The sequence below is a fragment of the Pogona vitticeps genome, chromosome 2 (assembly GCF_051106095.1).
Source record: "Pogona vitticeps strain Pit_001003342236 chromosome 2, PviZW2.1, whole genome shotgun sequence".
In the NCBI taxonomy this organism is placed as follows: Eukaryota; Metazoa; Chordata; class Lepidosauria; order Squamata; family Agamidae; genus Pogona; species Pogona vitticeps.
In genome coordinates this window covers 207,314,972-207,387,060 of record NC_135784.1, presented here as the reverse complement: position 1 = coordinate 207,387,060, position 72,089 = coordinate 207,314,972, and the positions used below count along the sequence as shown (strand labels likewise).

General features: G+C 43.4%; 1 long non-coding RNA gene and 1 pseudogene across 2 annotated transcripts in view; one reads left to right on the top strand and one right to left on the bottom strand.

Moving 5' to 3' along the window:
* The window catches only part of LOC144586523 (neuronal cell adhesion molecule pseudogene), a 16,760-nt pseudogene extending 4,724 nt beyond the window's left edge, over positions 1 to 12,036 (bottom strand). Inside the window, exon 1 of the transcript XR_013541390.1 lies at positions 1 to 12,036. This exon is cut by the window's left edge and continues 4,724 nt beyond it. The product of XR_013541390.1 is annotated as a neuronal cell adhesion molecule pseudogene (transcript).
* A 22,459-nt stretch (positions 12,037 to 34,495) lies between these two features.
* LOC140704187 (uncharacterized) lies at positions 34,496 to 36,998 on the top strand. The gene is made up of 2 exons (XR_012083315.2): positions 34,496 to 34,542; positions 34,865 to 36,998. It is a non-coding gene; the product is annotated as an uncharacterized LOC140704187 (long non-coding RNA).
* Positions 36,999 to 72,089: the final 35,091 nt, after the last annotated feature.

Sequence of the window (72,089 nt, the reverse complement as noted above, 5' to 3'; positions counted from 1 at the left end):
GAGAAAACATACTCAAAATGTTTTACAGATGGCACTATACACCCGTAAGATTAGCAAAAAATCAGAGGATAACAGCAATATATGTTGGAAGTGTAGAAAAAATGTAGGAACTTACTATCATATGTGGTGGACATGTGAAAAGGTCAAAATTTATTGGACACAGGTATGGGATCTAGCAAAAGAAATTATACAGCAGAAGTTAGAGCTAAAACCTGAAATGGCATTATTGAATGTCATTTCAGGAGTAAATGATAACAAATTGAAGCATTGTCTTATGTATATACTCACAGCAGCTAGATTACTCTGGGCCCAGAAATGGAAAACAGAAGAGGTTCCAACGATAGAAGAGCTGCTAAAGAAGCTATGGGACATGGCAGAGCTGGACACTCTATCAGAAGCACTACGGGAACAGCCAAGAGACTATGTAAAACAAAGTTGGGGACTAATATATTCTTGGGCCCAGAAGAAGACAGGAGTTTAGGGTGAAATTTATGATATATGTATGAACTAATTAGTATACACTGCAAATTGATATAGGGAGAATAGAGGGGTTAACGAGGCTGGAATCTTTGACTCCTAAAGGGGGGTGGAGGGACTTCAAATAGAGGGGTTAGTGAGGTTTTTTTTTGTATATGTAGTTAGGTTTTTTTTCTTTCTGTGTTTGTCTTTTTCTTATTCTTTTCCTTTTTTTTTAGTGTTTTATGGTTTTTTGTATGTCAGAAATTATCAATAAAAAAAGAGAGATAACCCAGAAGAATGGGATGGGAAGAGTCCAGAATAAAAACACTGAATGTGAACAAACAATCATCAAATTTATTTCAACTGGATATTGAGACTAAATCCTTAAACTTGAATATGGATACAAGAGATTGCCATTTTTTTTTTTTTTTGAAATTTTAAAACCACATTTATTTTAATACAAAAAAATGTGTTGCACCATTACAGAAGTCAACTCCGTATTTTCACATGCATGGAGAACTAGGCATCTACATGTAATTGTAAAATTACGATTTCCTGCAATATAATTATTAACTCTTGGTAGGAATGTTTTTCCTTTTGTGCTTTTCCAATCAGTGCTGCATAGGTCTTTGTTTTTGCTTTTGATTTCCTGGGAAAATGGGACCAAAGAAACCCTTAAATATTGGGCTGCTTATAACATGAAAATTGCAAATTGTGCTGCACGCATGCATTATATGCAAAAAACTGAGTATGTTGTGACCCAAATTCAAGCATGGATGCCACTGGAGTTTGGAAAACTCCTGGAATGTAACAGTCAACATGACAAGTGGCCATGCTGCCTTGGACATTCTGGGGATTATAGTAACAAAACAAGAACACAGAACCTTGGGACACACCCTTTGTTAATATTTGGTGGAATGTGTCAGTCACAGTTGCTGTGCATCCTCTGTTCATTTAACTGAAGGTTCTATAGAATTTGCACACACACAAAAATAGTTAAATATTGTGCACCAGCAGGTTTTAGTTGACTGCATATAATCTAAAGTCCTGCAGCAAGAGGACTGAATATTGCATTAACAAAATTGGTAGATGCTTTTAAAAACCATGCATTTCATTGGCTATAGTACTTCTTACACAGTGCAACAAAAGCATCTTTAAAAAATTTTAACACCTAGAAGCATATAGCATCTACACTTTAAGTGTATGTACAAATTCAACAAAATATCTACATATATAAAGCTTACTTAAAATTAAATTTGATGCAAGTTATGAAAAACCAATTCATTGGCAAATGAAACTGAGCATTCCTTCAACCATAGGTTGTCATATAAATTTTCGTATCTGGAGGCAAATCATTTCTGTGATATGGATAGATGTGTGTGTGTGTGTGTGTGTGTGTGTGTGTGTGTGTTGGGAAGAAGTAACTTTCTAAATAGATGTTAGTGAACATGTGTGACTAACCTTTGCCTTTGTCACCTGAATTAAATGGTGCAGCTCTTCAGTAGCAATCTATATACCGCTTCACAACAGGCATAACAGTAAAAGATGCACCAGAGGGGTTGTGAGGACTTGGGAAAGTAAATGAGATTAGTGCCATTGTATATTATGATGAGAACTTCTGAATCTCCCTGTGTTAGCCAAATATGCTAAGTCAGCCATTTTCCCATTAAATACGTAAGGCCATGAAAATGAGTTGCATTAGCTTCTCTATAGTTTATCTCCATAAAGGAAAAAAGAAAGAAACGTCAATGAACTTTGTATAATTGAAATAGGAACTTGTCTGTATCAAACCAACCTACCTGGGCATTCAAAAATAATCACATTACTTTGGCAATGATGACAGTTCATTGCTCATGCACTATTGTACAAAAGGAGTAAGGGCACAACCCACTGGGAACATTTCCTTCACAAGCTGCATGAAAATGTATAAAGTAATATATAAGTACTTTTGCAACTTTTCGTTTTAGAGATAAATTGAGAATGTTCCCAGTGGGTTACGGCCAACTACTTTACATTATGGGATGCACACTGTTTAAAGGGACTATATATATATTTTGCCCTGCATGTTCGTGGAATCTTTTTTTAAATCTCCTCTGAAGATTTTACTTTCATAACTGTACAAATTCCGAAATGCATTACAATGCATATTGTTGTATGACCTAATAAGAAGAAAAATATGAAAAACATACAATGGGTGTAAAAAAACAGAACACTGTACTGCAGTAATACTTGGTAGATTAGGCTATAAAACAAGAGAAGCAGAGTAGGTATCAGAATCTCAGTAAGATTCAGCAAATGCAAGTGTCATATTTAAAAGCAATTTATCAATCATATACTGTACAAACTGTTCCTAACTGTCTTGCAAAAAGACATAATGATAACTCGACATTAAGTCAACATTTTCACAACAATGTCCACAAAGACATTGAGGTTCTATGTAATGCTACTATAACACTCTGACAATGAAAATGGACTTGCTATCCAGGGATTCAATTGAGGACTGCATAACCAAGTATCAGAATAATTTTAAGTGGCATAACTGGCTTTATCTGGAAAGGATGCAGCGTTTTTGCATGCATTGTATTCTCCATATTCACAGATGATATTGCTCTCTTTTAGTTTTGTTTTTAAAAAGGCAAGGTCTGTGCAAAAAGGTTTCCAGTTTTGTTTTCTGATTCATACTTACTGTTGTTAAATTATGTAACTGTTTCATTTATGTGTACTTAGAGTATAAACACTTTGCTGCATAGAATGTATGTGTTCTTCATATCTGTAACATGGGGAAGATGTACACAAGTGCTTGGGGAAAAAAACCAAGGGAAATGTTGTTGGAATGAGGCAGAGTTTCTTTTAACTAGACAAACGCATTCATTGTGTTAACAGGGGAAGGAGCCTCAGAGCTTTCATTTCCTTCTGCTGTTTTTCTCTCTTTTTTACCACTGTATTGTCCAATAAAGGAGCCATCCTCATTGAACTGATCATTGACTCCTTCTCCATAGTCAACTAAACTATCATCGCTGTCTTCTTTTTTCACAGTTCTGTCTGAAGGTGTCCTGCTTCCTTTTTTAAGAGGCTTGTGGTCATCAGCATCACTGCATTCACCAAGTGTCCCATCATCATCTTTCATAGGCTGTATTTCTGGATCACCATGAGCATCTTCTTTTTCTTTCCCTGGATATTTTCCTCCTTTATACCTCCGTATGAAACAAACAATCAGCAAAATCAAGATGAGTAGAGCAACTGCACACATAAGACCAATGAACCATCCTTGAGTAGCAATGTCAACCTGCCGGCTTGCCTTTGCCATCTTACCTCCATCCGTAATTCTGATTGCCTCCTCTGTTATTTGACTTCCATGTCCCACTGATGTTTGTGCTTGGAGGTAGAACTTGTATCGAGTGCTGTAATTTAAGTTACATAATATCAAGCTGGTCTCATTGGCTGGAATGCTGATCTCTTCCAAGCGGCCTAAATTATGTGTGCTATTAATTGGTTGAAACCTCAGCATACATCCTACCAGAACACCATTTGGGTGAGAAGGTGGGCCCCATTCCAGAGTGAGAGAGTCCAGATTTTAATTAGTAATCTTCAAAAAGGAGGGTGCACTGGGAACTCCTTCTGGTGTTTTAAATGTTGCATCAGAGGATGGTGGTCCTTCTCCTTTCCCATTAACTACTCTGACATTCAGTCTGTTAAGAGCTATAAGGCTCCAGTCCAGGTACCATTCCATGTGTCTTGTTTCCGCTGAAATTCAGCATCTTTTTTTCTACATGTCTCTTAATTCTTCCTGATGAACTTTTCACTTTCCAGTAGTAAATTTTATATCCCTGAAAATGACCTCGGACATACATTAAAGGAACTGGATCCCACTGAGCCTTTGCTAATGTGCTGTTTATAACTTGTACCTGCAAATTTCCTGGTGCAACCATTGGCAAATCTTCTCCAGCGTGTCCAATTGTTGTTGTAGGCTCTGGTGCCATCCCTAAGTCATTTAGTGCTTGCACTTTTCTCTCATATGGAGTGAATGTTGGTGTACCAGACACAGTATACTTAGATATATTGGCTACAACAACTGACGTCCATTCATCATCACCATCCTTCTGCCGCCAACTGACTTTGTACCGAAGCCCTGGACCATTGGACTGAAAATGCTTTAAAGGCTCCCACATGATCACTAGATTGTCAGGTTCTGATCCAGTTCCTCGAATGACACCAGGATTGTCATCTGGCTTTGCAGGTTTTGTAAAATATTGCTCAGAAGCTTCACTTGGCTGGCTTCTTCCAATATCATTGACAGCTATTACACGGAAGGAATAATTAACATACGGTGACAGCTTTAACTGTACAGTTGTGAGGATTCCAGAGACCTCTGTCTGGTAGTTCCATGTCCCTCGTTCACGCATGGCATCTTCATATTCAATGATGAACATTGTAATAGGGCTATTATTGTCATTGCTGGGAATCCAGGTGAGCTGAACACTTCTTTCTAGGTGATCTGTCAATTCCAATTCAAATCGTGGATCAGGACGATCAACAATAGTGAGCACAGCACTTGCAGAAACACTGTCCAGAGTAGTATTAGCCATGCAAGTATATGCTCCACCATCTTTATCAGTGACATTCATAACAGTTAAGTTGTATTTACCAACAATAAACCTTTCATCATTTGGCAATTCACTATTGTCCTTCAACCACGTAACTGTGGGTATTAAGGTAGTATCATGTTTAACAATACATTCAAAAGAAACCTGTCCAGTCCTTTGCACAACTTTGTGATCAGGCTGTTTAATAATCACTGTTGGCTCCTTGATTTCTAAATGAACTTCATTCTGAACCTTTCCTAGTTTATTTCTTGCTACACAGGTGTACGTGCCACCACTATCCTTCTCAGCCACGGGAATTTCCAATGTTCCATTTTTATGGAAAATATATTCATTTCCCTGGAGAATACTGCCTTTCACTCCTTTAAACCATTCAATGTCAGGTACAGGTGAACCAAAAAGCCCACAATCTAGTAGTACAAGTTTATTTGCAATGACTTGGTAAAGTGTATTAGAAGAGGTGAGGATTCTTGGCGGCTCAGCTAAACCATTCACAAATGAATTTGCCAGTAGATATCCATATTCATTAGAAGCATCACACTGATAAACACCACTTGATCGTTCCTGCACATCATTGAAAATGACTGTATCACCATCTACTTTTCTGCTAGGATCTTCAGGAGCAATTGTAATAGGAACTCCATTAGCGAACCAGTTTATACTGGGTTTGGGTTTGCCATTAGCTTGACATATCAAAGAACCACTTTCTCCAGGAGATAAAACAAGGTTTGCAGGTTCTCTTATCCAGTAAGGTGCAGCTTTACCAGTGACCGTAATAACATGGTGAGCAGAACCCAAACGATTTGCTGCCATACATTTATAATTCCATGAATCAGCTTCTGAAATATGAATAATTTTGAAGGTTTTATGAAAATTTTCAAAGAAGGTCCTATTGACAGGAAGTTCACCACCTTCTTTGATCCACTGGATGGCTGGTATAGGCAATCCTTCTGCAATGCACTCCAACAGAAGGGTGTTTCCTCTTAACTCTGTTTTACTACTTGTGCTTCCAGTGGGTATTAGAAGACTTGGCCACCTTTCTGGATATAATCTGGCACCATAAAAATCAGAGTCATATTAGCAGTTATAGTTTCATTCAATTAATCCACTGGTCCAACTTTTAAAGAAATTGGTTGCTTCTGTTGGATAGTTTGAGTGTGGTTAAATCTTGCATAACATATATAATCATCACGGGTATCTTCTGGTATTACATTAGAAAAATAAAGGTCTCCATTTAGACTCTGCGAAATTCTACTGTTCTGAGGCAGCTTTTGAAAAGAGTTATCCATCCAAAAAATTATAGGTGGTGGTAATCCCATTGGTGGCCTGCAAAGAGGTATTGCATATTGACCTTCAGTTACTATTTTTGGAAGTAGTTTTTCTTTAGTCCATAAAGGGGATCTGGATGGCCGTATGACAATATTATTGGAAATGGCGGCACCAAGCTCATTCCTTGCCATGCACTGATAAATTCCTTCATATGACTCTGCTCTTCCTCCATTTTCTTCATTAATAATATTTATGATAAGAGTTCCTGAGTGTGGCTTCATTCTTACCCGTGCATCCTTATCTATGTCAAAATGAGTTCTGTTACGAGTCCATGAAAAGCTTGGAAATGGTTTTCCTTTTGCTTCACACTGTATTACAATATTGTCTCTTGGATCAATGATATAGTCTTTTGGATATTGTTGTATTATTGTTGGAGGCTGTGGCAGATCAAGAGGTACATCCAATGCAATAATTATTTGGCATAAAAAGAGAACCAAGGGAATGCTGCTTCTAGAGATGTTCCTTCCCCTCTTCATTCTTATTCCAATATTCATTAGGACACACTCAGTGGAATTAATATAAATTCAACTTCTTGTTATCGAAGGAGATTTGAGGAAATAGCTACGTGATGTAGTGCAATTTTGTTGTTGCCCTTCTCCAGTGGGTAGAAGAGGTTCAGGGACTCAGTCATCTGCATGGCCAGATGGCTCCTAGGAACTGGCTTCGGGGACTCTTGAGTAGCCACTTGCTTAGGTTCCACCGCTGATGTCACTGAGGTTGTCGTCTTCGCTTTTGCAGCTTTCGATGACTTGATCGAGGCAAGATCTTTTCCAGACTCTGCATTCCACATCGTGAGAGTGAAATCTTGGTTTGCAGGGCCCTTTCCTGCCTTTCTTGGTGTACCTCTTCTGCCACTGATGAGGGAACTGCAAGGCTTCTTATGTGCCCCCAAAGCCGTTGCCTCCTCAGAAGCATTTGGAGCTGTGGTGGGATCTCAGCTTTTCTTTCTCTTCCTCACCGTCCTGCTTGGTTCCCCTTCACTCGCTGGGCTTTTCCTCCTCTTCGCCTTGGTGTTGAGTTTCGGCTTCTAGGGTTCCTTGGACGGTTTCCCTTGTGAGGAGGGTCTTGGGATGGGCACGTCTTTCTTGCCTTGGGGCTCCTAAGACTGGTCTCCGATGTCATAAAGGTGTCACCTCTGCCATGTTTTTTGCCACTGACAACGGAACTGCAAGGGTTCTCATGTGCCCCCAAAGCCATCGCACCAAGGGTGTCTGGGTGTTGGTACCCACCCTGCAGTACCCAAACATGGGGGGATGAGTAAAAGGAGCGCTTGTCTTCATGGAGGTGCTGGCCAGCCATCTCCACCCATGGGCCTCGCATAGCTGGGATAGGGAGGCCTTCAGTTTGCAGGGGTGGGATAATATTGCAGGCTCTGTAGGCTACAAGTGGCTGTGATGGTGGCTGACGGCCTGAGCGGGACGCCGAAATTTTGGGGATCCTTCGCGGGGGTCTTTCCCATGCTCTTGTCAATGGGAATAGCTTTTCTTGAGCAGAAGGAGCCAGAGGGAGCTGAGAGTTGAGGACGCTCAGGGACTCAGTCGTCTGCATGGCCAGATGGCTCCTAGGAACTGGCTTCGGGGGCTCCTGGGTGGCCACTTGCTTAGGTCCCAACTCTGCTGTCCCTGGGGTTGTTGTCTTCTTTTTCGCGGCTTTCGATGCCTTCCTCGAGGCAAGATCTTTTCCAGACTCTGCATTCCACATCGTGAGACTGATGTCTCGGTTTGCAGGGCCCTTTTCTGCCTTTCTTGGTGCACCTCTGCCACCTTTTTTGCCACTGATGAGAGAACTGCGAGGCTTCTTCTGTGCCCCCAAAGCCGTTCCCTCCCCAGAAGCATTTGGAGCTGTGGTGGGATCTGAGCTTTTCTTTGTTTTCTTCCCCTTCCTGCTTGGTTCCCCTTCACTTACTGGGCTTTTTTTCCTTTTCGCCTTGGTCTTGTGTTTAGGCTTGTCCGGTGCCTCGGACGGTTTCATTTGGGAGGGTCTTGGGAAGAGCACATCTTTTTTGGCTTCGGGCTCCTGAGACAGGCCTCTGATATCACAGGGCCGAGAAGGGGTTGCCAACAGTTCCTGGGCCTTCCCGGAGTCTCTGTGCTCTGTTGGATCCGGAGAGGGAAAGATGCTGTCCGGAAGGAGGGGCTCCATGGAAGAGACGATGTCCTCAGAATCTGGGAACTCTTTGAGGAGATTCTCTGGCAGATGGATATCATCTCTTGAGCTCAAAAGGAGACTTCTCTCTTGGGCAGGAGGCAGCAACTGGGACTCCAACATTGGATTTACTTGACCATCCCCTCCTGGAAGAGAGGAAACAAAACCAGGACCCTCAATCAGAAGACACAGACTCTTCCCTTGATTGCCAGGACAAAGCCTGAGCAGCTGTCTGGTTCCAGCCCTGAGGGTGGAGCTCCTTCAGCCCCTGATCCAGTGGAGCTGTCTCCCTTCGCCCGCTTAACAGAAAGAGAAAAGCAGGAGTCTCCCTTTCGAACCACTTCCTTGCATTTCTCCAGAGAGACCCTGGTACACCACTTGCCCTCTGCTGCAACCTGGGGTTAGCCAGTTCTCTGGTCTGCCAGGAACGTCTGCTTGCCATCCTTGGTGGCACTTGGGAAATGCTATTCCTTCCTATTTTGAAGTCTGGAAGCTGGATGAGGAGCAGGCATAGCCTCCAGAAGCAGTCTGCGAGAGACGCCCAGAAGAGATGCCTGTGGATCTCAGCATCCATTTCCGAGTCCTGCCTGCACCCGCAATGTATGTAAGCCAGGGGCCCTTTTGCAGGTCAGCCACCCGGTGCCGATCTTACCCAATGATATTGCCCAATGGTATTATAAAAGGTACAGTTTTACTCAGTTTCAGAAGCAGGAAATATTACTATACTCTTTTGTTTCTCTCTTGCAGCCTCTCTGCATTCCTGCTGCCTTCTTTTTTTACCTCTTATTCTGCAACCTCTCAAAACAAAAACAAAAACCCAAGGGAGAACTCTTCCCTTTCTCCACCTGAACCTGTAGCAGCATCTACATAGTCTCTGTAGGACCTGGTTATCTGAAGTTTAATAATCTTCTGTCCCATCCCTTTTCATCAAAGAAAAAAAAAAGTCCCCCCCTCTTGAGTGTAATTTGAAAATTGCCTCTCCTGGGGCTGAAGCCTCCCTCCTTTATGTCCAAAGCCACCATTGCTGGCTGTCAGTCATTTGGCCCGCTCCCCTGGCTCTTCTCCCTAGAATGATCTCCTTGTGCTCGTGTGTCCTTTTAATGCCAGACCCTGGAGTCGGGACCTTCTTCTTCCCACAGAGCTCTCCCACTGAGCTCCAGCCCTCCAGGTAGGGGTGTGGGAGGGGTTTGCTTCTGAAAGCAATCAGATGCCCTCAAGCACTAACAGACCTGGCTAGCCCTCAATGGTGCTTGAAGCTGAATCCGAGGCCCGGATCAGCCTACTGAGTATGTGCACTGCCAAACACAGCTTTTTGTGGGAACTAGTTCTGGGGGGTTTGGCTTAAATTCAGCTGCAGGGAATGGGGAATGTTTGGGAGCAGGAGCATAGGAACAGGCTTGCTGCTGTTGCCTTGGGAACCCCGGAATTCTGAGAGTGTTTGGGTCCAAAAGGGTTTCTAGAATGGAGGGCAGTTGGCTTGAGCTCTGAGGCTGTCCGTTAAGAGCCAACGCCTAAGTCCAACCGAAACAAGCAAACCAAAATAAGCCCTTGTCGATTGTCGGCCAGGTGAAGAGTCCTCCAAAGTGAAGATTATTCTGAAGGTTTGGTGCAGAGGCAAGCACTGGCTGGATGGAGCCCCAAGTCATGGGTCAGACCATTTAAGGGGGTCAGGACTCCCCTTAGGACCTTCAGAGGTCTCTTAGTCCCCTTCCCTCTCCCAGAACGAAGCTCGGGGACCTGCACAGAGCATGTAGACCTCCCTGTAGGCAGGCCTGACCGGGAAGTGGTGCCTCTCCTGACCGGAAAGCGGTGCCTCTCTCAAAGGTGTTACTTTCTTTCAGACCCATGCCCAGGGCCTTCTGGCTCAAACCCAAGTCCCATGGAGGGTCAGGTAACAGGCCTTAGGCTTAGCCCACCTTAAACCCTATTAGCATGACTGGAAAGTCCCAATGTAACTGAAGTGGCTAGCTTGTGCTAGTGCAGCTGAAGTCCTTTCCCTTCCTGCCTATTCATCCCCCTCTGTTTCCATCTCCACTTTCATGTGTTCTACCTAGTCTAATCTAACCTAAGGCCCTTTGCTTTTTCCAGCTAAGCATCCAGAGTTTCATGGTTGGCTTTTCTGGGAACGTCTTGGAAAAACCAAGAAAGCAAAGGAAAGATCCATTTGAACCTTGAAATGACACAATGACCTACCTGCCATGGTGAAGAAGCTGATTGGGGAAGTATATTTTCCTAATCACAGGAGACCACTTCCAACACTCCTAACCGATGAAGCGTCCGGTACGGAGTAGGCAGTGGAATGGTGATGATGCAGAATTGTTTATGGCTGTTTCTATGGTAACCTGGGGGCAGGGGCAGGGAGCATAACCGCCATAGAACATGATGATATCAGATGATGTCATTACCCAAGATCAACCAGGGCAACCAGGAACAGCTAAGCAGGAAGGAAAGACATGGATCCATTCATGTTTCTGATGGACAAGCCATCTTCACCAGTTCCTTCTCCCTGTTAGTCTATTTCTCCATCCATCTATCCATCCATTCCCCATCATCTTTGCCTTGATTTTGCAAGGGAGACTTAGCATTAGATGGCAACCTTCATCAAACATAGGTGATCATAAATTCTCTTTGTGATTTCTTTTGATGGGATACCAACACAGCATGCTTTCTACTTTCCTAAAAGCCATGATGTGAATGACAGGTGTAGGCCACTGCACGATCAAGTCTTCTTGCTGATACTCTTTCTGTCTTTTGGTTCATGAAGTTACAGCCACTTGATGGAGCCTTTGCCGTGACAGTGTGCAAGCGAGGAAATGCCTTAAACTGGAATGTTCCAGTGTCCCAGGTGGAAGCCACTTGTTCCAGTTGAGCATGCTTTCCAAAACATCATGGAGGTGAAAATGAAGAAGAGGTATGATGTCTGGCAAGGTCAAGGAGCCTTCAGTCACTTGCATCTTTCGATGTCTGCCATGCCTGAACTTGGATGGTACCCTCTGAAGATCTGGTATGCTGTCATGAAAGTGCCATAAATTGGAAATCTGCATGTTTATAGGTCCAGTTTTGCCACAGGTTCATTCCCATCCCCGTCCATACCATGGGTTTTCTCATTCTGACCTCCCAAAGTAGATCTAACTGCATAGAATAATGGCCTATGTCTGGTTATAATAGTCTTCTCCCAGAAGCAAATGGTGGAGGATTTAGCCTCCCTACCCCGCCGACCAGTACTTGTGGATAGTATAACTCTATCTCTTTGTCCTTCACCTTCTAAAAGCAGATGGCCTCTACTTGCATCTTTTATCTGAATTGAGAATGCACAGTAGAAAATTTGGGATGGAACTGTGGTTTTGTAACTTCCTCCCTTACGTAGGACAAGTATGGTGGTACACATCTAATCTTGGAGGGTTTTTCCCAAGGAAAAATGTGGGGAAATGGGCATAGGGGCTTCTTCTGTGTTTATTTTAACTCTAGCTCAACACACATCAGGCTCTGATACAAACACTCTGGGACCCTCACCTGTTTACAGCACAGCATGGATGAAGCATGGTTGGCCCTTTGCCTATCTGGGCTGCTCTCACATCTGATCCTCTAGCGAATATTTTGAGAGGAGATCCATACTTACAATGTGATGTAATAAAAGGACAGAATTGCATGTTGAACTTCTGTGTCATTGGCCGTGATGTTGTAATGTAACTGCTTCTAACCCTACATCGTTCATAGCTTCAAGCTGTTGACTGTATGCCATCCATGAATTGGCAAAACAAGACAAATACAAGAGGAGGCAATACCTTTATTTTTTTTAAATATCAATCAAACAGGTAGTAATGATTTATAATTCATTATTAGGGATAGATAATGCTAAAAAACATTCTCAAGGTCACATGGGAAGTCAATTTCAGTACCCATATTTAGTATAGTAGATGGAGAAATGGTATTTAAAATTGGTGCAAGTTAGAATTAAAGACGATATTTTTTTTGGTACCAATGAGTTGTTGGACACCATCGGCCCCCAAAATAGTCAAGATGTGAGGAAGAAAGTATGCATGATTTGGTTTGATGTTATTTGATTTTTAAGGCTATAGGAAGGCCAAAAATGTGCTTCGGTTACAGACAGGGATGAAAAGAGCCCCACAACCCGAGAGTCCACCTAGATCTCCCCTCATTGAATTAAGAAGTTAACATCCTAGGCTTGTGCACATCAGTGGGGGGGGGGGAGAGAAAAGGCTCGTGTGGATCATGCTGACTACTCAGGAAGGCATCCCAGCCTTCCCTTTGGCTGTGTCAGACTTTCTTATATCTTGCTCCCACACCACATTTCCCAGGGGACGGCTGCTTCCTCCTTTTCCTCAGAGATTCACCTTTGGGCTCAAAATGGAGGGCCTTCTCCTACCTGCAGTTCTTCACCATTCACAGCATCTATGTTCCTGTCGGTTTGCCACTTGTGGCCCTCTGCTAAAGAGAAAACACCCTGGGCAACTAATACGAAGCACTTCAGAAACTGTTTCTAGCCTCCCACCATGACGGGGTCTGGGATCCTCATGATGCTCTTGTGCTCATGTCCCATTTTGGGGGCATCCCATGGAGGCATCTTGTTGACCAACCAATAGACCTTCCCTTTGATTCGGCAGAGCTCATGTTCTTAAAAGCCACTGGATTCCTCCAAGGCTCCTGGGAAGGTTACAAGGCATTAGGAAGAAGAGGACATGATGATGTCCAAGGAGGAGGAGGCCCCAAAGTGCCCTTCCTGTCAGGACTGGTGAATCCTAATCAGTTCCCACATAGTTCTAAAGGAGACTAAACCTTCCCCAGAAGCTATTAGGAAGTTTTTTCAAAGGACACCTTTCCGGCCATGCTTCTTTTGGGACCAAGCATCAGACTTATAGTGGCTGGAGGTAGGGCGGATGGTGGTTGTTTTCTCAGGAGTCATAGCTGGGGAAAGGGTTGTGATTGTTCTGCTTTCAATCTCACACCACTTAGGCTTGGAGTACACACAGGTTTCTCTCAGACACACATGACACATGGACATGTAAATACATCCCATGTTCTGCAGGAGCTACCCTAGTGCTACCAGACACCAGTTTTCGAATTATTCTATACTGTTCTTCAATGTTCGTTTATATCATGAAACATCACAGTTCCAGGAGAGTCAGGCTGATGGTCGCCTAGCTGCAGGAGTTTATTACCCCATTGGCACAGGGATGGTTTAGGATAAATGCAAACATTTTGTGATGTCACAGATGTTGCCACAAGGATAATCATCTTGTCTTGAATTATATCACTGGGAACAATCTCATTGTTCTGGCAAGCTGAGACAAGCAGTCAGTCAGACCAAATTGTCATCTGGTCCAGGTGAGTCTCTCTGAGAGGCCAGAAGAAGAGGTCTACAAAGCACAGCCAGCCCTCCCATCACGCAAAGTGAGGCCGCTGTGTCTGGCAACAGGGACTAGGGTCATGAAAGGGGAGCATAATGTTAGTTATCCAATTGATGGTTGGGAGGAGGGGCCTGTGGGACTTTCTGTTTTGCCTGGCAAAGTGACTGCGAGCAGAGCAAGCAGTGCCAGGCAGCAGCCGGGAGGAGACCCAGGGCACAATCCCATCTGGGGGATTCAGCTCCACAGTTTTGTGTGTCTTCCTGGACGGAGCCAAACTGCAGATGGCTGGTTTGCCCTGAGCAGATGGCAGTGTTTTAGTGTCCCATAGTTACCGTATTTTTCTGTTGATAACACAATATTTTTGTCTAAAATCTTTAGACTAAAAATTGAGGAATGTCTTATACACGGAAGCAAGCTGAGGAGAGAACCATGTGATTGTGAAACTGCACATACCTTGCCACTGCAAACAGGCTTCCTTCAATCACTAGGCTTGGCTGCCTCCAGTCCTGAGCCTTATGAAACTGATATCAGCCGATGCTGAACAAACCAATTTGAATACACCTTATTGGAGGTGGAGTGTGTAGGCAGTGCTCAGATGCAACAGGAACTGGTAATATCAGCGCCTTCTGAGTCCAGAGGCTTAATAGATATGCTCAAAGCTATGTGTGATGCATAATATGACAGTACTGGTATGTATATGTTACCAAATTATTAAATAAAAATGTATTCTGCATTATATTTAAAATGTTGATTTCTTACTTTTGGGTTGTAAAAGTGGAGACATCTTATACATGGGGGGCTTCTTATACATGGGAAAAATATGTTTGTTTTGGCTGCTGTTTTAGCAGGAGGGCTATCTTAATTTATAGGTACCATGGTGTGACCTTCCAAGGTTTGGGGGAGTGCACAGTATTTATGGGGAAAGGACAGATAGATAAGGGAGGTGTTATATTGCCTTGAGCTCCTGTCTTCACTTTTGCCCTTGAAGCCATTGCCTGCTGCTCTTGTTTAGCTCTTTGAAGCTGCTGGTTGCTGCTGCTTTGTTTGAAGTCATTGGCTGTTGTCATGGAACAGCCTCTGAGTTTAGGGTTTGGGGGCAGATTGAGCCTGGTCTGTGGGATCAGGAGGCTGTGGTGTCTGTGATTCGAGGCAGCCATTTGCTGGTGTTCCCATTTAGAGGCTCCCTGCGAACAATGAACTGCCCCGAGGGAGACTTGCAGAACCAGCACCTTCAGAGACAAGAGGCTATGCTCTTGAAGACCCTGTCCCAACTGAGCTCCCAGTTGAGATCCTGAGCTCCCTCAGCTGAGTGGAGTAGACTTCGTGGAACATTTTGGCTCGCTGGTTGTGTGCACAAGTTGGTATTGGTCCTGGTCTGGGAAGCCATGGATTGTCAGAGGACATTAGGAGGAAGACATCTAAGATGGCAACTAGCCTCCTTTGTGCAGTGTAAAGGCAGAAATCATGGACAGTGGAGATCACTATGGCAAACCTGACAGACTGTTAGGCCAGCATGGCTGGAGGGACAGTTGGACTTTCATTTGAACTTCCAATGTGTGACTGGCCCCCTCATAAGCTGACATCTATCTGCTCAAACCCAAAATGAAGTTCTTCCCTAGACTGGCCTTTCACCTGGCATTGGAGTTGCTTTGTCTCCCTGCAATTGATCTTTCAATTTATTTTCTAATTTTATTTTTTTATTTATTTGGTATAGTGTAGGTCAATTTTTTTTTTTATGTGTGCATGTTGTTTTTTCTTCCCTTGTTAATAACCATAATTCAGTTCTCTTCTCTGGCATGGGGATATTTCTCCTTGCTACTTGGGTTTCTATTTTAGTTATTATTTATGCTTTGTGGGAATTGTTTTTGATGTGGCGGGAGTGTGGGGCGGATATTTTGTGCTGCTTTGTTCGTGTTCTATTATTCTTTTTTTCCTGGGGTCTGCATATTACAATTGCTGAGATAGGGGTTTTAGCCTTAATTTTTGTATTCCCCCCCCTTACTATTGCTATTAATGCAATTTTTATTATTACCTAGGGACCTTTTTCCAGTGTTGGTGCAACCTGGCATTTGTCTGATTTACTGTATACCTACTAATTTTGTTTTTGCTTTTCCCTCCCTGTAAGTTTGGGTCACTGTGGGAGGAAGTCTTGTCTCAGTGGACAATTGTGTCATCCAGGTGGTGTCGGGCCAAGGAAGGTACACTGCGGGAGGTAGGGGCTATCATTACAGGAGACCCCATGCCAGGCAATTGACGCCTATCACATGCTCTGACCTTGCTATTCTCCAACAGGTGGATGGGTACCTATGGGCCTATGCCTCCAATCTGACCCTCCTGCTTATAAATGGCAGGTCTGTTAATAGTAAGTTCCATCTGATCAAGGGCCTCATTGAGGAAGAGAATGCAGACCTAACATGTATCACAGAATCCTGGGTGGGCATTCTGGGAGGAGTGGCCCTCTTTTAGATGTCCCCCCCCCCAAGGTTATACCATGCAGCATCAGGGCAGATTGGAGGGCCTAGAGTTTTTTCTCCTGACTGTGGGGATAGATTTGGAATGGTGCTGGTCTACCAATCTCCCCATGACCCAGTAGTACCCCTGTTAGCACTGACCGAGTTCATTTCATCTGCAATGTTAAGGTCACCCAGACTATTGATATCTGGGGGCTTCAACATCCATGCTGAACTGCTATCTGGCTCAACCTTGAAGGGTACCATGACAGCCATGGACAACATGTCATCTGCCCTACACATTCAGCTGGCCACACTCTGGACCTGATGTTCCCAATGACAAAGGTGAATAGTGATCTAAGGGTAGGCACTCTGAACTCCCGGATAACTGACATGATCGCTCCCAAACACCCTCTCCTCTGCAGAGCTTGTACTGCTCCTTGCGATACTGAGGGGCTGTAGGCTATGAAGTTATCAAGGAGACGGCTAGAGAGCAGGTGGAGAAGAGAGCAGTTCGCACAAAATAGGGCTGCAGTCAAAACTATGGCCAATAAACATTCTAATGCCCTTAAACAGGCAAGAAAGACTTTCAACATCCAGAGAACTGGCGAGGCTGTAAACCAACAAGCGGAATAGTTCCGGGTGATTCGTGACCTTACCAGTCCTGGCCATTCAAGGCTTCATTTTGAGTTTACCAGTGAGGAGCAGGATTGCCTTGACACATTCCAGTCTGGATTCAGGCTGCAACAGGTTGCTGAGACAACACTGGTGGCACTGCAGGATGATATTTCAAGGGAAGCTGGCAGGGGCAGATGTACCCAGCTGGTACTCCTTGATCTCTCAGCAGCTTTTGATACCATCAACCGCAGTATCCTCCTGGACAGCCTCTCTGAGGTTGGGATTGTGAGCTTAGCATAGAGCTGGCTCCAATCTTTTTGTGAGGACCGTGTCCAGAGAGTTCAGCTAGGGGAGGAGATGTCAGCACCTTGGAACCTTCGGTGTGGTGTCCCTCAGGGATTGGCACTATCCCCAATGCTGTTTAATATTTATGTTAAGCCATTGGGGGAGGTCATCAAGACTTTTGGAGTAAGTTGTGTGTCATCAGCATGCTGATGACACACAAATCTATCTCTCCATTACCACCTCTGCAATGGATGCCATCTGGACACTGGAGTGTTGCCTGGTTGCAGTACTAGAATAGACCAGGGCTAACAGGCTCAAACTGAACCCAGACAAAACAGAGATTTTGCTCCGGGGGGGGGGATCTCCAATAAGTTAGGGGGGATGGTCCCTAGGCTGGATGGTAGTCCCCTCCAGTTTAGGGACCAAGTGTGTGATTTGAGCATTCTTCTCGACCCGTCTCTATCTTGGGAGACCAAGATTGCAGCTGTATCCAGATCAGCCTTCAACCAGCTTAGGCTAATTGAGGAACTTTACCCCTACTTAGATGAGGACTCCCTCAGGAGTCTACATGGGGCTTCCCTTGAACCTGATCCAGAAACTTCAGTGGGTCTAGAATGCAGGAGCCAGACTGGTGGTTAGTGCAAGTAAATTTGACCACATCACTCCAGTTCTGGCTCGCCTCCACTAGTTGCCCATACTATCCTGGATTAGGTTCAAGGTTTTGACAATTAAATAGAAAGCCCTCCATGATTGTTGACATTCAGGAAACAAAATTATTGTTTTTCAGGGAGCCTTTCGAACCCCAGCTGACCATCTTCCTCCCCTTGCCCCCCCCTCCTCTCCCCTCCCCTCTTTTCTTCCATCCACTCTGAGATTAGTCGGTGCTATCTGGTTTTCTTTTCTGTCATCAGTTTTAATATTTCTATTTTCATTTGTGTTTTCTATTTTATGAATTGTAACCCAGCCAGAGTAGTCCTACAACACTAATGGGAGTGGGATACAAATTAAATAAATAAATAAATAAATAAAATAAATATTATCTAGTGAATACTGTCAAATTTGACTGGCAGCAGCTGTCAGTCATCTCAGGCAAAATGTCATCACTGCCATTGACTCAGTTCTAATGGAAAGGCTATGATTGTATGCAAATACGTGCAAAATATGGCCTTTACTCCTTGGTGTAGCACATGGACCTACAAAGTTAACCAATAAAAATAAATAACCTTAGTTAAAGTTTCAGGTCTTTATATACTTGTTTTTTTACAAGCAGGCATTGAGATGCTTTAGAGAAACAGACGATAAAGAATTTAAGAATAAATTAGATTATTATTCCATTTTCATTGTTGTGGTGATGAAAATAATGTGCTCTGTTATTCAGTCGGTGCCTGCAGCCCAACAGGTTGGAGCTTTCTTGTGTTGTTTGCTTGAAAGCAATTCCGCTCAATTATAATTTCAAATGAAAATGCACAGGAGAGAGGGTGACTAATGCTCTCTGCATAAAACGCCACTCAAACTGGCAGCTGCTTTAACCTTGCCATGCCCTTGCAAATGACTCATCTGAGGCCACCCTCCCTACACATTGTCACTAGCCCTGACAAGACAAATTGAAATCCACCATTCAAGTTCACATAAAACATCCTTTTTTAAAAAAAAAAAAAAAAGAGGAGATTACTCTGGTTTCAGTGCTTCTATCTATCAATTTGAAAATTATGTTTAAAAGGGGAAGGCATCAGAAGGCAAGGCAGGGTGTACTAATTAGTACAGAGTTCATTGTGTTGTTTTTCATGAAATTAAAGGATTGGCCTCATTACTTTTCTTTTTCTTCAGACATTTTTCCACCAGTGACATTTAAGTTATGTAAGGCTAAATAAGAAATATATTTTCAACTTTGGTTAGGCATCCTTCAGTCTCGAAAGACTATGGTAACGTGCTCTGTGTGGAGGACTTGGAACAGCGTCTAGTGTGGCTGAGGAGGCCAATTCGAGAGTGACAATCTCTTCCACACTGAAGACAAATCCAATCTGTCCCCTGTCCAGCTCCCTGCTTTTGCTGCTTTTGTGACTTCCTCTTTGCCTCAGCCTGCTGGGCAAGGGTCGCTTCAACTTCAATGCAAATATAAAAGGCAGTTTTGTAGTGATTTCTGCTTAAATCATAGCAGGGAAATTACAATTAGAAGCAGAGATGGGCATGAAGCGCCGAACTGGCAATTCATGCCTGTTCATTTTTCAGGCGTTCCCACCCCCTCCTCTTCCGGCCGCTGCCCACTCAGAGGTCGCTCCCTGGTTTCCCTGTCCTGCCTCCTCTGGACGCTGCCTCTGAGTGGGCACCCAGTGGAGGAGGTGAAACTGGGAAGTGGCAAAACCTATCCAGCTGAAAAATGAACCAGCAGAAACCACCAGTTTGGAAGTCATGCCCATCTCTAGTCAGAAGTTTCAAAATACTATAGGAGCCATTGCCAAGGAGGTATCACGGGGCAAAAACAGACACTGAAGGAAATGTGTATTCTGGATGATTATTTTTTCCCTCCAACAATGGGATTTCCTCAAATTCTGAGCAGTTAAGCCCATGTTTACCCTCCAATGACCTCTAACTAAACAAAGCTTGCTAGAAGGCAAGATACATAAGTGAATCAATGTATACGGACTTCCATAAATACCTATTTATACCTTTCATACATGATGCTAATATTTCCTTCATAAAATTGCCAATCCATGTTCATTCCTCTTCTGATCTCTGGGACAAAAATGACCTTGTACATGCTTTTGGGGGAGTGTCAATCATTTTCATAGGCCCACAAAAAATGTATAAACACATTTTATTTGGTATCTTGAAGCTCTTTGAGAGGGGAAAGAAGAGGGGAAAAGCCACACATGCATCGTGATGCTCAGTGTTGGCTTTAAACACATCCCAGGGTTCTAATAAAAAGGGATTACACATAAAAAGTCTCCTTTTTTTTAAAAAAAAAAGCCTTGCTCTGGGTTGAAAACTTCAGCCAAGATTAGCCATAAAAGGCAATGTCTAAACCAGTTCCAATCCTCAAACACCTGTATCTGCAGTTTTACTGAAGAAAAGAAAAGAGGGGAGAACTTTCTCGCTAGTGTTATTTTGACAATTACACCCATTCTGTTTTCTGTTTATTCCACACAGCCTTGATCACATGCGTCTGATGGAGTCATCGTGGTTGTGAGGAGGGGGGGCCCAAATGTTGTTCTCGGTGCTTAAGACAAATAGGGAGAAAATCCATTATGTTTTTTCGCATTATAGAGAGAGATAATGGCTTGTTCAGTAGACAGCCTCATCTGAACTGAATATAGGAGCACTAGAGAGAGAAGCAACTGCAGAGATGCTATCAGCAACACATTTGTTAGTGCGGAACAATCAGGGTAAGGGTTTTGAACAAAACTGTGAAATTACATGCCAGTCTGTCCGTTCTTTTTCCTTTAGGTGATATTTGTGTGTTCATACAATATAGAATATGGCAAAAGAACAACCGGAGAAGAGCATTTCCATTGTTTCCCTGCAGGGCATGTTTCACAAAAGTTCATGTATCTTTTTGTATTCACTTTCTGAACTTGAACATTTTTGTATAGAGTTTTGCCTAACACACATAAGATCTTTTCTCCCCCACAGTTGTTTTCCTTGAGACATTGCTATTGGGCGTGTTTTTCACCAGTAAGTACATTTTTCCTTCACTTTCCTTGAACATTGTCATTTTGTATTCATTGTTGTTGTTCTTCAGAAAGCTGTATCCCCAAAGTCTGAGAAGTGTGAACACTGAAGTAGTGTGTTTTAGTCTCTGTGTTGATCTAGAAAGTACTAACATGCTAAGGTCTGATTCAACTGCAACGGAATGAAATTCTTTGTCATATTTAATCCCACAGTGAACAACATGCTTGTCCTTTCATATGCATGTGTTTTCGAACAAATACGTAACATATCCCTGAATCAGGGATATTCGTACATAGGGCCAGGGTGAAACAAAAAGCCACTGTTGACTGCTGGGGGCACAGCAACAGCATGACAGGTCTTTCATATAACATTTTGCACACATAGGGTTTAAATCATAGTCAACCATTTGTATTGAGGGGAGAGGAGATAAAAAACAAAAATACAGTGGTGCCTCGCTTAACAACGATAATCCGTTCCAGGAAAATTGTAAAGCGATATTAAAAACCCCATTGAAACACATTGAAACCTGTTCAATGCGTTCCAATGGGGTAAAAACTCACCGTCCAGTGAAGATCCTCTATATGGGGGCCATTTTCTCTGCCTGTAAAGCGAGGAATCCATCCCTAAGCACAGTGGGGAGCCATTTTAAGCACCCGGCAGACATTTTGAAAACCCAATGATCAGCTGTTTTTGATCGTTGAAAAGTGAAAATCGGTTCCCGAAGCAGGGAACCGATCATCGCTAAGCGAAATTCCCCCATTTAGACCATTGTTTTGCAGTCGCAATTGTGATCACAGAAAGATTGTCATAAAGCAGATCCGTCATAATGTGGGGCAATCGTAAAGCGAGGCACCACAGTACAGCAGACAGAGCTTCTGATGCCAAAGGAGATGCCAGGAAATTGCTAAACCTCCACCCAGCAATACCCAGGGTGGCCCCTGAACACTCCAACTATTGAAGCGCTGGGGAGAACTGAGGCCGAGGTCACCATGCAGTAAATATATCCTCTTGCAGGCTCCCCACCAGCCCTTTTATAGAGCTGCAGGGCAAAGAGGAAAATTTGTATCACTATTTAGATAACCTTTGGAGATGGGTGTCCTGGAGTGTTCTTTTCCTTTGTCCTCTCACTCAGATTAGTTTACTAAATTTCTTACTCTGTTAGGATTGAGTGTATGTGTAAGTGTATGTGGAAGGATAATTGTTGTATGGGCTTTCAATGGATAGGTCATTTGTGCCCTGAGTAGCCACCCTCCCACCAGGTCATAGCTACTGGCTTTCACCTCATCCTCATGGAACTTAAAACAACAACAATCAAAGAGCCAGAAATGCACAGAAAATAGAATGGGCCAGGGGACAAAATGTGTCAGAATATATCTGAAAGGGTACAGCATGGATTGGCTTTGGACTTTGTTTGAGAAAAGAGCACTTCAGGGAACTCCCAGCGTATCATTTCAGTAGATCAGTGGTTCCCAACCTTTGGTACCCAGATGTCTTTCACCACTAGCTGAGATGGCCAGGATTTCTGGGAATTGTAATTCAAGAATATCTGAGGGCCCAAAGTTGGAAACGACTGCATTAGATATGAGAGCCAAACCTTGATCATGCAAGGAGCTTGAATGACTCATATTCACTGGCCTTTTTCAAGGTTCACATAGCACCAAAAGAAGGTATTGCTAACGTTCAGAATTATTCTTCCCTCTCCTCCTTCAATGTTGTTCAACAACAGCACCGAAACAAATAAAAGCAGAATAACATCTTTATGCCTAAGTAATATATTTCGTTGTGATTGTTCATGCATTACGAGCTCTTTCTTGTCTAGAGAAATGGATGGTACTCCATAAAAGCTCACTCAAATGTGTTAAAGTTGGTATGATACTTCTTTATTGTTTTTGTTCTTAAAATAACAGAAAGTGGATTGTTGCTGATCTCTAGCCCCACCCCCCATGTTGAGGTAAGGCATTCCCCCTACAGAGGTCCAGAAGCAAGTAAGGTAGCTGTCTGTGGAGAATTATAGGTGGAAACGAGAACAGAGATATCTGCACTTTCTACCTCTCCCTTTAAAGGCTTACTTGTGGTACTCCAAGAAGTAGGTGATCCCTCTTTTGTTTTAGGAAATGTAGATTTCCCAAAGTTAGTATTTTCAGGAAGGGGACTGGAGGTACACTATTATTTATTTATTTGTTTGTTTGTTTGTTTATTTATTTATTTATTTATTTATTTGTTTGTTTGTTTATTTATTTATTTATTTATTTATTTATTTATTTATTTATTTATTTAACTTATATGTCACCCACACTACCGAAAGGTCTCTGGGCAGCTTACAACAATTTGAATTTAATAAAAAAAGCAATTAAAATACAACTAAAAATACAATGCTCTAAAATTGCCATCATGTCCCACAGTTGATATTATTTCAATTAAAAACCTTCTGGAACAGGAAGGTTTTGACCTGGCACCAATATGTCATCAACTTCGGCTCCAGATGAATCTCCCTTAGAATGATGTTCCATAATCTGGAGGCAGCTGCCAAAAAGGCCCTTTGTTTACAAGTCATTGCTCTTACCTCCTTGAGGGATGGCTCTTTCAGGAGGGCCCCCTGGCTAGATCTTAATAGCCGGGTAGGTTCATATGGAAGGAGGCAGTCCTTCAGGAATCCAGGGGCTGAGCTGTGTAGGGCTTTATACGTCAAAACAAGCACTTTGAATTGGGCCCAGGGAGTGACTGGTAGCCAATATAATTTGAACAGAATTGACTTGATGTGTTCCCTAGCAGCCCCCACCCACTCACCAGCCACCCAGCTCGTTTCTGAACTAGTTGCAGTCACCGGACTGTCTTCAAAGGCAGCCCCACGTACAGCACATTGCAGTAATCTATACGGGATGTTACCAGTGCATACGTAACTGTCATGAGACTCCGCTCGTCCAGGTATGGTTGTAACTGGTATAATTTCCACAGCTGAAGGAAGGTGCTCCTGGCCACTGAGTCCATCTGGGCTTTCAGAGTTAGACCGGGGTCCAGGAGCACCCCCAGGCTGTGGACCCTGTCCTTTAGGGGGAGTGCAACCCCATTCAGGACAGGGAAATGGCCCTCTAGCCTGTCAGGCAAAGCACCCACTAACACCACTTCCGTCTGGATTGAGTTTCAAATTATTAACCCTCATTCAGTCCATTATCAGGTCCAGACATGAGTCCAGCACAGAAATTGCCTCACCTGGATTGGTGGGAAATGAGAGGTAGAGTTGAGTGCCGTAAGCGTATTGTTGACTCCTCAACCCAAACCTCCTGATGACCTCTCCCAGCGGTTCCATGTAGCATGGGGGACATTATCGAGCCCTGAGGAACCCCATAACATAAACGTCATGGGGCAGAGCAACTGTCCCCCAGCACCACCTTCTGGACACAGTCAATCAGGAAGGAGTGGAACCACTGTAAAGTGGTGCCCCCAACTCCCAACCCAGCCAGCCTATCCAGAAGGACACCATGGTCGATGGAGGTCCAGGAGTATCAATAGGGCCACCCTCCCCCTGTCTCTCCCTCAGCAAAGGTCATTGTACAAGGCAACCAAGACAGTCTCTGTACCAAAGCCTGGCCTGAAACCCAGTTGAAATGGATCCAGAGAATCAGTTTCATCCAGCAGTGCCTGGAGTTGCCTGACTCCAACCCATTCCAACACTTTGTCCAAATAAGGGAGGTTCGCTGCTGGTCAGTCTGTCTCGTAAGCCCAACACACAATACAGGCCCTCAAGACTTCCTCTCAAAGGGAGAGGAAGCCTGGTCAAGGAGATAGAACTCCTATAGACTATAGCAACTCCCCCTCCCCGACCCTCCAAGTGACATCGGTGCTGGACCTAATACCCAGGTGGGCACAGCTGGGAGAGGGGAACGCCACCCCTCCTCTTCCAGCCAGGTCTCGGTAATACATGCCATCCTAATACCATCCTGACACATGCTTGGGATTAGGAAAATTATACACCTCTGTTCTTTACCACAGTTATACTTTTGCAAGATTCTTCTGAAATCCCAAGAATAGTTTTCTCCCAGTGGAATGTCCATTTGATGGCTGACTCAGGTTTCCAGTGTGAAGTGTGTGACATTCTTTAAACACATCCAGGTACCAGAATGAAATAAATGTGCAGTAATTATTAGCTTTCATATTAAGACTACTTTAAAACCTAATTCCATTTATAGAACAAAAAAATTAATAATTTATGCCAGTAACTCCACAGCACTTAGTTGCTTTTATATCTCGAAGACAGCATATGAATTTGGACACAAAATGATGCCAAGATTTTGTACTTAGAAATAAATTGTTACTTGGCAAAGTATCTTCCCTTCCCTTCCCTTTCTATTCTATCACTGCCCTGTTTGTTTGATTTAAAACATTATGAGAAACATATATAAGAATCCTTAGCAGCAATTCCGGAGCCCGAGCGAGAGATTGTATGGTTCTCCAAAGGATTTTGGGCTGGAATTCCCAGCAGCCTTACCCAAAAGCCAATTGTAAAGGATGATGGGTGATGGAGTCCAATAGCATTCTGCCAACTATCCTTGCTATACCACCCTATCTCTGGCTGAGAGCCACTGAATTCAGCAGGACTTCTGAACAGGGCATGCATGGGGCTGTAATGCTCAATACTATCTGACAGAAAAGATAGCAATACCTATGAAGTATGAAGCCTTGTTCAGGCTGTTATTATCCATGTGTAAAGCCCCCAGTGATATTGGGGGAGGATACATTCCTGTACATGTGACCAATCAAACATTAACCCCGGGACAGAAGTCTTGTTTATTTTTCTGTAATGAATGGGATGTCACAGTGTGATATTGTGAAGGTGGGTCTTCTCAGTAGTGGCAGCTGCCCTCTGAACATTCTCCTTTGCAGTGCCCCTGTGCTAGAGACTGTACTCAAGCTCCTCTTGAAAATTTACTTGTTCATGCAGGCCTCCCCAGTTGATGGCAGTTGCTCTGTTTTCTGTTGCTGCTGAAGTGTTTCATACTTTGTTGTTGTTATGTGGCGTCAAGTCATTTGTGACTCATGAAGATCCTAATGGGGATTTTGGTATATTGAGTTGTTCAAGGGGTAGTTTACCATTGCCTGGCTGTGAAACCTATGAGAGCAGATTTGCAGCTCTACAGAAGGCTGAAGAAGGAGGAAGCAGAGGAAGAGGAGGAGAATGCTCCCACTCCAGTAGCTTTGGGTGCCAACATATGCTTTTGGACTTTAGTTTCTCTTTATGCGATGAATTTTGCTAAACTTCGTTGCATCTTTAGACTCAAACTTGTTTTTAAAGTCTTGCTGGTCTGTTTACACCAGCTGAGTTTAGTTGAAGAAAGTGTTATATAAATAAATGTGTCACATTTATTATTATTTCCTTCATGAGCACAATCCTGATTGAGAAAGAGCAAATATTGATCGTTATGGAATGCTGAATGACAATGAGTTTGAAATGGGAGTGAGTTCCTCCTCACCACAGCATAACCATATGTTGAACAGAATCCCAGGTCTAAGATTGATATATTTGAAATCAAACTTCTGGGTTTTAGAGCCCAAAGCAAAAAACAATATGCATAGTAATCTGAATTCTGTAACTTAAACAAAAAAGAAATCTGAAGGTGTATAGCCTTTGGTTTTGTCTCATGTGTCTGACAGTTACAATGGTTCAATCAGAAACATCCCCTTCCCTTAGATTCAAGACTTGGTGGTAGGCCCTTGTGAAGTCACAAGGGCAAATGATGTCACAGAAGCAAGGCAGGCAGAAGATGGGCCAGTATTTTCTGAAACTAGGTATGATGAGAATTGGGATAAATGGTCCCAGAATCAGGATGAAGGCCACCCACCCAGGTCACCTAGCAGTATAAAATAGGGAGGAGGCATTTTTTTTAGCCTGACAGGTGATAAATGCACACCATCATCTTGGGCTTATACCCTGAGACCATACAACCCTCCTAAAAAATCTCAAGTACAGTAGGACTCCCTTATCCACAGGATCGTTGTCTGCTCATTCACTTATTCAAAGTTTGAAAATACTGTATTAAAAATGTTAAAAGAAAAATTCTAGAAATATACACTTCTAAAAATGAAGCTACCAGAGCCAGCCTCTAGAGGAAGCAAGAGACCATGCTATGTATAACACTACCTATTAAAATAGTAGAAGAAATGGAGTAGCCCTCATAGTCAACAAAAGAGTGGGAAAAGTTGTAATGGGATATAATCTCAAAAATGATAGAATGATTTCAATACGAATCCAAGGCAGACCTTTCAACATCACAGTAATCCAAATTTATGCACCAACCACCAATGCTGAAGAGGCTGAAATTGACCAATTCTGTGAAGACTTACAACACCTTCTAGAACTGACACCAAAGAAAGATGTTCTTCTCATTCTAGGGGACTGGAATGCTAAAGTAGGGAGTCAAGAGATAAAAGGAACAACAGGGAAGTTTGGCCTTGGAGTTCAAAACAAAGCAGGGCAAAGGCTAATAGAGTTTAGTCAAGAGAAGAAGCTGGTCATCGCAAACACTCTTTTCCAGCAACACAAGAGGGAACTCTACACATGGACATCATCAGATGGGCAATACCAAAATCGGATTGATTATGTTCTCTGCAGCCAAAGATGGAGAAGCTCTATACAGTCAGCAAAAACAAGACCTGGAGCTGATTGTGGCTCTGATCATCAGCTTCTTATAGCAAAACTCAAACTTAAACTAAAGAAAGTAAGAAAAACCACTGGGCAACTTAGGTATAATCTAAACCAGTGGTTCTTAACCTTTGTTACTCGGATGCTTTTGAACTGCAACTCCCAGAAACCCCAGTCAGGACAGCTGGTGGTGAAGGCTTCTGGGAGTTGCAGTCCAAAACTCCTGAGTAACCCAGTGTTAACAACCAGTGATCTAAACCAAATACCTCATGAATACACAGTGGAAGTGAAGAACAGATTTAAAGAACTAGATTTGGTGGACAGAGTGCCTGAAGAACTATGGATGGAGGCCCGTAACATTGTACAGGAGGTAGCAACAAATACCATCCCAAAGAAAAGGAAATGCAAGAAAGCAAAGTGGCTGTCCAACAAGGCCTTACAAATAGCAGAGAAGAGAAGGGAAACAAAATGTAAAGGAGATAGGGAAAGTTACAGAAAACTGAATGCAGACTTCCAAAGAATAGCAAGGAGAGACAAGAAGGCCTTCTTAAATGAACAGTGCAAAGAAATAGAGAAAAATGATAGAAAGGGAAAAACCAGAGATCTGTTCAAGAAAATTGGAGATTTTAAAGGAACATTTTGTGCAAAGATGGACATGATAAAGGACAAAAATGGTAGGGATCTCACAGAAGCAGAAGACATCAAGAAGTGGTGGCAAGAATACACAGAGGAATTATACCAGAAAGATCTGGATGTCCCAGACAATCCAGATAGTGTGGTTGCTGACCTTCAGCCAGACATTCAGGAGAGTGAAGTCAAGTGGGCCTTAGAAAGCATGGCTAACAACAAGGCCAGGAGAGGTGATAGCATTCCAGTGGAACTATTTGAAATCTTAAAAGATGACGCTGTTAAGGTGCTACACTCAATATGCCAGCAAGTTTGCAAAACTCAACAGTGGCCAGAGGATTGGAAAAGATCAATCTACATCCCAATCCCAAAGAAGGGCAGTGCCAAGGAATGCTCCAACTACTGTACAATTGCACTCATTTCACATGCTAGCAAGGTTATGCTGAAAATCGTCCAAGGCAGGCTTCAGCAGTATGTGGAGCAAGAACTCCCAGAAGTACAAGCTGGATTTCGAAGGGGCAGAGGAACTATAGACCAAATTGCTAATATGCACTGGATTATGGAGAAAGCCAGAGAGTTCCAGAAAAAATATACTTCTGCTTCATTTACTATGCAAAAGACTTTGAGTGTGTGGACCAGAGCAAACTATGGCAAGTTCTTAAAGAAATGGGAGTGCCTGACCACCTTATCTATCTCCTGAGAAACCTATATGTGGGACAGAAAGCAACAGTTAGAACTGGATATGGAACAACTGATTGGTTCAAAATTGGGAAAGGAGTACAACAGGGCTGTATATTGTCTCCCTGCTTATTTAACTTATATGCAGAATACATCATGCGGAAGGCTGGACTGGAAGAATCCCAAGCCGGAATTAAGATTGCCGGAAGAAATATCAACAACCTCCGATATGCAGATGATACCACTCTGATGGCAGAAAGTGAGGAGGAACTAAAGAACCTCGTAATGAGGGTGAAAGAGGAGAGTGCAAAAAAATGGTCTGAAGCTCAACATAAAAAAACCTACAATCATGGCCACTGGTCCCATCATCTCCTGGCGAATAGAAGGGGAAGATATGGAGGCAGTGACAGATTTTATTTTCTTGGTCTCCATGATCACTGCAGATGGTGACAGCAGCCACAAAATTAAAAGACGCCTTCTTCTTGGGAGGAAAGCGATGACAAACCTCGACAACATCTTAAAAAGCAGAGATATTGCCTTGCCGACAAAGGTCCACATAGTCAAAGCTATGGTTTTTCCAGTAGTGATGTATGGAAGTGAGAGCTGGACCATAAAGAAAGCTGACCACCAAAGAATTGATGCTTTTGAATTGTGGTGCTGGAGGAGGCTCTTGAGAATCCCTTGGACTGCAAAGAGATCAAACATATCCGTTCTGAAGGAAATCAACCCTGAGTGCTCACTGGAAGGACAGATACTGAAGCTGAGGCCCCAATACTTTGGACATCTCATGAGAAGAGAAGACTCCCTGGAAAAGATGCTGATGTTGGGAAAGTGTGAAGGCAGGAGGAGAAGGGGACGACAAAGGACAAGATGGTTGGACAGTGTCATCGAAGCGACCAACATGAATTTGACCAAACTCCGGGAGGCAGTGGAAGACAGCACGGCCTGGTGTGCTCTGGTCCATGGGGTCACAAAGAGCCAGACACAACTTAACGACTAAACAACAAATCAAAATAGTGTTTGCTATAATCCATGCTTTTCAGCATCCACAGGAGGAGGGTCAGGAATTGTTTCCCTGTGGGTATGGATGGTATCCATACAAAAGACCAATGGCATCACCAGATTGAAAACTAAGCTAAGGTTTAGCAAGCAGACTGCTCTGTTCTCTTTAGAGGAGGCTTCCCAAAATCTACTGTCCTCCATATCTGTTGCACCAGGATGGCCATAATGGCTGAGATAATGAAAGTTGTAGCCCATACAGGGCCTCAGAATATTTATTCTGTGGAAAGCAGGGTGCTGGACTCTTACTATTCTCCAGTTTTTCCTGGTTCAGTTGACTAACAGAAAGCTGATGTTCTGGCCCTCTGCTGCCTTTTCTTTCTGAAGCTGGTCCTTTTGATTCCTGGCGTTCCTTCCTATTTCAAATTCAAGAGTCCCGATCACAACTATTTTTGCATTCCTATTCGGGGAATTGTCAGATCTCAAATCTGTCTGCTGCTCTGTGAGGTGCGTAGATTAAATGAGCTCAATTCAGACATGCTCAGTGTTTGGAATATAATTAGATCACTGAATATTCAACACAGCTATTCATATCTCATTAGCAAAACCAGTCTGGTTATTTTAGTCAGTATATAATCCCATCTCCACATAAAAATGGAGACAGGGTGACAAATTCTTAATTTTATATCATATCATACAGGTCATTAGCAGGATCCACGGCCCGATGGCATGAACAAGTATGCTATCATTCTATTAAAATATTTATACAAAAAGTTTACACTAAATGAATCACTTTTAGAGAAACATGTATGGAGACTTTACTTCTCTTAATATGCTTTGTGTCCTTTTCACCCTCAGTTTGTGGTTTTCACAAAGAGTACTTATTTCAGCACAAAAAACCAATATGATCTAATAAAACATTAAAAGCGTAGTGTATTAAAGTATCATTGCATTCATTGTTAGTTTGGATGGCTTTTTACTGCACATTATTATAAAAAGAAAAAGAAAAGGATGATGATTGTTGACCTCAGTGGTTGAAGTCCCTGGCTACAGAGCCAGAGTCTCGGAGTTCAGTTCCCCCCTGACAGGGGCTGGACCCGATGATTCAGCTTTTCAGTTCTAAGATTGTTATATGGCATTCTAAGATCTCCATACAAACAATGTACAGGTTTTAACAAAACAATCCTCTGTCTGTCAACTCAAATATAAGCCTCCCTGGATTCAGTGGTGCTTACTTCCAGAGTGGGAAAGTAGAAAAATGGAAAAGACCAAAAATAGTAAAGAATCTTCTTTGCTGGCACCTGTGAAAGACTCCCAAATTTTATTCGCCATAAACTTGGCGACGGGATGTTCATCCATGTGCTGATGCAGCGGGCGGGGTGGGGTGGGGGCTCTGCCATCTTCAATTGTACCATGTCATTTTAATTCAAGTCAAGAGGAAGGTATTTAAGTTGTTGTTTCATGTTGTCAAGTCACCTCTGAGTTATGGTAATCCTATGAATGAGATGTTTCAAATTGTCCTGTCCTCAACAGTCCTGCTCAGGTCTTGTAAACTGAAGCTTCTGTTATGAAGTCAATCCATCCTATATTTCATCTTCCTCTTTTCCTTGTGCCATAAATCTTTCCCACCATTATTGGCTTTTCCAGAGAATCTTGCTTTCTCATGATATGCCCAAAATAGAACAGACTCAGTTTCAGCATTTTTACCTCCAGAGAAAGTTCAGGCTTCACTTGATCTAGTTGTTCATCTTTTTGGCAGTCCAGAGTATCTGCAAAGCTCTCCTCCAGCGCCGTATTTCAAACAAATCTTTTTCTTCCCTACCTACTTTTTCTGTCTCTCCATATTCTGTCCTAACAATAGCTTTGTGTCCACAATACAGCTTATGTATCAAGACACCCATTTCTTTTAGAACAGCCCACAATTTCTCATGATCCACTCAGTTAAAGGGTCTAAAAAGCATAGACTGATCTTCTTCTGGAATTCTTTGGTGTGCTCCAGTAGCCAGCAGGTATTTCCAGTATGATCTTGAATGTCTCTTCCTTTTCAGAATCCAGCTTAAATCACAGACACTTCTTACTTCATATAACATAAAAGCCTTTGTTCCAACACCCTGAGCATCACTTTGCTTGCATGGGAAATTAAAGCAATTGTTTACAACAAAATTTTTTCGCCTGCCAATCTTAGCTGTAGTTCCAAACATAGCTTTCATTAAGAGAAAAAAAATGCACAGTATAATCACTTTAAATGTCAATTAAAAGGTGCTGCTTGGAGCATTAATATTGCTTTAATTTTTTTAACATTCATTAATCTCTTGTATGTTCCCTGGGCACAGTACGTGGCAAGCCCAGCATGTAACTGAGGGCAGATATTGTACATTCAAATTATTCAACTTGCATCAAATACAAAAAAGATTCTCAGTTCATGCAGACTCTCCAGATGCTTGGATATGTCCCTCAGCAAAGAAAAAAAATGGAAAATATATGGGTGTGATCCAGAACAAGGGAAATGCATTTCCGTAATAATAATTTCAATACAAGTACTACAGCATGCACGATTCATTGTCTCACTGGTTGAAAAATACTGCAAGTGGTGGCTTTCCTGCATGTCTGAGATTCCTCTTTATACACCATTACATAAACAGTCTAGTGCTGAGTACATGTCTCAATAGGAGGTTGCAGCCCATAGGAGACATGTCAGCAAAACATCCTCTTTGCATGTTTCCTGTACATAGAAGAAACGGTAAAAAGTAGCAAGAGTTCAAAAATCTCACTTGTCCATCTCTGTTTAGAGCTGAAAAAGACTAGATAATTAAGGAGGAAGCATGGGCAGTAAATTCTGAAAGGATCAAAATCCGGTCTTTTCACATACTAGCAGTAAAAATGCTGGTTACCATGAGGGTGAGAAAGAGGGTGTTACTGTTGCTATTGATTATGATGAATATTTTCTGGGATTTGGGACCACAACAATAAGTAATCTGTCCTAAAAGTAACTTTCTGCAATCTGCTTGTGGTAGCTTCTCCTTCGGCGTTTGGTATTCTTTCTGACCAATGCATGTACTAGAGTTCTAAAATCATTATCAAATGTGAAATGCTACAGTGTTACCATTGTAAACTGCTGTTGTTATCCATAGCTTGATGTTCTTTGCCAACAAACTATTGTCACATTTTACCCAAAAAAAAAAAAAGCTTCAAAGGAAAACAGCTGAGGTCTTAAGTAATTGCCAAGTGCAAAGTGCCTCATCAACTCACCCAAATTGCAACTTGTTAGTTTATACCAATCAACCCTTATCTTTCTGGATAGCTGAGTGGGACACTTGAGGAGAGGACATTTTGGAGATCATGCAATCACAGGGTCATTATAAGTCAGAGGCAACTTGATGACACTTAAGAACAACAACATTGTCCTTCTGTATCCCCACTGGGCCATGGGGCCATATATAAATGATTGTTCTATAGTCTCGCTCTTAAGTCTGAGGAAGTGGACTTGTCCATGAAAGCTCACATTAAAATATAGCAGTTAGTCTTCAAGATGCCATGTTGTTTTTGTCTCTTGCTTGTGTTCCCGCCCCCATGGGTGGTATTAACAATTAAATACTTACTGGTCCTCCAATCCCACATTGGGCTAGACCGGTAATGGTCGCCATTGCACTCCTCCGCCGGACCACTGCACCAGCAGATGGGAGTGCTGAAATCCGGGATCGGAGGATGGGTATTTCTCTATGGTGACTTGTGGCTCGTGTGCCCACAGAGAGGGCTCTGTTTGCCAGCTGTGGCACGCGTGCCATAGGTTCACTATCACTGGCCTAGTGGTTCAGGTGTCTATGAATGCAGCCTTGATTTCTCTCAGTTTAAGAGAGAGCCATAGTTGTGTTCTTCCATTTTCATTGGGGCCTAACACACTGAATTTGCTGCCGACTTACGAGACACGCAGAGAAGCTTCCTGTATTCTTGCTTTGATGGGCAAAAGCCTGACTTGTGCTAAGATTTGCATGCTGGAAGATAACTTTTTGGAGCACCAGCCTAGAATCTTGTCAGAAGGCCAGGAGATTTAACAATCAGAAGGACTGGTGACAGGGGATACATTTATAGGCCACTATTTAAAAAAAATCATGCAAAATGCAAACTTTTGAATCACATGATCAGAGGGACTGTTGACATCATCTTCAGGATTCAGTCAATCCTGAGGGTGCTGCTGCTGCCTTGGGAACCCAACCCCACTCACCTGGGTCTTTGTGACCTCACAGGGGTCCCACCTCTCTGCTGGCAGATAAAAGGGGCTTGCTGGGCAGGGCAGGAGACCAGAAGGGAGGCCAGTGGCTAGAGGGCAGTCCAGCAGAGAGAGCAGCAGTGGCTACAGGTGTCCCAGCCCTTCTGCCCAAGGCAAGTTCTCTTGCAAAAGCAGATGAACTTGCTAAGTGGGCTGGCGAGTTAACAGCTTGAGGCTGGTGGAGATCCGTGGCTTAAAGCTGGCTGATGTCAGCGATGGACTGGGGAGAAGTCGGTGGACGTTGGCAGACAGAAGCTGGTGGAATCTGCCTGTGAAAGCTGAGGCCGCAAGGCGGAGGCCGGCAGAGGTTGGCGGATGAAGCTGTGAGATATTAGTCTTCTGAAACCAACTGGTGGAAGTTTGGTGGATAGAAGCCTGGGCGTGTGTGTGAATGGCTGGTGGAGTTAAGGTATGTGTGTGCGTTGGGGGGGTGGCTGGTTTGTGTGTGTGTGTGAGAGAGAGAATGGCCTGGCTGGCATTCCATGGGCATGTTGCTGGGGTGTGAGTGTGACCCAAGCATTCGGAAGCTGGTGGAGGCTCGCTTCAGAATTGGAGTGGAAGAGTTGAACGGGGTGGATATTCCTGGTGGAAGCCAGTGAATATTGGCAGGTGGACCTTCGTCATGAAGTTGCCAGAACATTGGTCTGTGGATATGCCTGGGTGGAAGCCGGTTGACATCAGTGGACGAGCTCGCCCCCTTAATTGAATTTCTCTCTCTCTTTCCCTTGCAGGACCCAAAGCTTCCTCTTCCCCAGGGGGAAGCGAGGGACCAGAAGGCAGGCATCCTGCTGGAGCTGAACCAGGCCTTTGTCTCTGCTGAGGATACCCATTTAGCCTCTTTTCCAAAACCAATAAAAGAATTTTTCTGGAATGGTTCTGAAGTGTTGTCTTGTTTGTCAGGAGCTGTCACAGGATTATCTTCCCCATCCTCTCATTATATCTGGGGCCCAATGCCTGGGGTAGGCCTTTGTCAAGTCATGGTGTGGGGCCTTGTGATGTCACAGGACTTAGGAACATAATATTTCTCCATGCATGTGTGAGGGAGTGAGCTAGGTATTCTGCATTCCCTGTCTGAGCTCCTAAGCAACTATATTATGTGTTGTGTTGGACAGACACAGGAAACCAGTGAGCCCTGGTGCCATTCGGAGAGGGTTGGACTTGGGTACCCAAACACTATGGCCACCCTGTAACAATAAACGAGACTCGCTCCTTCCCTTCCACCACTGCTCCTCACATTTTTTTGCCTGGCCTGGAGATTCAGGGGAGCCCAGCCATTTCCTGGCACAGCAGCTCATTCTCTGAGACCTGGCAAGCCTCATCTTCATCATCAACACCATGAGCACTCCATGGACAGCTCCTTGCAGAGTACAAGTGGGGAGAAAATATGACACTTCAAAGAAGCTTCCAGGCCAACTTCTCACACCAGTGCCACAACCAAGGAAATGGAGATGGGCAATGATTTGGAGATGAGTGTACATTAAAATTCATGTGGATCCATGCCATGGATAGATGGCAAAAATACATTGGTACTGCAAAATCTGCTGCTTGAGGGCAGAGGCTTCTTCTGAGCACTAGTGCAGTGATGGTGAACCTTTTTGAGCCCAAGTTCTCAAACTGCAACACAAAATCAACTTAGTTATTTCAAAGTGCCAATACAGCAATTAAAACCCAAATGCTGAGGTTTTAGTTTTGAAAAAAACAACTGCTCATGCACTGCAAGGGTTAAATGCTTGTTCCCCCCCCCCCCCCATGGGTGGTATTAACAAATAAATACTTACTGGTCCTCCAATCCCCCATTGGGCTAGACCGGTAATGGTCGCCATTGCACTCCTCCACTGCACCACTGCACCAGCAGACGGAATCCGGGATCAGAGGACGGGTAAGTATTTCTCTATGGTGACTTAGGGTGCCCACAGAGAGGGCTCTGTGTGCCAGCTGTGGCACACGTGCCATTCCCATCACTGACCTAGGAGAACTTTGAACTGTTGCCCTTTCTCTAAACTGACCACATGACATTGTCACAAGGCCAAATGTTCATGGCTCTTCGGCATCATCATGAAGCTAAAAGAGAGAAAGGGCAATGTTTTTGCCCTCAACCTGTCCTATCCAAAGGCAAGGCAACCCAGGTGATCTGTAGACCAATGTCTTGGACATCACCAAGAATGCTAGTAAAGTAGGCAAACTCTTTGGCCCCCTTCTCAAATGAACAACCTGTAGTTCATGTGAGAATAGCTTATTTGCAGCCCATGTGTTGCACAGAAATGTGGAGGAAGAATAAATGAGCTCTATACTTAACAAACAATGCTAAGCATAACTATTCTTGACCCCTTCAACCTACATGAATGTAAACTCTTGTAAAAGCAATGCAATAGTGTGTGTTGCTGTGAAAAACAGATTAGTAGCTGGAGTTGAATGCTTTGGTCTGTATACCGTCAGTTCCTTTGCCAGCAGAATTATTTCATAAAGGAACAGCGTCTTCTGAATTACCACCTGTCTTTCCTTCAAAACAGCAAGACCTTGACAGCTTAGGTAAGATTGTGCATAGATCCCTTTGGGCTGGAAACCAACAAGGCTGACCATCTGCTTTATTCCCCATCCATCCCAGATGGTACAGTATGTACCACAGGCCTTGGCAAGCCATCTTCTGTTCTGAGACATTGAGAAAATGGTCAAAATTACATCTCCTGCTAGCAAAACATGGGATTGATTGAGGCTAACTTGGGAATTGAAAGAAAGAAAGAAAGAAAGAAAGAAAGAAAGAAAGAAAGAAAGAAAGAAAGAAAGAAAGAAAGAAAGAAAGAAAGAAAGAAAGAAAGAAAGAAAGAAAGAAAGAAAGAAAGAAAGAAAGAAAGAAAGAAACATGGAGTGATTGTAGAGGAGAATCATAGGAAGCTTCCCTGCAATTTTGGTACAGTATCTCTAGGTTCCTAGGGAGCATTTATAGCCAAACATACTGACAAATTAAAAATCACCAAAAAATCATTGATTCGTATTCATTGGGGGCATTGATTCATACAAATATGAATCAATTAATTAGTTATTTTTTAATGAATTTGGTGATTCATTTTTAAATACATGCCCATCTCTATCTGGGTTACCAGTTCTTGATTTCTGATAGGCTGTTCATTATTAGTAGGCACATGGCTTAATTGCTCTTTAATCAGGCTACAGATGAGTGAAACTTTCGTTCAGTCTAAATACAGTATGTGATATATGTGACAGTTTTATCCAGTCTCCAAGCCTATATACATTACATGTAAGAACTGTCCTCAAACCAGTCCTGGATCACATCCTCATGATTTCAAGTGCTGCATCACTGGTGTGTTTCTTAGGCAGAAAGTCATATTTAAGAACACTGAACTTACAGGACTTACCACATTGAATAGAATGTCGCCTGAAATCTAATATAGGTTATTGAGTGCAGGTAACCAGGATAACATCTGGTCATTTTAAAAATGGCCAATACAGTGGTGCCTCGCTAGACAATGATAATTCGTTCCACTGAAATCGCTGTTTAGCGAAATCATTGTCTAGTGAAAAGCATTTCCCCATTGGAATGCATTGAAACCTGTTTAATGCGTTCCAATGGGGAAAAAAACATCGTTGTCTAGCGAAGATCGGCCATAGGAAAGCCGCTTTGTGAACCACCGATCAGCTGTTTAAATCGCTGTCTTGCGAAGCTTAGGTCCCGAAAACACCTGTTTGCGAGCGCGGAGGGAGCTGTCAAAATCATCGTCTAGCGAAAATCGGTTTGCGAAGCAGGGACCAAACATTGTCCGGTGAAATTCCCCCATAGGAGTCACTGTTTTGCGAATCACTATAGCAATCACAAAAAGCCGATGTCTAGCAAAAAAACTGTCATGCGGGGTAACTGTCTAGCGAGGCACCATTGTATTGATATATGTTCATGCAAAGCTATGACAGAACCACATTAGATATTTTGTGTATAGTTGTGGTTACTGTGTCTCAGAAAGAGTACTATAGAGCTTGGAAAAAAGCAGAAAGACATAAAGAAAAGTAATTATGGGTCTGATAGAACTGGGGCCTAAACAGGTTGCATAAAGGATGAGCAAAGGGAACCATGGTAGATTTATAAACAGCCATGTGTGGTGTGGAGAAAGCATGTAAGGAAAGTTTATCTTGTTTCTTATAATATTAGGAATTGGGATGACCTACTGAAATTAAACGGGGAGACACCAGATTGATAAAAGAAATAATATCTTCATGCTGTATCATTAATCAATGAGAATTGATACCAAAGAATGTAGTCACCAATCTAGAGAGCTTTAGAAGGGGACTGTAGCCACTATATACCTCCAACATCTAGGTACCGTGTTTCCCCGAAAATAAGACAGGGTTTTATATTAATTTTTGCTCCAAAAATTAGGGCTTATTTTCAGGGAATATTTTATTTTACCGTCATGTCATCTTCTGGTTGCTGCACAAGGGTGGAGGGTGGGGTTTCACTTAACTAGGGCTTATTTTTGGGACAGGGCTTATATTACGAGCATCCTGAAATTTCATACTACGACTTATTTTCAGGTTAAGTCTTATTTTCGGGAAAACAGGGTACTATGCCCCTGCATACCAGATATGCTGGGGGAGGGGTGTGTGTGAGAGAGATTGAGAGAGAGAGAGATTCATTGCTCGATCACTTTTGACTCTAGTTCCACCTGTTATCAACATGTAGCCGCTCTTTCAGGAATCCATGGAAAATATGTGCGTTGGTAGGAAAAAGGCCCCACATACCTAGCATTACCTTCCTCTGACTGCACCATGAGATGGCCTATGTGGCCAGACTATATACTTTTTTTCCTACCCCCCCAAAAAAGTCCGCTTCTATGGAAAGCAGTCCCCTTATTTCTACCATCCATTTCTTAATGGAAGAGAGCAGGGAAGAGATAACCATTTTATACTAGAATTTTTCAGATGTAGCAATGTAGGCATATTGCTAATTTGCTGTATCTGTTTAGTAGGAACTGCTGGAGAGCTCAGTGGCTTAGATCTCTGTCTGCAGAGCCAGAGGTTGGGAGTTCAATTCCCCACTGTGCCTCCTTGACACGTAGTGGACTCAGTGATCCATAGGGCCCCTTCCAGCTCTGCAGTTCTAAGATTATTGTTAGTATAAATCAAACCTAATTTGAACTGCCAAACGTTTTTCAGTCCTCTCACCTTGCTCTTTGCCCCTCTGTGCAGCATAGCTCCAACATTTCTTTATTTGCTTCCATCACAGGTGCATATAAACACACAATTATTTCTATAATAATAATAGCTTGTCAGGTGTTGACGTTTGCTTTACATATTTTGAGTAAGATCAGGCAGCCATCTTCAGAGCTGGAGGTAAAGGCTTGACAGCTCATGTCACAAAACATCTGCCTTGCTCTGCCAAGCGGACGTCAAGAAAATATAAGAAGATCTGTCAAAAAGAATGGTGGCTAGAAGTGGAAACCTCCCAGGGAAACTCCATTAACTATAGAAGCTGGCTCTCAATACATGTAATTTATTGTAAACTCCATACAATCATGCAGTACTGGACAGAAAAAGCATTTTAAACAACCATCAGGGAAGAGAAGCAAGACAATGTCCCTGCATATATATGTTCTTCTTTGCATACATCCACAAGCTCAATATACACTATCATCAGTAAGAGGGACATAATTCTTGCTGTCACTGGAGATTCTTCACCACCTCAGTGAGAAGATAAGCAAAATAACTGTATGTTTGCTGTAGCACATACTTTATTGTAGATGAGAATTCTGCTATACCATTGCTTCAAATCTAGGGACACAAGGTCCCTGCCCCTTCTTCTTGAACATTTTCCTCACTGTGGCCTGCCTGAAACATCGATCGTCACCATTTGAAATAGATTAGTAACAATAATCCAGGCATTTACAGCAGTTATTACTTAATGGTAGCCCTTGAGCCAGAAGACAATTAACATATCAAGCTGCTAGATAAAAAGAAGCATGCTGTGGATAATTGTATAGTGATGGAGAGGGAGAAAGAAGAAAAGCTGTTCTGAAGCTCTGGGAGATAAGATTACAGGGACTGGTGAAGTCTTAAGGAACTGCAAGTCTTTACATCCTGTCCTTACTCATGCAGCTTGCATTGTTCCCAACAGTGACTACAAGATGTCCTCCCCATTCCATGATCTCTTAGGGGAAAAGAACTTGTACAGTGGTGCCTCGCATAGCGATTGCTTTGTATAGCGATGAAATTGCTTTGCGATGAAGATTTTGCAATTGCTTTTGCGATCACTTTGCGATGTTCCCTATGGGGGAATTTCGCTTTGCAATGATTGGTTCCCTGCTTGGGGAACCGATCATCGCAAAGCAATGCTTTTTTAACAGCTGATCGGCACCGCAGGCTACCCCCCGCACATAGTCCTGGGTGGTGCAGAGCTCATGCATAAATAGGAGATGGCGGGAGGGTGGAGCGGGGGCGCTCTGGATTGGTGCCTCAGGAGGAGGGATGGAAGGAGGGGTGAAGGGCCTGGCCCCGATCCCTGCACGCACCCCTGGGGTGCCGAGCCAGAGAGCCATCGCGGCAGGAGGTGCTGCGAAGGAGGAGGAGCCCACCCGGGACCGGGATCAGGGCAGCAGCGGCTGGACGGGGGGAGTGGCGCACCAGAGACCCCCTCCTTGCCCCATTTGTGCCCCGGGAGAGCCCCGCCAAGGAGACCGGGCATCCAGGGTTGGCTGGCTGGCGGTGGGTGGTGCGGCCCTTCCCACCCCGGGCGGCTGCCTGCCTCTGAGCCTTCCTCCCACCACTTGCCGTCCAAGGTGGACAAACCCCGGAGGCCTTCCTTGTGGTGTCCAGGGAGCACAGCCGCGTCCACGTCGACCCGTCGGGCGCCGCAGGCAGGAGGGGGCGGAGGCAGAGGCCGGAGCTGAGCACTTTGGGCAGCTGATGCCCTGTCTGCGGGGCCAGCCCTGGAAAGGCTTGCTGGGTTTTGGGAGTTCTGAGGACTGTGGAGAGCCGGAGGGGCCCAGCCCCCGGAGGGAGAGGCCCCATGCCCCAAGCAGTGTGTGTTTGCCTGGGGGTGGCCTGGACACAACCCGCCCCTCTGGCCCGCCCATCTGTGCCCTGGGACAGCCCCGCCAAGGAGGCCGGGTGTCGTCCGGGGCTGGCTGGCTGGCTGGCGGTGGAATTTCGCTTTGCCATGATCGGTTCCCTGATTGGGAAAATGGCCACCTGCTGTTTTCTGGGATGGATTCCTCACTTAACAGGCAGCCAAAATGGCCATGCTATGGAGGATCTTCGCTGAACGGTGAGTTTGAAGCCCCTAGGAATGCATTAATCGCGTTTTAATGCGTTTCTATGGCCTTTTTATTTTTGCATTGCGACGTTTTCATTTAGCAACGATTTCACTGGAACAAATTAATGTCGCAATGCAAGGCACCACTGTAGTTGACTAATGAGCAAGGGGACAGTAAACCAATTCATGTCTGCATGGTAAGTGTATATCTAGTAGAAGTCACCATTATGATTGATACAACATTTCCACATCACAATGACTGGATGTGATAAGAAAATGTAGCAAAATAGTGTTCTAAAATAAAGTTACTATTCTAGGTACAATTTCAAAGTATCTCTTGACTTTTTCATTTCAGAAAAGAAATTAAATTTATTTTTGATACTATTTTGAAAAACTGCATGCTACAGATATCATATGTGGTGATTTTATACTGTAAATATTTGTTGGTGTACAGGTTTGCTTTGGCATACAGGGCGAATGAATGGGGTTTGACTGACAATTTTAGGTTGATTGTGTGCCAGGAGTGACAGAAAAATGGTTGAGAGGTATGGAAGAATGTTCATGAATGGCACTATGTTCAATATGATTCCTGACTGATCAGATATTGTTTTGTGTTCTGAGTGCATGAGAGAAAGGGACTATAAGAGAACAAGATTTGAGAGAAAGAGAAAAAGCTGTGCTGTTAGTTCAGAGCTCAGGGAGTCTGCTTTTGTGAAGAAGCTGTGAAAAATAAGGTGTTCTCATTGGAATGTATGTCAAAATAGGCGTTTATCTATCCATCTAGAACGGAATGTGTTAAAACTGCGAAGAAAGTAATGTCTGGTTATATGATAAAGAACCAGACAGGTTGGTTAAACATTATTCTTACAGTTTACTTCTACCTGATAATTGAACTGTTTTATTTTTACTGTTTTTTTGTTTATAAACTTTATTTACTATTTTTAGAGATCACTGTCAGATATTATGCCTATGCATACTGCTCTTCAGTGCTGGGAAACATAGCCTATACCGTGTCATCAAAGTGATTAAAATCATATGTTTCACCAGAAACACTTTACCTCTGTTAAAAGGACAGTGTAAATTCAGCCCTTATCTGGAGCAGCACTTGAGCAGCCATGTAAAGTGGAACACTGATTGTTTGGTTTGATGAAAGGGATAATCTGAGAGAAGAAGTCCCTATTTACAGGTTACACAGAGAACCAAAACTTAGCAGAAAGGTTTTAGGGCTGGGGAGCTGACATTTGGGGGGGAGAAGGTGTGTGAGCACTATGACACAAATCCAAACTTTCTCCAATTCATTCACAACATTCAGAGATTTTTCTGTTTTTTTTCTACTTCTACTCCAAAGTAGAACATATCGTTATAAATACTGCCAGTGCCACCATATTTGCTGTTATTTACTTCCCAGTTACTGAGGATATCAGTGTTAACAGGTGCTTAGTGAAAAAGATGCTTAAAGGCTCCAAAGCATTCAGAGTTGAGGAGGAGACTAAGTTAAAGGGGGATTTTTTTTTACTCTAGGAACAAATATTTAGCAGTATCCATTTTCAAAAATTAAAGACCCTGCCCCCATTCTTCAGCTCCCAAGAACTTCCCCTTAACAAAAGGGATCTTGAGGGAACCTTGGAGACTTCAGAGGAAATGTAAATTGTTAATTTCCTAAAAGTTACTGCCGTTGATGATGTCACCAACCTTACGCAGCATACATTGTATTACTGGATTACAACATCACCTCCTGGCAAATAGAAGGGTAAGATATGGAGGCAGTGACAGATTTTACCTTCTTGGTCTCCATGATCACTGCAGATGGAGACAGCAGCCATGAAATTAAAAGATTCCTGCTTCTTGGGAGGAAAGCGATGACAAACCAAGACAGCATCTTAAAAAGCAGAGACATCGCCTTGCCAACAAAGGTCCGCATAGTCAAAGCTATGGTTTTTCCAGTAGTGATCTATGGAAGTGAGAGCTGGACCATAAAGAAGGCTGATCATCGAAGAATTGATGCTTTTGTTTTGTGGTGCTGGAGGAGGCTCTTGAGAGTCCCCTGGACTGCAAGGAGAACAAACTTATTCATTCTGAAGGAAATCAATCCCGAGTGCTCACTGGAAGGACAGATCCTGAAGCTGAGGCTCCAATACTTTGACCATCTCATGAGAAGAGAAGACTCCCTGGAAAAGACCCTGATGTTGGGAAAGTGTGAAGGCAAGCGGAGAAGGGGACGACAGAGGACGAGATGGTTGGACAGTGTCACCGAAGCTACCAACATGAATTTCACCAAACTCCGGTAGGCAGTGGAAGACAGGAGGGCCTGGCGTGCTCTGGTCCATGGGGTCATGAAGAGTCGGACATGACTTAACGACTAAACAGCAAGAAGTCCAAAAAGCAACTTCTTGTAGATGTGTCCCATTCTTCTAATCCTGATTGAAAGGAAGGAAATATTTCAGGGGCTTACATGTTCTTTCCCATCCATTTTCCTTCCATTACTTTTTGAAATCACCATCATTAGAGCATTGCTCGCACCAAGAATTTTCTGATCAGCTCAAATCACATGTTTACTTCCAAGCACTGTTTTGGAGCAGAGGTAAGGGAAAGCAATCTGATTGGATTTGTATCCACATCCTTATCATACAAGTGACGACCGACCAGCCCCAATCTGAACTTTGTTCTTGGGTTTTCTAAACATATTTGTTGGTACTTGCAGATTTTTAAAAGAAAGGCTTGGATGGGGTTATCAGCTTTGGGATGTTGTGGAACTTCATTTTGAAAGCAAAGCTCCTCCTTCTCCTCCCTCCCTCCCAGTGTCCATGTTCAGGGAAAACGTGCATTGGGGAACTACTGAGGGAGGGACTGTATTAACAACTAATGCCAGGAATGCATCAGAATTGAAATGGTCAAATTTGCATTATTTCCCATTGATTACATGATGCAAAGGTCAATGTGAATCAGCATGAGAGTCCTCCCCTCCACTAATGCATAGCTTTTTCCTTCTCTGCTGGGCTTCAGCTTTTTTGGAATCAGTTGTATTTGCATCAGTTCAGGTGGTGAACCGATTGCTTGAACCAATGTGGAGGTTTTTGTAGCCACTCTATTTAAAGCTGCTCCAGTTGCTCCAACCAGCTACTCTCCTCCCTGCATGGGTTCAGGGTCTGTGCTTTAAGTTAAAGGTTCTAGGTGAACCAAACTGTATGCTTGTGTGTGTGAGAATAAGCCACGTTACTTTATTTTATTCACCTGATTGTTTTATTTACCCTGTTTGTATTTAAAATAAACCTTATTCTTTTGTTGTTTAAAAATCCATCCCTGGTCTGTGTGACTTATTATAGGGAATGGTTGGTGGCAGCTTAGTGTAACTGTGTGACATATCCCAGTAGGTCTGGGATTGTCACATTGATTGGTGTCCAGCGTGTGGGATACGACTGGTCCAGTTGTCCAGCGGTCCAGCAAAGCCTTGGCAAGTGTGCCCAGAGCAAGGGGGGTCTAGTCAGGGACAGTCTGAGGCGCGTAGGTAATCTTCTAGGTGTACCTCACGGGGAGGTGCACTAGTAGAAGAACGTGCCAACTGGGGAGACTTAGATTAAGGTGCTCTGAGGCAGCCTGATTTTGGCGGGAAAACGCTGAGGCAAAACTGCGTAGCAACAGTGAGCTAGCTTGCCAGCTGAGAGGCCCAGCAGAGGGGGGTAGGCTCTGACTCGATACTGTTGCAAATTTAGTGCTGAAGAACAGCAGCAATCTCTAGGAGAGCTGGTTCTGAGGCAAGAAGGAAAAAAGTGGTCGTTTTATTTTAAGGCTTGACTTTTTAAAGCAGCCTGTTCTGAGGGGGGATTATGCCCTTGACTCGAAGTCAAGTAACAGACATGGGTGAAGTGAAAGACCCCCAGATTGACCAAGGTTCTGAGGATGAATTTGGCTCAGTGCAAGGTGACAGCACAGGAGAGCAGGACCCAGAACTCAGAAAATTACTCCTAGCCCAACAGCATGAACTGAGGGTGAGGGAAATGGAGGAAAGGGAAAGAGAGAAACAGCGGCAATTTGAAATAGAGAGAGAGAGAGAGAAAATTGCTCTGGAGAAAGAAAGAATGGCGTTTGAATTAAGAAAACTGGAAATGATGAACCAGAACAATAATAATAATAGGGATTCTGAGGGAGGCCAACTGTCTAAGGCTGACCTGAAGAAATTCCCTGTGTACCACAAGGGAGATTGTCCTGAGGTGTTCTTTTCCTTAGTGGAAAGAGCGTTTGTGGACTTCTCAGTGAGGGAAACTGAGAAGATGACCATCATGCGTTCTTTAATCAGTGGTAGCCTGGCTGAGGTTTATGCCGAGATGCCTGAGGAACGGATGAAAGATTTTGAAGAGTTTAAAAAACTGGTGTTCGCAAGACATGGGATAAATGCAGAGCAGCTGAGACAAAGGTTCAGGTCCCTCACCAAGAAGCCAGAACAGACTTTTACCCAAGTGGGGGCCCAATTGGTGAGGCTGCTTGAGAAATGGCTGTCGCAGGAGGGAACAGAGACCTATGAACAGCTTAAAGACTTGATAGCCCTGGAACAGTTCTATTCAGTCCTGCATGGGGAATTGAAATTCCAGGTGAGGGAAAGGAAACCGAAATCTGTGGCAGCAGCCGCAGAGATCGCGGATTTTATCTCCCAAATAAGAAAGCCCTTGGGTGAGGGGAAATCTGTAGGTAAACCCAAAGAAACCTACAGCAAGTACTCTCAGGGACCAGGGAAAAGCCAGCAAGGGGGAGGGGCCCATGGTGAAGGGAAGCCCTCAGGCATGAAACCAAGCCCTCAGAATTTGGAGGGAAAACCCAAACAAGAGGAGAGAGAATCAAAATACACCAGAAAATGTTATTTCTGTCAGGGAAAGGGTCATCTAATCTCAGAGTGTCAGAAATTAAAGCAGCTAAAAGGAATGGTGCCTCAGGAGTCTAGTGGGACCAAGCCAAAAGCTGTGTTCTGTGTCCAGAAAGAGCAAAGCTCAGTGTCACTGAGGGAGCCTGTTGCCATGGCTACTCAGTCTGGAACAGCTACCTCTGCTGATCAGGCTGAGGAAAATGGTCCTCTGGTGGAGGTAAAGCGCTGCTTGCTGATAAAAACAGATTCTCAGTTGTTTGAGACAGCAGGGGTGGACGTAGGAATACTTGACCGTCAGTATAGGGGGCTGCGGGACACTTGTTCCCAGGTAACCCTGTGCCATCCAGATATCATCCCTAGGGAGTTTATAATCCCAAATGAGAGCATGAAGGTGGCAGGGATTGAGGGGCAGGTAATCTCTCTGCCAGTAGCTGAGGTACCTGTCAACTTTCAAGGCTGGAGGGGAGCTTGGCGCCTAGCAATTTCATCGACTCTGCCAGCAGCCGTGCTCGTGGGAAATGACCTGGCTGAACATGTGAAACGGGTGCTAGTGATTACACGCTCACAAGCCACCACAGGGACAGTTCAGGGGGGTAATGATGAGCCAGAGACGGAAGCAGAGGGGAGTTCAGAAGCTGTGGTGGAAACCTTAACCACAGACAGCAGATTTGGACAGGAGCAGAAGGCAGACGCCACTCTCCAAAAGTGTTTTGAACAGGTGACTGACGCCCAGCTAACACCTGAAACCCCAGTGAGATTTCTGGAGAAAAAGGGGATTCTGTATAGAGAGACCCTGAGGAATATCTCAAAAGGGGGAGATGGGATCAGGAGTCAGCTAGTGGTACCTGAAAAGTATCGCCCCATGATCTTACAAAGGGGGCACTCTGACATGTTTGCTGCACACTTAGGGGTGAAAGGGCCCCTTGATTTGATCAAGCAAAATTGGGAGCAGATCACCCAGGATGACCCACAAGACGTTGTGACTTACATAGACACCTTGATGAATGACCTAAGGAGAAATCTAGAGCTGGCAGCAGAAAACCTGCAAGCTCAGAAGGTCAGACAGAAAACATGGTATGACCACAAAGCTAGGGAGAGGCACTTTGACCCAGGGGAGGAAGTGCTTTGGCTTAGGCCCTGCAGGGAGAATAAACTGCAGCTCAAATGGGCAGGACCATATAGGGTCATTTCCAAGATGTCAGACCTGAACTACCTAATAGAGCAGGAGGAGAACCAAGCAAGGAGGGTGGTTCATGTGAATGCCCTAAAACCCTACTACAGAGGGGAACAGAGGGTTTTATTCGCGATAAAAGCAGCTGAGAGTGAGGAAGCTGAATTACCCTTCTGGGAGGGTAGAGGGGAAGTAAAATACAACCCAGAGGAGGTAAAGATCAGTCCTGCACTCACCCAAGACCAGCAGCAAGAACTAAAAATGCTGCTTAGTAAATATCAACAGGTGTTTTCTAACAAGCCGGGGATAGTGAAGGGAGTGATGCATCGGATCCACACAGGGGATGCACCCCCGCAGGCAGTATCCCCATACCGAGTAACGGGACCCTATAGGGACAAGGTGCGGAAGGAGCTGGACGAGATGTTGAGGGAGAACATAATCGTCCCCTCTTCTAGTCCTTGGTCCTCTCCGATAGTCCTTGTGGACAAGCCTGATGGGAGCATTAGGTTTTGTGTCGATTACAGGAAATTAAACCGTGTAACCACTCCTGATGCCTACCCAATGCCCAGGCTAGACAACCTGATTGAAACCATAGGGGGTTGTCGGTTCATCTCATCATTGGACCTGGTAAAGGGATATTGGCAATTAAGAATTGATCCCAGGGATCAAGAAAAGACTGCCTTTTGCAGCCCTTTCGGTCTCTATGAGTTTCGAGTCCTGAGCTTTGGTCTCAGAAATGCACCAGCCACATTCCAAAGGCTGATGGACCAGACCTTGGCAGGGCTCAGTGACTTTACAGTGGCCTACATTGACGACATAGGGATCTTCAGTAATACCTGGGAAGATCACCTGTTACACCTGGAGTTAGTGCTGCAGAGGTTAAGTGCAGCAGGGCTAACAGTAAAGGCCAGCAAGTGTCAGCTGGGTAGCCCAGAAATAAAATACTTGGGTCACATGGTAGGGGGAGGAGTGATAAAACCCCTGGAGGCCAAAATAGAAGCTGTTCGTGATTGGCCTAGACCCAACACCAAGAAAAAGGTCAAATCATTTCTTGGGTTGGTGGGCTACTACAGAAAGTTCATCCCGAGGTTTAGCGAGATTGCGGCTCCGCTGACCGATCTGACGAGGAAGAAGGCTGATGACCGCATCCCGTGGACCAGCGACTGTGAGGCGGCGTTCCAGAGGTTGAAGGAGGCGTTAATCAACCATCCAGTCCTGCGTGCTCCAGACTTCGACCGGGAGTTCATCATCTACACCGATGCGTCTAACAGCGGGGTAGGAGCAGTTCTGTGCCAGGAGGATGAGAATGGTGACCAGCATCCAGTGTCCTACCTGAGTAGGAAACTTCAAAAAGGTGAGAGACATTTGGCAACCGTGGAGAAGGAGTGTTTGGCCATAGTCTACGCGATCCAGAAGGCCAAGCCTTACATCTGGGGAAGACATTTTGTTCTGTGTACTGACCATTCACCATTGCAATGGTTAAAGACGATGAAAACCCACAATAGCAAACTTATGAGGTGGGCTTTGAACTTACAGGACTATGACTTTGAAGTGAAGGTGGTCAGAGGGTCAGTGAACTGTGTTGCTGACGCCTTATCAAGAAGACCTGAAGACTGAAGACGGCGAAAGAACATGGACTATATGTATATAATGAAAACAAAAAGTTAAAATGTACCTGGTTTTGAATTTGGTTGGTATTAATAAAGGTAAATTGATGTACTGTATATGGTAAAATGTTTAAATGCATATTTGCTATGGTTAACTTGGAGTGTAAGTATATGTAAGTATTATATGGTATGTATAAATGTTGTTGTGTATTTTATGCAGGTTGTTTTTTTGGTGAAAAGCACTTTTAGCTTTCCCCCTACAAAACAACTTTTAAAGAGGGGAGGTGTTACATAACAGCACTGATGTTACCTGTCTGTCATGGGTTTGGAGGGAAAGTTCCATCCTATGGGGAGTGGAAGGCGGGACATCAGGAGGAGGGGCTGTACTGTATAAATATGTGATGCCTGTGTGGTGAAGAGGAGATGCTGAGACAGACTGTGAGACACTGGGTTGGGACGAAGCAGCAGCTGGGGAAGAAGAAGCTGTTGTGGGAGTCTGGGTGTCTGACAGGGTACTACTGTGTGTCAGAGTACCAACCTGATAAGTTCAGGTGTCTGTGGGTTAGCCAGAACTGATGGGTTCAGGGTCTGTGCTTTAAGTTAAAGGTTCTAGGTGAACCAAACTGTATGCTTGTGTGTGTGAGAATAAGCCACGTTACTTTATTTTATTCACCTGATTGTTTTATTTACCCTGTTTGTATTTAAAATAAACCTTATTCTTTTGTTGTTTAAAAATCCATCCCTGGTCTGTGTGACTTATTATAGGGAATGGTTGGTGGCAGCTTAGTGTAACTGTGTGACATATCCCAGTAGGTCTGGGATTGTCACATTGATTGGTGTCCAGCGTGTGGGATACGACTGGTCCAGTTGTCCAGCGGTCCAGCAAAGCCTTGGCAAGTGTGCCCAGAGCAAGGGGGGTCTAGTCAGGGACAGTCTGAGGCGCGTAGGTAATCTTCTAGGTGTACCTCACGGGGAGGTGCACTAGTAGAAGAACGTGCCAACTGGGGAGACTTAGATTAAGGTGCTCTGAGGCAGCCTGATTTTGGCGGGAAAACGCTGAGGCAAAACTGCGTAGCAACAGTGAGCTAGCTTGCCAGCTGAGAGGCCCAGCAGAGGGGGGTAGGCTCTGACTCGATACTGTTGCAAATTTAGTGCTGAAGAACAGCAGCAATCTCTAGGAGAGCTGGTTCTGAGGCAAGAAGGAAAAAAGTGGTCGTTTTATTTTAAGGCTTGACTTTTTAAAGCAGCCTGTTCTGAGGGGGGATTATGCCCTTGACTCGAAGTCAAGTAACAGACATGGGTGAAGTGAAAGACCCCCAGATTGACCAAGGTTCTGAGGATGAATTTGGCTCAGTGCAAGGTGACAGCACAGGAGAGCAGGACCCAGAACTCAGAAAATTACTCCTAGCCCAACAGCATGAACTGAGGGTGAGGGAAATGGAGGAAAGGGAAAGAGAGAAACAGCGGCAATTTGAAATAGAGAGAGAGAGAGAGAAAATTGCTCTGGAGAAAGAAAGAATGGCGTTTGAATTAAGAAAACTGGAAATGATGAACCAGAACAATAATAATAATAGGGATTCTGAGGGAGGCCAACTGTCTAAGGCTGACCTGAAGAAATTCCCTGTGTACCACAAGGGAGATTGTCCTGAGGTGTTCTTTTCCTTAGTGGAAAGAGCGTTTGTGGACTTCTCAGTGAGGGAAACTGAGAAGATGACCATCATGCGTTCTTTAATCAGTGGTAGCCTGGCTGAGGTTTATGCCGAGATGCCTGAGGAACGGATGAAAGATTTTGAAGAGTTTAAAAAACTGGTGTTCGCAAGACATGGGATAAATGCAGAGCAGCTGAGACAAAGGTTCAGGTCCCTCACCAAGAAGCCAGAACAGACTTTTACCCAAGTGGGGGCCCAATTGGTGAGGCTGCTTGAGAAATGGCTGTCGCAGGAGGGAACAGAGACCTATGAACAGCTTAAAGACTTGATAGCCCTGGAACAGTTCTATTCAGTCCTGCATGGGGAATTGAAATTCCAGGTGAGGGAAAGGAAACCGAAATCTGTGGCAGCAGCCGCAGAGATCGCGGATTTTATCTCCCAAATAAGAAAGCCCTTGGGTGAGGGGAAATCTGTAGGTAAACCCAAAGAAACCTACAGCAAGTACTCTCAGGGACCAGGGAAAAGCCAGCAAGGGGGAGGGGCCCATGGTGAAGGGAAGCCCTCAGGCATGAAACCAAGCCCTCAGAATTTGGAGGGAAAACCCAAACAAGAGGAGAGAGAATCAAAATACACCAGAAAATGTTATTTCTGTCAGGGAAAGGGTCATCTAATCTCAGAGTGTCAGAAATTAAAGCAGCTAAAAGGAATGGTGCCTCAGGAGTCTAGTGGGACCAAGCCAAAAGCTGTGTTCTGTGTCCAGAAAGAGCAAAGCTCAGTGTCACTGAGGGAGCCTGTTGCCATGGCTACTCAGTCTGGAACAGCTACCTCTGCTGATCAGGCTGAGGAAAATGGTCCTCTGGTGGAGGTAAAGCGCTGCTTGCTGATAAAAACAGATTCTCAGTTGTTTGAGACAGCAGGGGTGGACGTAGGAATACTTGACCGTCAGTATAGGGGGCTGCGGGACACTTGTTCCCAGGTAACCCTGTGCCATCCAGATATCATCCCTAGGGAGTTTATAATCCCAAATGAGAGCATGAAGGTGGCAGGGATTGAGGGGCAGGTAATCTCTCTGCCAGTAGCTGAGGTACCTGTCAACTTTCAAGGCTGGAGGGGAGCTTGGCGCCTAGCAATTTCATCGACTCTGCCAGCAGCCGTGCTCGTGGGAAATGACCTGGCTGAACATGTGAAACGGGTGCTAGTGATTACACGCTCACAAGCCACCACAGGGACAGTTCAGGGGGGTAATGATGAGCCAGAGACGGAAGCAGAGGGGAGTTCAGAAGCTGTGGTGGAAACCTTAACCACAGACAGCAGATTTGGACAGGAGCAGAAGGCAGACGCCACTCTCCAAAAGTGTTTTGAACAGGTGACTGACGCCCAGCTAACACCTGAAACCCCAGTGAGATTTCTGGAGAAAAAGGGGATTCTGTATAGAGAGACCCTGAGGAATATCTCAAAAGGGGGAGATGGGATCAGGAGTCAGCTAGTGGTACCTGAAAAGTATCGCCCCATGATCTTACAAAGGGGGCACTCTGACATGTTTGCTGCACACTTAGGGGTGAAAGGGCCCCTTGATTTGATCAAGCAAAATTGGGAGCAGATCACCCAGGATGACCCACAAGACGTTGTGACTTACATAGACACCTTGATGAATGACCTAAGGAGAAATCTAGAGCTGGCAGCAGAAAACCTGCAAGCTCAGAAGGTCAGACAGAAAACATGGTATGACCACAAAGCTAGGGAGAGGCACTTTGACCCAGGGGAGGAAGTGCTTTGGCTTAGGCCCTGCAGGGAGAATAAACTGCAGCTCAAATGGGCAGGACCATATAGGGTCATTTCCAAGATGTCAGACCTGAACTACCTAATAGAGCAGGAGGAGAACCAAGCAAGGAGGGTGGTTCATGTGAATGCCCTAAAACCCTACTACAGAGGGGAACAGAGGGTTTTATTCGCGATAAAAGCAGCTGAGAGTGAGGAAGCTGAATTACCCTTCTGGGAGGGTAGAGGGGAAGTAAAATACAACCCAGAGGAGGTAAAGATCAGTCCTGCACTCACCCAAGACCAGCAGCAAGAACTAAAAATGCTGCTTAGTAAATATCAACAGGTGTTTTCTAACAAGCCGGGGATAGTGAAGGGAGTGATGCATCGGATCCACACAGGGGATGCACCCCCGCAGGCAGTATCCCCATACCGAGTAACGGGACCCTATAGGGACAAGGTGCGGAAGGAGCTGGACGAGATGTTGAGGGAGAACATAATCGTCCCCTCTTCTAGTCCTTGGTCCTCTCCGATAGTCCTTGTGGACAAGCCTGATGGGAGCATTAGGTTTTGTGTCGATTACAGGAAATTAAACCGTGTAACCACTCCTGATGCCTACCCAATGCCCAGGCTAGACAACCTGATTGAAACCATAGGGGGTTGTCGGTTCATCTCATCATTGGACCTGGTAAAGGGATATTGGCAATTAAGAATTGATCCCAGGGATCAAGAAAAGACTGCCTTTTGCAGCCCTTTCGGTCTCTATGAGTTTCGAGTCCTGAGCTTTGGTCTCAGAAATGCACCAGCCACATTCCAAAGGCTGATGGACCAGACCTTGGCAGGGCTCAGTGACTTTACAGTGGCCTACATTGACGACATAGGGATCTTCAGTAATACCTGGGAAGATCACCTGTTACACCTGGAGTTAGTGCTGCAGAGGTTAAGTGCAGCAGGGCTAACAGTAAAGGCCAGCAAGTGTCAGCTGGGTAGCCCAGAAATAAAATACTTGGGTCACATGGTAGGGGGAGGAGTGATAAAACCCCTGGAGGCCAAAATAGAAGCTGTTCGTGATTGGCCTAGACCCAACACCAAGAAAAAGGTCAAATCATTTCTTGGGTTGGTGGGCTACTACAGAAAGTTCATCCCGAGGTTTAGCGAGATTGCGGCTCCGCTGACCGATCTGACGAGGAAGAAGGCTGATGACCGCATCCCGTGGACCAGCGACTGTGAGGCGGCGTTCCAGAGGTTGAAGGAGGCGTTAATCAACCATCCAGTCCTGCGTGCTCCAGACTTCGACCGGGAGTTCATCATCTACACCGATGCGTCTAACAGCGGGGTAGGAGCAGTTCTGTGCCAGGAGGATGAGAATGGTGACCAGCATCCAGTGTCCTACCTGAGTAGGAAACTTCAAAAAGGTGAGAGACATTTGGCAACCGTGGAGAAGGAGTGTTTGGCCATAGTCTACGCGATCCAGAAGGCCAAGCCTTACATCTGGGGAAGACATTTTGTTCTGTGTACTGACCATTCACCATTGCAATGGTTAAAGACGATGAAAACCCACAATAGCAAACTTATGAGGTGGGCTTTGAACTTACAGGACTATGACTTTGAAGTGAAGGTGGTCAGAGGGTCAGTGAACTGTGTTGCTGACGCCTTATCAAGAAGACCTGAAGACTGAAGACGGCGAAAGAACATGGACTATATGTATATAATGAAAACAAAAAGTTAAAATGTACCTGGTTTTGAATTTGGTTGGTATTAATAAAGGTAAATTGATGTACTGTATATGGTAAAATGTTTAAATGCATATTTGCTATGGTTAACTTGGAGTGTAAGTATATGTAAGTATTATATGGTATGTATAAATGTTGTTGTGTATTTTATGCAGGTTGTTTTTTTGGTGAAAAGCACTTTTAGCTTTCCCCCTACAAAACAACTTTTAAAGAGGGGAGGTGTTACATAACAGCACTGATGTTACCTGTCTGTCATGGGTTTGGAGGGAAAGTTCCATCCTATGGGGAGTGGAAGGCGGGACATCAGGAGGAGGGGCTGTACTGTATAAATATGTGATGCCTGTGTGGTGAAGAGGAGATGCTGAGACAGACTGTGAGACACTGGGTTGGGACGAAGCAGCAGCTGGGGAAGAAGAAGCTGTTGTGGGAGTCTGGGTGTCTGACAGGGTACTACTGTGTGTCAGAGTACCAACCTGATAAGTTCAGATGTCTGTGGGTTAGCCAGAACTGATGGGTTCAGGGTCTGTGCTTTAAGTTAAAGGTTCTAGGTGAACCAAACTGTATGCTTGTGTGTGTGAGAATAAGCCACGTTACTTTATTTTATTCACCTGATTGTTTTATTTACCCTGTTTGTATTTAAAATAAACCTTATTCTTTTGTTGTTTAAAAATCCATCCCTGGTCTGTGTGACTTATTATAGGGAATGGTTGGTGGCAGCTTAGTGTAACTGTGTGACATATCTGAGTCTGAGTCTGCTTTCATTTTCACTTCCCATTTTCTTTCTTTCTGAGGACAGCTAGATGATCAGAGAGAGAGAGATGGAAAGGGTGGGGAATCAGCAGAGAGACCGAAGGCAGTTTTAAGTCAGCCTTGTTTTCAGCATAAGGTAGCTCTGCTTTGACTACGCAGAAGGCACTGTTAGAGAAAGGCTACCTTAAGACTTCTTTTTCTCTCTTCCAGTCCTCATTCCCCCACCCCCTTTGATCACTAGCTGAATCTGCTCTGATAACATATAATTATCTTTGCCTCATCCTGTTCTGACACTGTTTTCCAAAGCTGGTACATAGATTGGAGCAAGTTGTGGTTAGTAAAAATGGCAATCCAAAAAATAAATCTAAACATGGTTAGTTAGTACCAAAAACAAAAGGGAGAAGATTCATATAAGACAGAAGGAGAGCAACATGTGGGGCATTCTTAATCCTAAATGACTGGCACTATTCTTATCCTGTGATTTTCTTCAAAGCAAACAAACAACAAAATGAAGCAAAGCAAAAGAAATATCCGAAAAGGTTAAATTAGAGGTGTGAAAATGAAATCTATGAGTTGCAAGCTCAAATCATTTATCTTCTCTTCAGCAGATAGATTTATATTAATATATTTCTTTTTTTTAAACTGTGGAAAATAGCAAGAGTTTAATAGATAAATCTATAAGAAGTTGGCCTGATTGATTTGTGGCTTAGCTGAACTGTCTGTTGGAGGCTGTTGGTGATGTATCTCAAACACAGGTGGAAAATGGTTTATGTGTCACCCCTACCAATTAGGGACCATCTCCTCCCAAATTCCCAGGATTTTATATAAGCTTCATTGAACTCAACAGAGCTGGCTTATGAGAAGAAATGAAGAAAATTAAATAGCAATATTGTGGTAAAACATTTACATATGCAAATGTATGTGTCATTTCCAAACTATCTGGAAAATCAGCATTAGCTTCTTATAGATGGGATGCTTTGATTGGTTTAAAGGGACATGAGAGAAATTCATGAAAGAATTTGCTATTGGTAGCTACTAAGGCTATATTTTGTCTCCAGGTTTGAAAGATGGTGTGCCACTGCAGAGCAGCCAGCTAGGCCCTGACCCTACCAAAGCTATTTGCTTCTGTGTAAAAGGAAGAAGAATTGTGTTTTCTGTTGAATCTGTTTGGGGAGAGGAGATGGAGAAGGACTTTGACCCTGTAAGGGTCAAAAGGACTGGAGCCATCAGGACTGGGCTGCGCCTTACATATAACTCATCACTAGAAGAAGAAATTCTGTGACTGCTAATTGTGAGTATTACAGCAGAAGCATCTCTCACCTCCTGTAACTTTAAAAGAAGCTTGCTCTGTTTCGTGATTGGTCATCAGGACATATGCACATGCTTCATTTGCAGGTCTCATTTTTCAGACTATGAAAGTCCACCAGTCACGTCTCATCAACAGTACTATCATCTCTGCTCTAATGATGGTTTATCTGCAATATGTGGTTTGTCCCTCAGGATGCATGCTTAGCTAAAACAAAATACAAATGAAACTAATACAATCTGTTCCACTAAAACAGAAACACAAGGGTCTCTAACTGCAACAAGCACTCAAAAGGCAAATATTTTATGCAGTCAAAGTCATGGTGTTCTATTCGTTCCCTCAGATACTCTAGAGAATTGTAGAAATGAGCTGCAAGGTCACCACATACAAATTTAAACATGCCTCTGAAATCGTATTAACATCAGATGAAGCAGACAGCTGAACAACTAACAGAATGAAAATTAATAGGGATAAGTGCAAAGTGGATATGGGCATGGACCAGGAAAATGGAGGTTCATGATGGTTTGTAGTTCATCACTATTCACAATCCATGAATGTTCAAACTTTCTAAGAAAACAAGTCTTCAGCACCCTCTCCTCCCCACCCTCTCCAAGTTTGGCAAATACAGTGGTGCCCCGCATAGCAACGATAATCTGTTCCGAAAAAAATCGTCGCTGTGTGGATTTGTCGCTATGCGAGGCAAAAAAGCCCATAGGAACGCATTAAAGCACGCTTAATGCCTTCCTATGGGCAAAAAACTCACTGTTATGCGGAAATCCTCCATGTGGCTGCCATTTTCGCTGGCCGGTAAGCAAGGAAAGGGCGCAAAAACACAGCGGGCAGCCATTTTCTTTACCCGGCAGCCATTTTGGAACCGCTGATCAGCTGTTTAAAAAAATCGCTATGTGAAAATCGGTAAGCGAAACGCTTACCGATCATCGCAAAGCGATGTTTTACCATTAGAAACATCGCAATGCGATTGCTTTTGTGATCGCAAAAAACACATCACTATGCGGATTCATCGTTAAACTAATCCCTCATTATGCGGGGCACCACTGTATTGGATTTGCCTCGAAGCAAGTTTCCCCGCCCCCCCAGAAGGATTCCAACAAATTTGAAAAATTTCAGAGAAGAGCAACAAGGATTATCAGAGACTGGAAACCAAACCATCTGAGGAAAGTCTAAAAGAACTAGACATGCTGAACCTTGAGAAAAGAAGACTAAGGGGAGATATGAGAGCACTTTTCAAATGCTTAAAATATTGCCCTACAGAGGAGAGACAGGATCTCTTCTCAATCATCTGAGGAAGCAGGACACGTAATAATGGGCTCTAGTTACAGGAAGCCAGATTTTGGCTGAATATCATTCATTCATTCAGATTCGAGTTAAAATAATACAATAGGAACAAGCTAACAAATAATTATTAAAGCATGCACATATTTAGAAAAAGTAGTCAGTTCAATTTATAAGATGTTTTAATGAGATTTTACAAAAGAAAACAAAAACTGGGCTACAGACTCTGTGACTGTTTGGTTTATAGGTAAATGTAAAGGTTTCCCTTGACATTTTAAGTCAGTCGTGTTCGACTCTAGAGGGCGGTGCTCATCCCCGTTTCCAAGCCGTAGAGCCAGCGTTTGTCTGAAGACAGTTTCCATTGTCACATGGCCAGCGCGGCTATACACCGAACGCTGTTTACCTTCCCACCAAGGTGGTACCTATTTATCTACTCGCATTTACATGCTTTCAAACTACTAGGTTGGCGAGGAGCTGGGACAAAGCGACGGGTGCTCACTCCGTTGCGTGGATTCCATCTTACAACTGTTGATCTTCTGACCCTGCAGCACACAAAGGCTTCTGCGGTTTAGCCCGCAGCACCACCATGTTTGGTTTATACCTGCCAACAAATACTCCACATACCAGGTGAATGGCCTGCCAGGGCATTTCCTCATAATAGGACAGAAAAGTCTTTTATGATCTTCTCCATGGAGGCTCCATTCAAACAAAACGTGGGTCAAAGACTCAACTACTCAACTGAATATCGGGGGGGGGGGGAAACTTCCTAATTGTTAGAGCAGTCTGACAATGGAACCAATTACCTTGAAAGGTGTTGAGCACTCCAATGCTAGATATGACAGATTTAAACAATGATAAGGTAGGACTCCCGTATCATTAAAGAGAATATTAGCACCTCCGCCCCAGGGGAGTGCAGATACCATTGCCAACACTTTTGACCCAGTCTCTCTGGTTCTTGGTGTGACTATGGCTATTTTGGCTTGTCAGCAGAAGCCAGAATTGGAGTGCCCATATCCTGCCTCACCTTGGCTGAGAGCCCAACCCAGCCCACACCTAAGAGAGCTTGAGCAAGAGGAAAGGAACATCCCTGACAAACCTAGCAGAGGGTTCTTCCCTGCATCCCAACTGGTCCAGGCATTCTGAAAACTTGCCTTGAACACAGGGAATAGATCTGTGGTACTGCAAGAGTTGACCAGTCACCTGGGGTTAAGTGAAACGGTGGATATTGGTCCAGCAGATGGGGCATCCTATTTTATCATCGTTTAACGCTGTCACATCCAGTTTTTTTTTAAAAAAATCACGATAATGCCATTCCTCCAAAACAAGAGTAACAAAGAAAATAGTGTTCTGGTTCAGTCTTTAAATGGGCTTTCATTAGAAAAAAAGGCTGGGAGCCATTTTGTGAAACTAGAGATTTGGGCGTTGGCTCTGCACTATTGAGCAAGCTGAATTAAAATGGAAGTCCAACCTGTGGAACACATTCATTAAAAGCCCTGTCATGATTCATGACCTTAACCTTCCTGAAAAATTTAATGCCAGTATGAGGGCATGTATAAATATTTTATAGCATTGTGAAACTAACTTGAAGTGAATTAGCTATTCATGAAATTTTTGGTCGAAAGAAAGAAAAAGGAAGGAAGGAAGGAAGGAAGGAAGGAAGGAAGGAAGGAAGGAAGGAAGGAAGGAAGGAAGGAAGGAAGGAAGGAAGGAAGGAAGGAAGGAAGAAGAGACCTACCCAAGCTGCGGTGAATGTTAGTGAAACATAAATCTAATTGTATCCTCACCCAAATGTCTCCAAATTTATTCTTGCCAAAGATAGAACTGGGAATTCATTCCATATATAACAAATAGACAAGCCCAGATATCCATTTCATCAGTGTCCTGTTTGTAACTCACAAAGGGTCTGATGAGAAGAGGGAAAGACCCATGGCAAATTCCTTTTGTCTCTAGAAACGATAGGCTTCTAGATCCAGTGAGAAGGAGGATGTGTTTTTGCACTCCAATACCAAATGCCAAGGCCATGAGAGATTCTGGGGCACAAGCAAAGATCCAGTCTAGTCTGAGGGCTGGCACATGAACAAGGAACACGTAGATGTACAATGGGCCCTGATGACGTGGTCACTCTCAAGGTTATCCGCCAGCTGTGAGGCCAGCACTGTTTTTACATCCAGCTATAACAAATCTACACAAGACAAAACCCATAAAGTATATGGCCATGTTCAATGTTTGTGATCTGTCTATGAATGGTTAATTTCTCCCTGCTTTTTCTTTCTGTCACTTCCAAGGGGGAGCAAGGATTAAATAAGGATGGACAGTGTGGTTGCTAAATCCTGTAGTATCACCCATTTTGGCATCTCATGAGACTTGACATTCAATAGAAAAGACCTTGATTAGTATCCCATCAATCTTGTAATGAAAAAGAAGTCCCAGACCATTGCTTGCACAATAATAATGGTCACACAATCAAAGCCATCCTGCATTACAACAATGGTGCATGGGGACGGGGGGTGGAGGAAGATTTTGTCCTAATCAGATTGATTGAACACTGGCCTTCTTCAATATAATTTTCAAAATCTGTATCTTTGTAAAACTTGTGGAGCATTTTGGAGAATAAGGGTCCAGAACACAACATGCCCATTTAAATTATGAACAGGTAAAAGACCTCTATAACTGAAAAAAACCATATACAAACTCATTCTAATTAAAGGGGGGGGAATAGCTAGGTTAGATAAAAATGTCTAAATAAATCCTCCCACCAGCAAGAGTGCATTAAAATGCACATGAATTTCTGTGTGGAAAATCCCCACAAGATCTCAAACCCCAGTAAAACAAAAGGCCATGAAGAATGATAGGGTGCTTCTGGAGAAGTACAACAAAATTAAATCTGAAGGGTCTTCACAGCCCTGGGTGCAAACGAGGCTTCCAGTGATAAATAGTATCTGAGAACTCTGTGAGGAATACCGGCTTCCACTAAGGCCGTGACACCGTAACTATCTGTGAGAACATAAATTAGATGGTTACCAGGAAGTGACTCTATATCTTAATTTGCTGGGAAACATCCACTGAAGACTTTGAGTACAGTTGTCGCCATAAATAACACCTAAAGCAAACTTCAGAGCAAATTTGGAGGTTGTCCCTGGGTAAGAATCTGTGAAGATTTTCAAAGGGAGATAAAGGAGTTTCGGTAATGCTAACAGAATTTCTCAGAGGGGCTCTGCATCTCTAGGTTGTCACTGGATTTCACCTGAAGCGAGTTCAGAAAGTTTCTGTTTGGGGAAAATGTCAAGAGGCATTTCTAAAGAAGGCAAATGAATTCCAACTCTGTGTTAATTCCCCTGATTAACTTTCCCAAGAGACTGGATACTGCTGTAGTCTGGGATTGTAGGAACCAAGTTATGTTACATAAACACACTGCTTCTGTTTCATTCGAAACAGAAGACGAACAAATTCCGCATTATCCAGTCTGCTGAAAACTGCTGTGTTAATTACCTGAGCAACTAGAGGCTTAAATCCGTACCAAATTTATTACTGTTTTAATTTCATATTTGTTACAGGTGACTTTTCTGCACATATGCATTCACTGATACGCTTGGTATGACAGTGGTTAAATAGCAGTGAAACAGAAATCATTACACTAATCAATTAAAGCAATAATCAACACAGCTTGGTTGGAGGACTGAAATTGCTCCAGTCAAGTTGTTGAATGGGACTCTGTCTCTTTTACACTCTTGAGGCCTTAGCACGAGACAATGGCATTCTTTGTCAGATGCTACAGCCTCTCAGTCTTAATGAGACAGAAAGGGGTCTCTTAACTGTCCTACCCTACTGTGGACTGTCTATTAGAGATGGAAGGAATGACACCACTCCAATGGCTCCAAACAGTATAGGGGTTTTCAACAGGAGCCTCGTGGCACAGTGGTTAAACTGCTGTACTGCAGCTAAAACTGTGCTCACGACCTGGGGTTCAAATCCCAGGTAGCCGGCTCAAGGTTAACTCAGCCTTTTATCCTTCCAAGGTCGGTAAAATGAGTACCCAGCTTGCGGGGGGGGGGGGGGGCAAAGTATAGCCTGCATAACTAGTAAACCGCCCAGAGAGTGCTTGAAGCGCTATGGGGTGGTATATAAGCAGCACACTTTTTGGCTTTTATCTCTTTTGAGATAGTGCTTCTGGATAGCTATCATGCCCACTTCTATCCAGAGTGCATTGTGCAGGACTGCAGGGTAAGTTACACATCTAGACTACAGGCAAAAGGTTCCCTGTCGCAGCTAGCATCAGGGAAGGTTGTTCATAATCTGAGTTACTACCTAATTCTAGTTTATGCATGAACACACACACCCTTTTAGGCCTTCGCTGTTACAAAGTCAATGCTTTAAATTCAAAGGTGGGGAACAGAAGAAGCTTATATATTCCTTACATGGAATCATATCACATCTGACTGGATATGGGTCTCCCAGACTTCGGGAAGGATTATTGGTGGTCTCCCATCTAAGTATTAACCAGGCCCAATCCACTTATCTTCCAAATTCAAATGAGACTATGGTATTCAGCATGGCATAGGGGTACAGGTGATCTGTAGCTCTTCAGAACCTGTTGGCTTCCAGCAGCCACCATTTTATGTCACTATCCATACTGGATGAATCTGACAGTTGGAGACAACCACCATCTGGTGGGCTACAAGTTCACTAGCTTTGTTGTAGCTCCTTCAAGTTGCAATTAGCAATGGCATAAGTTGCTAGTAAAGGACTGCTGCAGAACTAGTGTGTTCCACCTAACCAAGTCTTCCCATCCTTTTTGCATCAATTGATTCAAATTTTATTCATTTGTCAAACAAAATAATATAGGTCATTACCTTCATCATTGGCAACACATGCCTTTGTTAGCATGCACGGCAATATTTTATCTAATGAAGAAGGAAATTGATTGAGGGTGCAACTGGACAGCCCAGTTATCCTGCCCTGGATTGGTCTATCTGAAGCTAAACAGGGTTGCCTTGAAGTTCAGTATGCCATTTTGGGCAATCCTTGCATCCACATGCAAGGGTTGATCACACCATACCTCAAGTGATCCTGATTAGCATGCTCTAAACCAATCTTAGGGACACGGTGGCACTGCGGGCTAAACCGCAGAAGCCTGTGCTGCAGGGCCAGAAGACCAGCAGTCGTAAGATCAAATCTACGTGACGGAGTGAGCTCCCATCGCTTTGTCCCAGCTCCTCGCCAACCTAGCAGTTCGAAAACATGTATATGTGAGTAGATAAATAGGTACCACCTCGGTGGGAAGGTAAAACGTCATTCCCCAGTCACGCTGGCCACGTGACAACAGAAACTGTCTTTGGACAAGCACTGGCTCTACAGCTTGCAAATGAGATGAGCACTGCCCCTAGAGTTGGACATGACTGGACTAAAAATGTCAAGGGGAACCTTTACCTCTACCTAAACCAATCTTACTTCCGTTTAAAGGGATAAGGGGGAAATCCCCTCCACACTTTGCCTAAGCCACTTAATAATCTTGAGAAATGAGAAGCTTTCTTGCCACTAGCCTGCAGAGGTGAAGGGGGAGGAACTTTTCCATTTCTTTTTAGCTCTTGCTAACTGACTATTTTTTTTAACAAAAAAGGCCCTTTCAAGGCATCACTGATGTATTTGCAACAATTAAAAAGAAATGCAAGCTTGTGTTACTTTTCCTTTCCACAGGTAAGCTGAAAGGGAGCTTCCCATTTATCAAGATCATTAAGTAGCTTTACCAAAGGGCCAGTCAAGCCAGCTGCTTTGGTTCTGTTCCAGCAGATGTTGGAACCAAACCAGAACAGTGCACTCCTACCTGAACCAAAAAAAAAAAAAAAATCCACAGAAGCCTTCCACAGGGACACAAAAAGGTGTGGGTAGGCATCAAACAAGTGTAGGTTGGTTTACAATGGTACACATGAGGTCACCAGGAAAATGAATAAACCAGCTTATCCCCAGCCTGAACCAAACCACAGGACAAACGCCTATCAGACTGCACTCTAACTCAGCCTTTACCATCTAAAATATCAAAAACACCTTTCCCCATGCCAACGTATTATGAAAAATAAAAGAAACATGGCTCTTCTTGTAGGCACATAACGTGATCAACCCACATCACTCTAAGAAGTGGGACGGATGGAGAGTGACATGTCAAACTATAATGGAGGTAATATAAAGGAAAAATTAGAGTAAGACGAAAAATTTCTAAACCAGTCAGACCAATGCTAAAAGAATGTGCTAGGTATACAAAGCAAGAAGATAAAAGGAATGTTTTTTTTCTTAAGATAAAGGTTTTTTAAAAGGTTAGCATTTTGTAGAGCAAAAGCAGTGAGAAGGTGCTTGAAGAGAGAAGAGATGACAAGGGATAAAAGTTTAGAAGCAGACATTTAATGAAGAATTTAAAGTAATGCAAATTTGTAAATAATGAAATAGAACAACAAAAAATGAAAAGCGGGAAAAATTAGCAGAAGAGTCACAGAGAGTAAAGGCTAAGTAAGTCCTGGAAGATCAAATAAAATATCAATGATGAAGAAAACAATAGTGAATTTTAGAAATACTAAACAATGCAATTAAGACTTAGATGCTTTACTCTCCATTTTGAGAGTCATCTGGCCTGAGAGGGTGGAAATACTTCAGGGGGGGGGGAACCCAAAATGGAGAAAAGATGATGGTGCAAATTGGTCTTCTTTTTCTTTTCTTCTTTTCTTTTCTTTTTTACTTTTACTTTTTTTAACTTCTTTTTTCTTTCTTTCTTCTTCAAAGCTTTGGGGCAGACTATGTGTTTGTCTTGCTTCAAACAAAGCCTTGCCTCTCCCTTTTCAAAAAAGGAACTCATGCACACATACACACAAAGCCACTTTTAGCTCCCTCCCAGAGACTTGCTATTCTGAGATACAGCAAGCTTAGTAGCAACTTGAGGAGAGTCATTGCCGTCTGCCCTCCTGCTGAATAAACCTTTTAAGCAGAACAATTATTTTTTTTAAAAAAGAAGAAGCCTGACAAGTTTGAAACAAAGCCAAACAGGAGGAGAGAATAAAGTATCAGGAATAATCCTCCTCCAGACTGCAGATTTGCTACACAGACAGACTTATTTATTTATTTGGCTTTTACCCCACCTATCTAGATTCAAATGAATTTACTCTGGGCAGTTTACAATCCGAGCAATATAAAACAAGAATTATAACAGACAATATCCAAACAAACAAACTAACTAACTAACTAACAAAAAGAAGTAAGCAAAGTCCAAGATGGGAAAACACAAGGAACTAAGTGATGGAACGGGGGGGGGGGGGGAGGGGGAAAGGCCTGCCTGAAGAATCAAGTCTTCAGCTTATTCTTAAAAACTCCCAACAAGGATACCAGGCAAATCTCAGGGGCAAGATGTTCTGGAGGCAAGGGGCCACCACTCAAAAGGTCTCTAGCTTTCTCCTTCCAGACACTTCTCGTGGTCAAGCCCCTCGGCCACTCAGCCTGGCTAGATCAAGTGACATGAGTAGAGCTAGGCGGGAGCACTCTGCCAGGTATCAAGGTCCTAAACCGTTTAGGGAGTTATATGTAAGCATTAATACCTTGAAGTCAATGCAGAAACGAATGGGCAACCAGTGTAAGGCCGCCAGAGTGGGGGAAATGTGATGATATTTTTTCACCCCAGTTAATAGTGTGGCGGCCATGTTCTGGGCCATTTGTAGTTTCCGCATCAGTCTCAAGGGCAGCTCCATGTAGTCTAATCCCGAGACTACGAGCGCATAGGCCAGAGTGGTGAGCACCCCAATATCCATATTTTATGGACAATTTTGAGGATGCACCAGCCAGGAAGCTACTTCCTTTCCCAAACAAGAATAGAGCAGTAACTAGAAACACACTCCTCTATTCAGATACCACAAAGTTCATCATTAGCTAGTGATTCAATTACACAATGGTGCTATCTATGATTGATTAGGCATCCTTTAGTCTCGAGAGACTATGGTAACGTGCTCTGTATGGAGGACTTGGAACAGCGTCTAGTGTTTCAACACTGTAGGCGATGCTGGAGTGTCCGCTCCAGAGCACAAAGCCTGGGTAAAATAATATGGAGGATAGGCTGTTACCCAAGCAGCAAATCCCCCTCTCCACATCGCTAAAATAGTCCAATAGAAAGGCAAGAGCCAATACAACTGGTTCCAGCAATGTCATAGGAGTTGCCAGAATGACACGGACTGGATATAGCCACAAGGAGTGGAGGTTTGAAATTGCAGTTTTCCTTCTCCTAGATGGGCTGCCTTACAAGGCTGATGAGCCCCACTTAACCGAACCATTGTGAGTATGGTACATTTATTTCTTCTTCCTGTTCCTTAATTAGTTCAATCTGAGGCCCCATCCAAATCACTGCAGTGGTTACTCAGCCTTTGGTAAGGAATTAAGTGAAAATGTTTATTTATTTATTTTCTAATTGTTTTGCATCTCTATGCTGCCTTTCTCACTGCAGAAGAAATTAAGATGGCTGTGGTTTTTCAAGTTCCAGACAAGGAGAGGTGAAACAGACAATGGGTTTATTCAACCCTATTCACTTTTTGGGCAACCAAGTCAGCTAAATGTGTGAAAAGGCAGAGTAAGCTAGCTTCAAACATACCTAACGTATCACTTGTTTGCTCACATGGTGTGAGAGGTATGAAGAAAGGAGATTGTCAATTTGTGCAAGCCAGAAAATGGGGGAAATCAAGATTCTGGCTCATGTGGAGCGCCTTCATGGACTGACAAATCTCCCCTCATCAGATTTGTTCCATCAAAAAAGGACTATTTTATTTATTTATACAATATGCAGCCTTCCGCTGAGGAGCTTAGAAAGATCATATATACACCATGTTTCTGCTTTATCCAGTCAACAAACTGGTGTGGTAAGGTAATGGTGAGATATGAGAAGACAGAAAAAGGGGGTTGGAAGAGGGGGAGAGCATCAATCAGTTCAGCTTACACAAATTTATATTCCAGTTTTCGCTAGACATTCATGATGAGATAGATAATTTTATCTGTGATTAAATGATCATCAATTAGCAGAATCTCGATCTGCCTTGTCCCAGAAGAGGCACCAGAAGTAACAAAACCAAATGGAAGAATCCGTTTAAAAAAAAAAGTTAGAAAGTCATATATTGTGAGACACCAAAAACTGACAGAGAGATACCACAACAGTGTTATTAGTATGACTGAATTAAACCACAAGTAACAACCATCCTTCCAGAACCACACTCACTTCGTCTATAGTGCAATAATATTTCTGCAAAGTTTAATAAACTAAGCAGAGAGAGAATGAAAAGAAAAGATTGTTCCAGAATGCAGAAAGACTAAACAACAACACAAGTCCTTCGTTTTTCTCAACAGTTCCAGGAAATTGCTGTGCAGTGGTTTCAAGAGAATATATAGGGCCCAGTGAGCTCATCTGAGACCTTCCTAGCACCTCTATGGTTGGAGTAACCAGAGGAGCTCTTGGGTTTCATTTGGGGGTTCAGCTGTCACTCATCTTCTCTTTCCATGCCTATGGTATCTCTTTCAATTTCTCCTTTCCTCAGGTCAGATCACAGACTGTTTTTTTCAATCATACATGTGCCAAGTGAACTGGAAGGCTCCTTAGGGGTGTTGACCTCGGGATAAATATTTTGATCTGCCCTGTAGATTTCCTCAAATCAAACATAGATCTGTTCATAATTACACAAACAAGCCATTTAATCTTTTTAAAATCCCATGAAACCAGGCAATAATTATCGTTGTCATATATTTTGTCAATTGTACAAAAATAATGGTGTCACAAATACATAAATTCCCTGACACTGAAAAAAAACCTCATCTTCTCTCCATGAGGAGAAAAAAATGTGCAGTTTCCTATACAGAAATGTGCACAATTTACGTTCCTCTTTAAAGTAGTAATTAAGGAAGAATCCATTTCCTTCACGAATCACCTATTTTCCCTCTCCTAGTGGGATTTCCCCAGAGATGTACACCTCAGCAATCAGAATTATAAATTGAGCCCATGCCCACACTCAACTTCCAATGATAAATCATATAGCAAAGCACATTAAAGGCAAGATACATATATGAGGAAAACCACATGCTATGATTTGAAAGCAAAGATGTCTTTCGACACTTGGACAAATGTCTTGGTAAAGCAAAAGGTGGGGACTAAACATGTCATTTAGTTTGACCCTTCAACCGAATGGCCAACAGAATGACACTGTTACCACATTAGCCAACATGAAGTGGTTGCACCCTGCTGCTTCAGGTCAGTCCTGAGCACATTGAATTGATGATGACATAAGGAGATGTTCCTCCATGCATGCTTGTAACCTTTGTATCTTTGCACAACCAGGAATCACACCTCTAGAAATTTATGGCCATAAAAAGGCACCGTTCAGTACCATGTTGAGTGACATACCAGCATCCTGGTTTTGCTGCCTGCCTGAGCCTGCAAAAACAAGAGGGAGTCAGGCACAGCTGAGCCAAAATACTCCAAAAACAGAAAATCCTCAGAAAATTATGGGGAATTTTGTTCTTCCCAGCTTGCTAGAAGGCAGCCAGTTTGTAGAACTTCTCATTCACCTTTGCCCTCTCCAAGCAGTGACCAGGAAAACCCCATCTATGAAGTATTCTGGAAGATGGAAACTGATGGCTAAGCTGCCCAAGTAGTTACTACTGCTGTTTTTGCTAATTGAACTGATTAGGGGGAGAAAAAAAGAAGGGAAATGGGGTGGGGGGCAGGAGGCAATACAATTTCCATTTCAAAAGCTCCCCTTCCCATCAGAAAATCCCCCAGAATTTCTTCTCTACCTCGAAGCAAACACGGTAGACATTCTCTGTCCAAAAAGATAGTGGACATGGTTGAGGGGCTGTTTATACACAGCTTTAATACCACACACATGGGAGCCAGCCAAAAACAGCTAATAAACTCTGGATTCAGTTTGGTGGGTTACAGTGGGTCACGCCAGTGGCTTGGCTTTGATCCTCCTGTAATGCCATGTGGAGAAATCTATTTTGGTGTAGTTCTGGCTTTCCTCACAGCTGGTGGCTAGAGATAAACCAGAACTTTTGGCTTGATGATGAAACAACTGTTATCTGCACAGAAATGTCTTGCAGGTACACCGTAAGCGGTGGGTAGCTTTCCCTGCCCAATACTCTCTGAAGGCTTAATCTCCTCTACCTGGAGCCACCCAGCATCTGTCGTTGCCTCTTTGCCGCATCCCGTCTAGTATTTCACTCACCTGCCGGTAAAAGTTCATTTCATGGTAAATTGGTAATCCCTTAGTGCATTTCGTGTTTGTGTGTCTGTGTGTGCACATGCATGTACTTAAAAACCTCATCACTAAATGCAGAACTGAAAAGAACAAGAAAAACCTAATTCCCAGCCACTTGTTAACAAAGGTCACCTCTCTGCCTGCTATAGACATGCCTGAGAGATGCCGTGAAGCACCATGCTACTGGACAGCCATATTTAAGGAAGCAGAAGGGCTTTCTGGCTTTGTCAGTGTTGGTTCTCCTTCATGTAGTACATTCCTCACTGAAAAAACAAACACAAGTTATGTGACACTTGCAGCTTCTTTCTTTTGGAAAGAAACAGAGGAAAAGAAATCACCATTTTCTCCTCCCAGTGAAGTTTTTCTGCCTGTTTAAAAAAAGAAATATTGGGGGATTTTTCAGAAGTTTTGCAATCTCCTCCCCCCCCCCCCCCCGGCGTATATGCTAAACTGTGCAGGATTCTTGCAATTCTAGCACAGAATTGCCATCTTTCCTGCAGAAGATTTGCCAAAAAAATGTGGTTCCCTGCACAGAACAACAGAAGAAAAAAGTGGGAAGGTTTAAAAGAGAACAGTAAAAAGGGGTCTGAATTTTTGTGAGATCTTAGGAAATCTTGCTTATTTGGGGGGGGGGGGGAAGCAAGGAGTATCACCATGATGAGACTCACAAAATCAGCAAGAACAAGAAAGTACCCATCATAACCCTTCCAAAAACAGCATCCACAGATGAGTCTAGTCTATCAGAGAATAGCAATAGCAACTAGTTTACTTGTGTGTGTGTGTGTGTGTGTGTGTGTGTGTGAGAGAGAGAGAGAGAGAGAGAGAGAGAGAGAGAGAGAGGAGAGAATATTGAACATGTAGGGGAATATACAATCACATGAACATCTCTCCTAACAAAAACCCATATATAAGCTTGTGACGGACAGCTCTCAGAACACTCCTGTCAGTCAGGTCAGAGCTCTGATATGGGAGCCTATGACATGACAGAAGGGGCGAAACTAGGGAAATAAAACAAGAAAGAAAGACAGTTAAAGGCAGTTTAGGCAGTTAGGGTCAAGTCTTGGAAAGTTTATGTGGTTAAGTTTGGAAAGAGTTAAAAGTGCTAAGAAATAAATAAATAGTGGAATATATACTGTAAATACCTTGATTAATGTGAATCTACATAAGCAAACATAAATGTGATCAAAGCAACATTTATTGAATGAATAATAAAAGATCATCCATGATTTTCTTTATATGATTTACCTACAAACCCATAAATAAACATTGTTATATTGGACAACACTGATCTAATAGTCATATTTGGTACAGAGAGGAACGTATCCTCTGGTGGCAGCGAAAAAGGGTGAAAAGTACATGGGGAACCTGGCTGTGTAGAAAACAAACAGGGGAACTGGGGGAATGTGACAAAGCTTAATTTATCTGTTGTTTCTGAAACTTAAGCCCTTGAGAGGTTTCAAATACGCATAGCTCAGGGGATTATATCATTAAGAAAGACTCATGGATCATAGGTATCTCTCTCTCTCCTCTCTCTCTCTCTCTCTCTCTCTCTCTCTCTCTCTCTCTCTCTTTCTTTTTGGCTCCTGGCTCCTGAGTTCTGTACTTTGTCCCAAGTTCTTCCTTTAGCTTATTTCTTGATCACATTTATATTTTGCCTCTTCTCTAACAGGCTCAATGAAGACATGACTCTCCTTTTCCTTTTATTCCAGCTGTTCCCAAACTTTTCAGTGTCATGTCTCCCTTTTTTAATTTTTGCACCCCTTCCTTTAACGTAGGCTGTCTTGCATGTCTTCTCGAAATTGAAAAATTACCTTACTTTATTGAAAAAGTTGGACAGGTGAAAATTTTTAAGATAAGTGTGTTTTGGTTTGTATATCAATTTGGGAAGCACATGCTTGGTAAGTTTACATTAAAAAGGCAAATTAAATTTATTTCCCTTCTTTCTTAGATAGCAGCAAATTTCATTTAAACCTTGGCTTCTTTTTACAGTTGAGTATATTGAGAAAAAAACATGGTCCATAATTTTCTCTTTTGAAATGTACAGTTCGCAATGATTACATCCATTTCCCTTCAACACTTATATTGAGCTTTGAAAGAAAGATTGGAAATGGCTCAGTTTAGCTACTTTTAATCATCTTTATCACCCCATTGCTTTTACTTTTCTACATCAGAATGTTGTAATCAAATTGCATTATCCTTCAGATGTTTATAGCTGCTCATTGTAGAAGGATTTTTTTTGTTACCTTTTTTTTCCAAAATATCTTTAGTAAATATTGGAGTTTCTTTCTGTGTAATTAAAATTTGGGGTGACGCCATTGTAAATTTATGCAGAGCGTTTCAATTTAATTGTTTTTATTTTAAAAAACTCTAAGTCTGAGCCAAACTCATTCAAACAAAAATACAAAACTATAATAGGATGGATCCATCAGAGCCTTTCAATTAGAAATGTTCCTTTCTTTCATGGAAAAGAGTAGCACTGTTCAGGCATTCTGTAAAATGGTAGACCAGAAAACATGATCAGAGAGAAAAGGGTAGTTCCATCCTGGTTCTCACATGTAAAAACCTAAATCTTTACAGGAGATCCACCTCTAGTGGAGATAATGGTGCAGTCCTGCCACCTTGAGGGAGAATGAATTGCAAGATGTTCTGTCCAAGGCTTTTCAATGGCAGATTCTCCCTTCCCTATCCATGGAATTCCACCTCCCCTGCCCTCCCCACTAGTTGCAACTAAGTCATAATGTGGAGTGTGTCAATATGTCTGCACACAGGCTCAGGACTAACTATCTGTACATGTTTTGGAATGGGCCAATTAGGAGCCCTCGCCATCACGCCAAAAAATCTGTAGCCCTGTTGCTGTGCCAAAAAGGACTGGGGCAGCTCTAAAATGGGGTTGGGACCGATCACTCTTAAGTCAAACACATGTGGATGCTGTAATCAGCACCAAAAATGATCTAAATAGCAAGTTATTCTGCCAGTGTGGACATGCCCCAGGTCTCATATCTATATCCTCAACTAAAATCTCAGAAGCCATGATTCTCACACCCCATGAGATTTGGGACTGATACTTGTTCAGATCTACAATGTCACAACAGGCACACTTTTAATACAGGTATTTTTTGTGCTTGAGAGAAAAAAAGGAATACTTTTTTTGTTGTTTAAGACGGTGCCTGCTATTCTGAACTTTTGTAAGCTCTTCCATCAAAGTTATCGGCAGTGTTTGAAATACAGATTCCCCATCCTTTGATGTTGTAAACATTTCTGAGCAGAATTCTCGTTAATTCCCCAAACTGCTTTTGGTACAAGTAGCTCCCA